The 72,089-nt window shown below is 41.1% G+C and overlaps 2 protein-coding genes across 3 annotated transcripts in view; one reads left to right on the top strand and one right to left on the bottom strand.

Moving 5' to 3' along the window:
• Positions 1 to 13,885: 13,885 nt before the first annotated feature.
• Positions 13,886 to 40,489, bottom strand: SULT4A1 (sulfotransferase family 4A member 1). 2 transcript variants are annotated; one of them, XR_005628874.1, is made up of 8 exons: positions 40,179 to 40,489; positions 24,117 to 24,247; positions 22,620 to 22,700; positions 22,390 to 22,516; positions 20,409 to 20,503; positions 18,867 to 19,005; positions 17,131 to 17,255; positions 13,886 to 15,527 (listed from the first exon to the last, which is right to left on the bottom strand). XR_005628874.1 is itself a non-coding variant. In XM_039721077.1 (7 exons), the coding sequence occupies exons 1-7, from the start codon at positions 40,345 to 40,347 to the stop codon at positions 15,415 to 15,417; spliced, it is 855 nt and encodes a 284-aa protein (XP_039577011.1). In that variant the 5' UTR covers positions 40,348 to 40,488; the 3' UTR covers positions 13,886 to 15,414. The 2 variants fall into 2 exon arrangements, 1 of the variants encoding a protein (XP_039577011.1); XM_039721077.1 differs by lacking the exon at positions 17,131 to 17,255 and having other exon boundaries at positions 40,179 to 40,488.
• Positions 40,490 to 61,786: 21,297 nt separating this feature from the next.
• LOC120507696 (patatin-like phospholipase domain-containing protein 2) overlaps positions 61,787 to 72,089 on the top strand; it is a 17,609-nt gene continuing 7,306 nt past the window's right edge. Inside the window, exons 1-5 of the mRNA XM_039720656.1 lie at positions 61,787 to 62,056; positions 67,373 to 67,605; positions 67,964 to 68,029; positions 70,721 to 70,930; positions 71,989 to 72,049. Of these exons, the coding sequence (XP_039576590.1) occupies positions 61,870 to 62,056; positions 67,373 to 67,605; positions 67,964 to 68,029; positions 70,721 to 70,930; positions 71,989 to 72,049 (757 nt within the window). The 5' untranslated portion in view covers positions 61,787 to 61,869. The remainder of the gene's footprint in view (positions 62,057 to 67,372; positions 67,606 to 67,963; positions 68,030 to 70,720; positions 70,931 to 71,988; positions 72,050 to 72,089) is intronic.

Genomic DNA, 72,089 nt, shown 5'->3' with positions numbered 1-72,089 from the left:
TCTCATTGGACTCCTCCTGTTCCAGAGCCTTCACCAGCTCTGTTTCCCTTCTCTGGATGCTCTCCAATACTGGAGCAGGGGAATGTCCAAAGGATGCTGCAGCCCCATGGGAAGCCCAGGCTGGGGCAGCCCTGGCAGGAAAGGGTTGTGTTTTGGGAGGTTGGTTTGTTTGCTTGTTTGTTTATCACGCAAGTGCAAATTAAAACCTCAGAGTTATGAATATAAATGTATCATTGATAGATTACATGCATCCAGACAGAAGCAGAATAAGGTTTGGCTTGAGACTAACCACTGTGATAGGTCACAAATAAATATTTCAGAGTAAATTAACTCTTTAGTGTATTTGAATGCCTGTCTATGTACATCATGCATCTATACATCTTGCATTTATATTTACTTCTTTAACTGAATTGTTCTTGGGACATATGGGTAGCAGTAACCTTGCCTTAAGATAATAATTATTTCTGTTAATATACTAAAATACGTGTAACAGCTCTACTTCACAATGCTGTTGAAAAAAATACCACAGGACCTTGTAAAATAAATATAGCTCTAATTAGAACTTTGGAGGATATTTTCAATTCATAAATTCTGTAACGAAAAAAAATTCAGCAGATTCTTTTGTGATATGAAATGCTTAACATGAAAATGTAAACTTTGCTCTTCAGTTAGGTGCATATAGCCAAATGAATAAAAGCCATGGCATTAATAACAACTATACCAAGTTATGATTGATATGCTTTTTTAGAGCGAGAAAAGATTGTCTTGGATACAATCTGTCCTAACAGCCTTGTGATACGTTAATATTTTATTCAGGCTAGAGTGAGGATATATTCAGATGTCCTACTCAGTGGAAGAGAAGCAAATGGGTTACAAATACAACTGCAGCCCTGAGGTGCAATAACAGCTGTGAAATCAGATTTTATTTCCTTCTCCCAAATTACAGGCCAAGTCCATGCCAAACACAGCAGGAGGTTGGATTTTCCTAGGAATTTACATCAGGTTATGTTTAATGTATTTCTTCTTCTATGAGCAGGTTTAGGGTGGAGCCAACAGACTGTCACACAGTGCTATGAAAGCCATGGAATATTCTTTTGTGTCCTGGTAAATAGTAACTATTATTTAGTTGCTAATGGTAGTGATATATGACATTAGGTAAACTTGCATATGCCCAAACATACTAAAATACCATGTTTATAAACAAATTTTCATGGCTCCATTTGTGCAAAGATAAAATTATAAAAATACAGATTTCCCACAGTCACACAACCACTTTCTCCTTGGTTTGTAAGAGAGGGTTTGTGCTGTTCAAATTTGTATTGAAATTTAAGTATCTGGATACTTCTGTGTAAAAGAGAGCAAAATTACTAAAATACCATTCTTGTGATGTGACAGTATGTTTTAAACAAGCCTTGCAAAGGGCTGGGCAATTACAGAAGTTGTGGTGCCATGGACAATCTAGTCTCTTTAAAAAGTCAAATGTCTTTGCTCAAGACACAAGCACATAATGAAATAAAATTGTGGGACTATGTCACTGCTACACCAGAGATTTGTAGCAAGACTACCTGAAAGAGGAGAGTTCTTAGGGTTTTGATGCTAAAAAGGGATTCACAGTGGGGATAAAAGAGGCTTTTAAAATATTCCTTGAGCTGAATAAAAAATGCCCAAACAACAAACCCCTTAATCATCAAGTATGAGTAGATCTTCATGATACAACAACAGGGCAACATCCTTTAAAACTTGCAACTAAATTGATATCAGTACATCAAGAACATCATCTTCTTATCTGAAATGAATTACTACCCCTGCATGTGGTTTCTGTTATTACCCTGGTCAACATACTTTCTCCTTGAGCTGAGATTCCAGCTGACTTAATGTCATTGTTTGGCAGGTGTGGCTGCTCAACATCAAAATAAATACAATAAAAAGGACGAAGTGAACATAAACCACAAGTCATCGACAGACAAAAACCGCAAGTGCTCCACAGCACCATTGACCACTGTAAGAACATCAGTGGCAGAATTTTGTTTTAGCATGTGAACAACTACAAATGGAAGAAAGTGGCTTGATCCTGCCTTTTTTTTGGTGGCTGCTCTTCACAGTTCTGCTCTGCTCTTGGAGAAGATCACCACAAATCTGAATCTCTGAGAAATGTGGCTCCTCAACCACAGGTGTGATCACTCTTAGTGTAAAATAACTTCTCTTGAAGGAGTTTGTTTTGGCTGCCATACAGAGCACAAAGAACTGTCTGAAGCTTGATCTGACCTTTGGAATGACAGCGTACTCATGAGTCCCAAGGTCAAGAAATTATAGCACAAGTTCTCCCCTCTGCTCTACTCAATTGTTTTTCACACTACAATCATGTTTTGTCCTCCTCTTCTCCCCAGCACACACCTCCAATCCATTTGCCACCAGTAAGTTTTAAAGCCTTTTAAAAGATGAAAATACATCACCTTGCTTTTGCTTTTGCTTTTTGCTTCCTCATCCTATTGATTTGCATCAAGCACCACCACAGGTCATTTTCAAAGTCAACTACCAGCCAGGTTACTTTTGCAAGTAGGTTCTACGGGTGCCAAATTGCACCCTCTGCACATCCTCCTTTGCTCTCAGTCTCAACTACCCACTTCTGAAAAGCCTTGTGCAGTTTGAGTCGGATTTCTTTTTTGTGGGGGTCAAGTCCTAGAAGCCAAGAACTGCTGTCAACTCAGCCTCTGAATTCTGAGCTTTAAACAGAGAGCATCCCTGAAAATTCCTCTCACCTCCACTCCTGGAAAACAGCACCTGCACTGCCCTCCCGTGGAAATCTCACCAATCTGTGCCTGGCAGCTTGAGCAAACCCCTGTGCTGGCATTTCAGCTTCTGTAAAGAGCAGACAGCCCCAGAGAAGTTCCCTAACAAACCAGGGGGCCAAAGGACAAGATTGCCTAAGCCTGATCTTTACCCTCCGTGGTTCAATGAGTTTAAGAGGAAGTCAAGAGTAACATATATTCTCCTTGAACACTGGAAGAAAATCCAACCCCAAGCATACAAAAAACTGTACATTTTATTATATTGCATGTAATAAAGAAAAGATTAAACTTTTATTCCAGGAAAGTTCTGTCACTTGTTATTTAATTAGTTTTCACTAATTGATTAGAATTTTTAAGCTCCCCTGACTCTCTGGGAGAAAGTGGCTTAGGTGCCTGTGCCTCCCTTTTTCTTCTTTTCTTTTGCTCCTCCTCTTCTTCCTCCTGCTTCCTTTAAAAGTCCTAATCCCATTTCTGTGTCCTCAGTATTACACTCCCTCACTCTCTCTTTGTCTGAGAGTTTTCTTAGCTTTGCACTTGCTGGGAACAATGTTGGACCAGAATTTACAGAGTATTTTTTGAGGTGACCCCATACTGAAGGCCAGATCATATAAACCCAGATGACAAAATTAAGGAAAAGGAATTTCTCTGCAGATCCTCTTGCAGAATTTCACCCTTTATATTTCACTGGAGGAGCAAAAACTATTTAGTGCTCCACTACGAAAGCTACTATGACAGCACAGATTTGCTCAGGGTTTTTATTTTCATGCGGAGTACAACTTTACTTTCTATTTTACTTCCTTGAAGGAAGAATCCAAATTTAATGCGAGTTCACACACAGCTGGTGTCTTCACAACTTTATTAAGGAAAAATTACTTTACACAAAATGAAGATTAATTAGAATTATGTATTACAAAGTATTGAATCCTGAAACATTATGACTTTTCCATCAGTGTGTCCCTTGGCTTAACCTCCCTGTTTCACTTAAAGACATGCCAAGCTGAGTGGCATGTTTTTAAATCACAATTAAAATCAATCAGTTACAGTTTCTTCCACACACAACAATTTTCCACTGTTACTTTTGAGAACAGACTGATTAGTCTCAAATGCTCATATTTTTCCAGGAGCAGATCAGTGGCTTAGCAGACCATTCCCTTCATCAACCTGGTAACATTCCTATGACAACTATGCTGCTTGCACCTACAGAAAAAGCAATTTTAGGAAAAAGTGTAGCATATCTCTGTATCACTAGAAGCTCACATTAGCAGCTACATTATGAACTGAGAGCTGCACAACCCACAAGTGATTCACAGTTACAGCTTAGGAGAAATTTGACTGCAAACTACGGAACTCTTGCCTACCTTTTGAACATGCTGGTACTTCTGGCAATTTTAGGGAAGTTTGACAGGAAATCAATATATGGCACAGTAACTTTGAAAATATTTGGGGTCTGTATTTTAATATAAATGGATAAGGCCTAAATTGATGTCAAATTTTTTTTAATACTTCATTTGGACTACTAGTTCCTCAAACTGAGAAAAATAAATTTCTCTTATAGTTTTGGTTTTATTTTGCACATTACACATTGCTACTTCTCAATGATTTGTCCAGAATTAGGCAGGGCATTAATTTAATATTGGTAAATCCCTCTCAAAAATCCTACAATCAAAACCTACAATCCTTTCCATCATGTAAGATATACTTTTTCAAAGCTTTAGCTCTATGAACTTTCCTATGTTTATATGAAAACATGTTCAATCTCATCAATCTCACTGACACATCCCTCTCTTCTACCAAAACACTCTTGAAGTGTTTCAGGAGGATAGGTGTCCTCCTAATGATAATTTAGTATTAGCAAAGAAATCAACACCATTAACCCATTACTGACTGATTAGTTTAAAATGCAACTATAACAGAGCAGTTCACCTAAATTAAACAAACAAAAAAAGGACAGTCGAGTACTTCAATAAAAAAATAAATATAAAACCTTTTCACCTCCACATTCAGGACAGAAATTGAAGCATACGATAATGCTGGTACAGACTGTGCATCAGAATCCTCCTCTGTTTTTGATAGGCCTCAGTTTTGACATCATATAAACATCCAGTGCTCCTTCAAGTGCAATCTGATGGTGTTTTATAAGGTGACAAATTTTGTCTGCTCACCGTGCAGACAAAAACCAGCTGATCTCTGACTCAGAGTTCGCAACCTAATCTATGCATATTCATAACACCACATGTATATGAATTTAAGCTGTGAGATCTTCTCTTAAATCAAAAAAATCTGCTGGCAAACTGCAGCTCTTTCACATAGAGAGACACATTACACAAACCAAATCTCATGCAAACATTCCAGTTGTCAAATTTAGGTCACATTACTTTTGCAAGTTTTCCAAAACTTTCACTTGAATAGGTTTTGACCATGTCTTGCACTTTTTGATGTTATTGGTCTGGAAATCTGCTCCCACTTGAAGTTTTGTTCTTGACATAAACAGGGACAGCCTCTAAACAACTACCAACAGCAATGACACGGTGTGGCCCTGCCAGCACAGCATCATATTTCACTTCTGCTACACAGAAAAGAAAGGTTTCAACACCTCCTGAACTCACCCTTTGAGACTGTCAAAGTCTGACCAACATCAAGCATCTGAAATGCCTTCTTTTTCCAGTTCATCTTCTTTGTCAACTATATGCCCCAGGAGAAAAATTTGGGATTTGGACAGAGGTCACAGATGTAGCTGTAAAATGTATTAGGCAGTCATCCAGATACTCCTAAGTTTGGCAAAAAAAAAAATTTTTTTGAGAACTCAGTATAAATCAGTTCATTTCTATAAATCTATAAATGTATTAATATGTAATGTAATTTCCTATAAATGTGTATGTAAATCAGTTATTGATAGGTCCACACCTTTGAAAGCAATAGATAGCCAAACACAACTATAAGTAATTAAAGATTCCAGGGTTTCTCTTTCTGATACTACAGACTAAACAGTAAGTTGGAATGCACACTTAAGTTTTAAAAGGTAAAATAATTTTGAGTGCCCAACTGGGTTCCATGACAGCAGCACCCACACTTCAAACAACAGAGAGAAGATCATTGCCCTGTACAATTTATAGAATTTATTTAGTTATTGAGTTTTGGGTAGGGATGCCATGTAGCAGTGGGGTCAAAATTCATTGTTTGCATCAGAGGTCTGTGCCTGATACGTATCTCAGCTCCTTTCCCACTAAAAGCACAACCAACAATGGAGAGTGATGTACCTGGCAGTGCAATAGAGAGTACAGGGATGATTTATTTTACTTAAGACACCTCTGGCTCTCACGGATTTGGTCTGATGTTTCTTTTGGACTAATGATGAGCCAAATTCAGCCATAGCAATGAGCATTTGTTTACCTTCCACTTGGATCAAAGGAGGTTTTGAACACAAATTTTAACTCTAGGGCTAGTTCATAGCTATGTATGTTTTTTCCAAACTTAGGATCTGCTCTTAAATAAAACATAACTACCTTCAGAAGAACCTTTGTTTACAAAAAGCATGATGGCAAAATGCAGCTTTTTGTTATTTACAGCTTTGCTACAGTTTTATGAGAGCCAATTTTTTTCTTATGCTCATTCCTTCCTTACAATGAAAGTACACCATCACAGACGCCTTGCACATTTCATTTCAGCTTCAAGGCGTTCTAACAAAAGAAAGCATTCAAATTCACAGCTGGATACAGATCCAGTCAAATCAATAGAGCTGTCATAGCTTACTCCTACAATGAATCTGACCCTAAATGTAAAACTGCATGGCAAGGAGAGGAGGAAAAGTGACACAAACAGTGATGGAGGAAGCCTCACATGATAATAATTAAAAATTACTTGGAAGAGAAATGTCCAGGTTGGGATTACCAGCAAATTCATACTTGATTGGAACAAACTATAAATCTTACTTGTCCAGAAGATGAGCTTTCTTTGGTAAGTATATTGTCATTCCAAAGGAGTTGTCAAAGGATATGTACCAAATCCATTACAATCAGAACCAGTGGTCCTCTAGTGACTTCAGAACAAAAATTAGTCCAAAATCCTCTCTCAAGTTTCAGTGGACTCCAGAGCAGGGAAGGAGATAAAAACCCTGTTTCCTTACATACAAGCAGGAGGAACAAGAGCTGTGTGAGCAGGGCCAAAGCTCCCTCTTTCATACTCTTCCCATCTGCAGAACTAGATGGGTTTTGTTCATTTCACAAGATCCAGCAAATCCAGTGTGCCTGACAAATGACTTCTCCCCAAGCAATGAAGTGTGTCCCACACCCTAAACAGGAAATTTGACTTAAAATTCCAACACTGTGCACACAACCTGCAGTTGATTTAATTGAATGTCACACACTGCCACACAACTATTTTGTGTTGTGAGTAAAATGAGGTCCAAGTGTGATGTTTTGGCAGGGGTGTGCCAGGCACTGAGTTCTTCTGCAGTCTGCACCCTGGCCATGGTCTCTCTTGGGTTAAGAGACTACAACAGAGTACAAGACACCAAAAGAAGCAGTGTTGCTGGCACAGCAACAAGGGAGACAAAAGTGAATTCTTGACACGGGATCTAATTTGCTAATAAAAGAATAGACTGAGATACATCTTGCTGACAGTAGTGACCAAATGAAAGGACCTCACAATATCTGTGGTTCTGCTGGATGCTATCTCCTATGTCAGCACTTTGAGATATGCAGTTTAGGGTAGGAGGCTGGAGTTTTAGACTAACTCCTTTGCCACAGAATTATACCTGGAAATGTTTTCTGACATTATCTTGAAATCTGTGCACATTAAAGTACTCTAAATATATTTAAACCCACCACCTTTTAGTTGAGAAAGCCTGCTATTTTATTAAGCAGCACAGCTGCTTTAAATGTTGATATTGAGTTCCAGGGTTTGGGGCAGAAAAACGCATGTACTAGACACAAGCTCATTACACTAATTACTCTGTTTCATGAAGAGATAGTATTAATTTTCCAGGAAATCTGCAGCAAAGTACACTGCAAGTACAAACAGAAGAGTGATGTGGGGAAACAGCAATCAGACCTGGCATTTCCAGAGTGGTGTCAGTGTGGTTACACCAGGGCAAAGCTGAGGGATCTGCATCTGGTCTGGGCAGCCACCCAGCTCCAACTGCTCCTGCAAGCAATGCTCCCAGCTCCAGGGAAAAATCCAAGAGCCCAGGACAATCTAGGGACCAAAACCTTGGCAGAGGCCTGGTGCCTAAAATTTTCCTTCTAATTTTAGGCAATAGGCTACTCCAAACGTAATTCAGGTACGATGAGGCACTCGTTTTTTCCCCCATGCAAAGGGTTTTAAGTGCTGACAAAAACAGGTGATGGTGCTATCATCCAATCTTTTCCATACTGTTTTATAGTCATTAGCCACAAAACACTTTTGAATATTGACATTCTTATGCACTGAATCACAGTGTAGTTTTAGTGATATTTACAAGGTTAACCCAATCAGACTTCAAAAGAAATATTTCAAGACCTTGTTTTCTCTATTACAAATGTAATTTAAAATCAGAAATTTGGTTTCTCTCCAAGCTGAGTGACAGTCAGAGAGTACAACATATTTCCTCCTCTCTCTGATATATGCCAATCAAGTGCACTGTGCTCCTGGCATTCAATTATCACAGTATAGAAAGCAAATGTTAGCACAGGGAATTGTGTGAGCTCTGCAGCCTTTGAGTTGTTTTCTATCCTCTGTCTTCCCTGTCCAGTTGAGAAGGGGGAGTGATAGAAAGGGTTGGTGGCATCCAGTCAAGGTCAACTCACCACTCCGTCAATTACAACTCAGTAAAGAGAGATATGAAAAAAACCCCAGATATTGCACAGCCAAGTGAAAAACAGCAGGACAAGAGCAAGACTTACCTGTCAGCCAGTGAAAGTGCAGCACTGTGCAGCATTGTGCATAGGTAGAAAAGCCCTTCTGCCTCCCACCCTGAAAAAAATCACCCAAAATGAATGAACGAATGAACCCACCACAGTGGCTGATACACTGGCACTGGGACCTGTGCAGGTTTGGCTCCTTAGAAACCATGAACAGGGAGGGTCCATTTCTTAGAGACCAACAACAGAAATGAACCAGTTCTGCCTGCAAGAGTTACCCCAACATAAATATGGGCAGTAACTCATGTTTCAGACAACAAAAATGTTTCAGACAAACACACATGATGATTCTGCTGTTGCCTCCTCAGATACTTGTACCAGCCCAGGGAAAGTCAGAGACCTTTCAATAATACCCAGTTCCTTTTACTGCATCATATTTTAATCAATTTGTAAGCCAAAGGACTGCCCAAAAAGCAGATGCAGCACCAGCTCTGTGGCTCACTAACTAGACTACAACAAGAATATGGTAGGTAGTAGCACATCCTAATGCTGCTGAAGTCATTAGAAAAGATTTCTTTGACTCCAGAAAATCAGGTTGAAGCTCTGAAACACTCTTGTAAAGTCAGCTGGCATTTTTCTGGACTCTAAAACATTTTCTGGTTGGAGTATATGCGCATCAGGTCTAAGCTTGTCATTCTCAAAGACCCTTCAGAAACGGTATGTGATCTATAAGAAGTCAAAGTTACTGATACAGAGCAAACAGATTTCAAGTTTCATCAAATACTGAGCCTGGTTCTCTCTCACTTACATTGCCTTTATACCTGCAAATATCAGTGCATGAATCAAGAATAACTTACCTGCACTGAATAGCTCCTGATTTATGTGTTACTTGGAATTCACAGCAGTGCATAAAAAGTCATAAATCAGACCCACTGCTTATATTTTTAAGTACATTCCTACTTGTGTGAGAGCAAGATCCTCAGTTATAATAAATCAGAACAACTCTGCTTGCTTATATCTTAAGAAGAATTACAGCATTTATAGCCACTAAGAGATTTGGCTCTCATTTCAATAATTTAATTGATAGGAGTTTACCAAGTGTCTGTATGCGTAGTCCCACAGCTGAGCCATGTTTCACCATAGTTACAAGATGGATGAATCTTGCAAATGTGGTATTTCTGGTCAGCAGTAAGAAAGTAATTTTGTGCCTCAAAGGCAGAAATACTCGAAAAGTGAAAGCCAACCTGCAACACATCATAGGGCGGTTCAGTGGCACACAGGCTGCCTCCTGGTCTGCCCTGCTGCCTCTGGCACCTCCTCCTTGTTGTGCAGCAGCTCATTCTGATAATCAGGACATGCTGGGCTACAGGGACAAACTACTGGCCTATAAAGGTCCTGAGCTATAAAACATCTCTGTTTCAGATACTTCAGTGGAAAGGTGAAAGAACTACTGTCAAGCAGAACTGTGGATTAAACTACACATAAAGCAGCTTCTTCTTCACTGAGGGCAGTTAGGGATGACCTCCTGGACATTCTAAAGGACTACATAAATCACTGCAGACCAAAAAGGCCTTATTCTATGTCTGTCCCTAAGCTTTGAGGTTGAGGGAGATTACTTGAAAACTATACTGTAGCCACATTTTGGAAAAAAAAAAATGCAGTGCCTTGCAGGATCCAGACACAGTGGCCATGCATCAGCAACCAAATGATAATGCTGTTTTCCAACATCTATTAACAAATTCAGTATTTCAGTAGTTCTTGATGGAGATTAATGCCCTACAGGGCACATTAAAACTTTGTTTCCCCCAAATATTTGTGCATGTAGCCTACCTTCAAGATAGTCCTTTTGAATTCAGTGACAGTTCTTATTTAGAGACAATAACTTGAGCAGAAGTGTGTAGGATCACAGAAATGTGATGGCTGTACATAGCAACATAGTTACTGCTAAAATAAAAGAATAGTTTTGAAATTACTTCTTTATTTCAAAGACTCCGTGTAAATTGCTGCAGACTACTCAGTAAAAGAGTGACCAAATGATCCATATTTGCATAGTTAAAACCTAAATGTTTACAACTTGAATTGACCCATGCCATATTTTTGTTTATATTCCTTCTTCATCCTGTTTACAGTACACATGCTTATGCAGATCTTTAATACTAAAAAAAAATCAGAACTATCTTAGTTTCTAATCTCTCTGGTATTTACTGAGGAGGGAACAAGGAATATGTCTGAAAGGGTCTGGCTGCTAAGGGAGACCAACCCCTCAGCATGTATGGTTGGAGCAGGGTGATTAAACCTGAAACTGGAGAACCACTGTGGGTCTTTCTTTGTGAGTTTAAATCCTACCAGCTATGGAGTGGTAGCAATCCCAGCTACTGAAAGTCTCCTGCGGCATTTTCAGGATTATCTGTTTCTGTAGGGTTAGAACTGCCTTTAGGGGGAGGGGGGTGCAGAATAAGGTACAGAGGAAAACAGAAATGGTACCTGGGAAAAAGAATGTTTTTTTTCTTTTGAAATACAAGAGCAGTTTTCCCAGTGGAGCTTGAAATCTAAACATTTTCCTCAGTTCTTGTTTTGTTCCAATTGGTTCACTTTTTCTGAGTCCTTAGAGCTCTCCCATATTTTATGGGTGACTCCCCTCCAAAGCCAAAAGGAAGCAAATGTAAGGCCTGCAAGGGCTGCAGTCTTAATACACTGTAACACCAGCTGCAAGGATTAAATTGTCATCTTATGTTCAGTGCTGGCAAAAGCTCAGTATGTGACAGAGATGGTGACAGTGGATTGAATGTCTGTGTGGCAGTTACTTTGAATATCACTCGTACCACACACATCAAGCCAGTCGGCACATTAGTGCCTGTGACTGGGATCAGTCTGAGCAGTCATTACATTGCCTTTCTTCCTTCATCTTGTGTGCTGTCACACATTGCAGCACTCCCTCCTACAAAACAGCATGCCTCCCAAAAGCAGGTTTTAGTTCCACACGCCATGTGGCAGAGGGAATCTGTCTCTCCTTCTTGCTCAAGGACACGGTGCTAGCTTCACAGACAACATTTCGCAGGTGAGACTCAGCCTGTGTGTGAAGCAGACTGCTCCCAGGAAGAGACCTAAGGCCAATGGCAGGGCTGGTGCAGAGGAGCTCAGACAAGGACCTGGGAGGACACCTCCAAGCCAGGGCAGCACCTGAGGACATGCTTTGGCTCTTGGCACTGCCCATTATCTGCCACCACCATTCACATTGGTTCTAGTTACCATCAGCCTGTAAATCCCAGCAGCTGAGGAACAAGCACACATTTCCTTCCACTGTCTCTCCTCCATGGTGGCCATTCCTGGCAGAGAGGCAGCGTGGACAGCTGGAGGTGGCAGCTTCTCAAACTACTCTAGCTTGCACTGCCAGGGCTTATCATCTGTGCACCGAGAAAACTCCAGCAAAATTGTTGCGTGGCTTTACAATTTTGCCCGTGGATGAAGAGGCAAAATCCAGAAAAATTGTGCTGGCATGGTACAGCTCACCAAAAGAACCTAATGTTCCTGCATTAGCTCTTCATCCTTTTTAAAACCAACTTATGCTGAGTCCTGAGCTGCTAATAGTTATTCTGACATGTCAGGGCTCTAAAGCACAATGACTTTCCCTTCATTTTTGTAAACTTTTCTCACATTCATTTTTAAAGACCACACAACTCGGATGCTGTCAGAAGGGTATTGGATGTTACATCCACCCAAGTGTGATTCAAGCCTGAGAGCTGTAAGGGGGAGGTGTTCCAGTCTGCTTGTAGAATTTGCCATCACTCTCCCATCTTTAAGAGGGGTGGTTTTTAAGCTGATAGACCAGAGATCAGTGGCATCAGTTTTCTTGATTTCCTTGCCACTTTCTGAAGATAAACCATCAGTTTGTACTGGAGTATGACTTGGCTCTCGAGGTCTAAACCTCATTAAGCTGAAATCCAGGTATGTTCTATTTTTTAAAAATGCTCATTTTTGCTGATTCTCTCTCCATTGCCAGAATGAAGCTGATTATTAGTTGTATTTCTGTTCTGCACGACACACACTATGAGAGGTAGCACAAAATACTCATTTGCACATGTTTTACGATTCAAAAACTAGAGGACACCAGTCTGCAGATCCTGCAGTAAAGAAATCAAATTGATTTTGTAGTGAGATTACACATCATTTCTGTTCTGTGCCCTTCCCACAAGTGTGCTCACTGGGTTTGGAATTTTTTAATATTATTTGATTCAGTTGATTTTCTGTTTAACATTTTTTTTTTTTTTAAGCTGAAGTAGCAGAAGTGATCCCTCTCTTTAAACCTTTGCTGGTTTAAAGCAAAGACTATTAAGTGGTCTTATTTATAGCCCAGGCAAGACTGGATTATTATAATGGTGACTCAAGTCTATGTATCTTTATAATTATTTGCCAGGACTATTTGTGCCATGTTGTGTTGTGAAGCTTATACAAAAGTGCTGAGAACCTTTACTGGTTATTCCTCAACTTTATTGTCTTTCCTCTGTCCTGCCCAACTTCAATGCAATAAACACTTGAACCTTCAGGACTTCGACAAATCTGGACAGGGCACAAACTTTGCAGCAGTTCCCTTAGCAGAAGCAGCTCCCCAAACTGGAATGTTGAGGGGAGAAAAAAAAGAAACTCTCTTGGTTTTCTGGCATTTTTGTTCTTCATTTGCAGTGCTTTGGTAGCACTGCATTCTCTCCATAGACAATGGGGGCCGAGGGATGTCTGTGTTTGTACAGAGTCTTGGTAACATTGGGCAGAGTCCTGAAAGTTTAAGGAATGAGCTTACTACCCCTGGATTTTTATAGAAAAAACTCAAATGCTTTCAAGTGCCAGAGATCCAAAGGTAGAATTTCAGCACAGGTTACGTGCCCTGGCAGCTGGTGGCCCTCTGCACAGGCAATGGCATATGGATGGACCTGGCTGTTAGAAATGTGGTTGTGTGACATTCCTGGCTTTTGGGCATTACCTGCAGCAAAGGAAAGCAGCTCTGGGATTCAGAGCAGGATTCCCTGGTGCCTTCAGAAATATTGTTGTATTGCTTGTACATCCTTGGGATTAAGTGATTTAAGAAGATTTTTTTGTGCTAATGAAATTTTCTTCTGACTCTAATCTGCAGAAACTGTGGGGGAATTTTGTCTTCCTCTGTAGCAAGAGGAAATTCTCCTTCTTCCATGTTCCTGCAGTTTGTTGTAGTTTGTCTGCAAAGACCACCTGGCCTGAGTGGGAGGTCTAGAAAATGAGCAGCCACAATGCACAGAACACATCTTTTATTCAGTAAGCAAGCAAGCACAGAAGTATAATGTGTAGTGCTTAATATTCATACAGTACTAAAAATATAAAAATAGAAATAAAATTTCACTGAAAGCATTTTCACTCACAAATATACAAGGAAAAGTGCTGTCAAGCCACATCATGCTACACCACTTGCCAGTGCTGAACTGACAGTTTTCCAACAGAACGGAAACACTAAAAACTAGTCCTTTCTCACAGTTTTTGGTGAGCCTGAACATGTGACTAGCAAAAAATGGGTCTCCTGCAGCTGCGAACCTAAAAAGCATAGATGTCATTACCTAATGGAACAATAAAATAATTAGGGAGAGTTCTGTAGTGATAGTAGCCTGCTTCAGGCTGTTTGTGTAGAGACCAAAAAAAGATAAGAGAAATAAACTTGAATCCTGATTATAATCCAGATCAGTCATGGCTAACAATTCCTGGAACTTATTGTGCATGGATATTTGTGCAATACTCCCACCTGCTGGCATATCCATCAACTCTCTTCCTTGGATGCTGCAGTTCCCTTTGCTTGCTTTACACTGGCACAGATCTTCCCCTTAGATCTGGTGGAGTCCAGGAGAACAACAACCCATAAGCAGTGCTAAGTGCCCTCAACTTTTAAAGAACTGGAGCTTTTTCAGCACCTTAACTGCTGGGGCTGCCCTTAAAAGGAGGAATAGCAAAGTGACATGGGTTGGAAACTGATTCTTAAGGAAAGTCCCTGCACCAGATTCCTGGCTTTTAAGTCCCATATTAAGGGAGTGACCTAGAGCTGAGGGCTTAAGAATCTTCTATCTGCTGTCCCTGGGCAGGGAGCTGAACTGCCTCCATCAGGAAGCCAGCTCTGACCTGTGTCCCTAAAGGCATGAGTGGGATTTGGGATCAGGCTGACAATCACAGCTGTAAATCAGAACAAGCCCCGTCTCCCAGAATGTGCCAGTGCACAGAACCTGCTCAAATCACACAGATAACGGTGTGCAGAACCTAATGTGAGCCCCACTTGGATCAGTTCCTATTTTGGAATGGGATTTATTTATACTTGGTTATACCTGCTATAAAAATAACCCCTGAGATCATTCTAGCATACTGTTTTGGCCTGTTACTTGTTTCCCTCAGAAATAAATTTTTATTTGGTTTACGGATGTCTATTTAGGTTCTAGTGACAAGCTTTTATAAAACACATTAAATAATCAATGTGGGGCTGAAAAGGTGTACATTCTAGTTGCATATATGATACATACCTTATACGTATATAATACATTCCATAACAGCTGAATGTTCTAGTATTGTCTGAGAAGTTCTTGCATGTGGACAAAGCACTTAAATACTAGAAGATAAACAGCTGTTCAGGATCAAAGATAATTGCATCTGATATGGTTTACTTAGATTGCTTTTCTTTCTTTAAATCTTATTACACATAATAGCTACAGTAGTTTGTCCAGCAGGTAATAAATGAATGCATAAAGCACTTCTAGCTATATCTGGATATCATATGCATGCATTTTTTATAAATAAAAATCAAATGTGAGATCACATTTTCCCATCTTCTGTTTATAAACTAAATCAAATTTCTCATTCATTGAAACAGTGAAGATGTCTTTCCATAGCCCAACTCGTCCTGAAACACAGAGAAAGAACACAAGTCAAAGAGTGGATGTAACAGGACACATACCTACAGTCTAATTGTGCTGGGCACCAAGTATCAGCTGTGAGATTCTGATCAGTCTGGGCTTTCTCTGAAAGTTTAATGAGACCTAAAGCTGTTCATTGTCTCACCCAGTTACTCTGGCAGTACCCTTGCAAAGCCTTCAAATAAAACACATCTTCAGCTGCACCAGCCCAGTGTTACACAGGAACAATTCAGATTTGTCTGAGACTTTACTCTGGCCTTAATCAGAACTGAACACAGATTATGGGTTGGGTGCTCGCTTAAATATAGATTTCTTCTTTCAGTGCAAGCTATGGCTGTTTAATAATTCTATCAGCTAAGACACATTTCAAAATCACCATGTCTCCAGCACCCACTGCTTAGAGAACTATCCAAAAGGTACAGTGGGGTATAAAACTGAATATTGGAGTATAATATTTTCATTGCTAATTTCTATTTTATGTCTAGAGATAAGTCCAACAGATGAATTTCCATTTTTCAAAATGGAGAGATTTGTTTGTTAAATACAAGTTTCCATCTATGAAAGAGAACAAGTGCCATGTACTCAAATTGTGCCACTGACATTTTAATTTTGAACATGAGGAATAGGAAACTTTTGGGGGGATGCAATATGGGCACTGAGCACCCTCCTCATATGAATTAACCTATGGAACCTGACCAATGACATAACATAACCTGGTGACCCTGCTGAACCTACCAGCCAAAGGCAGGAGCCCCCTTAACAACTGGTTCAATGCAGCCCAAAATACATCTAACTCAAAGTCAGCCAGGGTTACTTGTGGCTGAATAAGCCCTATGGAATAACCAGACTGAGAGGCCCAATTCACTTCTCATTTGTGCTGGAGATAAAGACAAAATCCAGACTTGTTCAACTGGAATAAATGAAAGGAGAATTGGGACTGTGCTACCAGAGTTTAATCATAACAGCAAGAACAAAGCTACATGCAGGAAGCTTAATTATGCATTTGATGCGTATGAAGAATACCCATTTAATTCAATTACAATTGCTTTAATGCAGAAACTTTATAATTGAGACCCAAGACAAAACTGTTTGAAACATATACGTATTACTTATTAATCTGATGGTATAGCATGTGTGGCAAGGGCCATTTTATGATATCAGGGCTTTCGTACAACTCCTGAAGGTATGAAAGGGTCCTGATTTCTTTTCAGGATCCAAAGACCAGAATAACCTGACACTGAAAATACCATTTATTGTTTTCACCAAATTTCTCACCTATTTAAAAAAAAAATTAAGAAAACGCTTACAATCATAAACATCTGATACTAACTTAAATCTTGCTCTGGCAACTATAATGGCAAAAAGTACAGCATGAAACACAAAACCCTGTATTTCCCATTCAACAATGATAATACAGTATTTTCTTCCTCTGCTTGGTAAAAAAAATCCTTTTATTTCCGAGTCTCCCTAAAAACACGTATGGACAAATTACAAGTTTTACAAATGACATACATACACAGTGAATTGTTTGTAATTATTCTTTTCTTTTTTTTACCATATCAATTGATAGCTTGTCAAAAAGTCACCCACCTGGTTTATGATTTGAATCATGCAACTGCGTAAATTATGATAAGAGTCAAATACAAGTAACATATCTAATCATTGTTCTGCTTTCAGAGCAGTTCAGGGTTATCTTCAGAGTAAAGATCAATGTGCTAAAAGGAAAAAAAAATACGAAGAACTAAAATAAAGCAAAATAATAAAGTAAATGTAACTAATGACAAATTAAAATACTTGAAAAAAATTACAATCAGCTGTCATGTCATTGCCACCATTCTTTGTCACAAAAATGAACAGAGAAAAAACAAAGCACTGCTAATGAAGCTATATTCTGGAATAACAAAATATTGTAAAAGCCAAAGACAGCAAAGAAAAGAAATTCAAAAAAAGGATATTTATACTAAAAAGCACACAGCGAACAAATGACGAAGTATCACATTAAGTGCTGTAGCTCCCTTCCTTCTGTATTACAACATGAAGGCCTCTCTCTGAAACATTTGTAGACAGTAGAAATAAGAGGCTACATGTGGGCCAACAAGGAGAACACAACCCTGCTGTTTGCAAAGCCTTGCATCCACATGAGCACCTTATCCAAGGACTTGGGGATGTCCCAGCCAAATGTGTGATAATTGAATAAATAATCAGCTAACACAGAATTAGTAGTCTAATTAGACTAATAATTAGTAGTCTAAGAGGGGCTGTTAATATTTGGCATTTCCACCAGAGATTTGAAAATAATTATAAAAATTGCAGCTGGTATAATTTGCAGATCACATGAAGGCAGGCTGAAAGTGATAGTATGGAAAGGTCTCCTACACACAGAAGAAGACCAAAGTATTCCTGTCATAACCCCTGAGTAAGGGACAATAACCTGCAAATCGATTCCTCTAAGAAACGTTGTGGTCACAATAAACATGTGTATCATAAAGTGTATGATGCTGTATCATAAAGTGCTACCACTGCTATGGGTGGAAAACAAGGGAAAGGTCCAATTAGAATTGGATTAAATTAGTGTATGAAGTGATTTTATATTTGGGTAAGGCATATGTAGGGATAACATGGGAAATTACCATCTTGACCTAGTTCCCTCATTTTTAAAAGAGATGTAGAGGAGCCCACACAAAATAATTTGAGGGAGCCTAAGTTCACTCTTATGCTTCTCAAAAGCTACTGAAAGGACTTGATTTCTTATCAAAGGACAGATGTATCAACAGATCACATGGCACCTTCAGGTTCTTAGAGAAAGAATATCACCAGAATAAACAACTGGAAGATAAACACATCTTAAACAACTGAGGTAGGCAATGAAAATAAAAAGCTTTTATAAGCTTTTTATTTTACAAGGAAGCTGTGGTTCCTTGTAATTTTATGCCTTCCAAATGAGAAATATCTGCTATTTTAGAAAACATGATCTGGGTTTTCTAAAATAGCAGGCCAGGATAAACTGTGTAAGATGGTGTGGGCTTTGGCATGCCAGAGGTCAGAAGGAGCACAGCAGAGCTCTCAGCATGAGAAGCTGAATCCATCAAAGCAAGACAAAGACTCTCTGATGGAGTGGTTTGACATTACACTGTACAACTTGGATTCTTCCATCCTTTTCAGTCACTTCTACCTAACCTGATTTCAAAACAACCCAGACCTCAAATTGCACCAACAGTCAGCTCCCTCCCATCCTTTACATGGCAATAGTTTGCCAACATTTAACACTCCCTGGAGGTTACTTGCAACTTCTCCAAGAACAGTTTTGTTGTGGGTTTTAAACATACCCCTGCCAACAGGAAGAGCCTCTGCATTACAGCACTGATCAATGAGTTGATGGCAGTGTTCCACCATGGATTCCAACTGTGCTTTGTCATAAGAAACTCCTAAGAACCTCACCAGCTGCTCAACCATTGTCGCTAGGTCCTGCAAGAGACCATTTAAAACCTGGGTTATTTCACAATAATTAAAATCACATTTTTATGAGTTTAAATATTGCAAAGGAAGTTATATCCAGGTGAGTGTGAAAAATACAAGTGCAGAAGTTGTAGAAACACCACTGCATTGAAGTTTTGCCACCTTCCAATTTGCTTCCAATTTCTTTTCTGAGCAATTAGAGTAAGACAGGCTGGCAGAAAGCATGGCCATGTAACCTTCAGATGTTGGAACAGGGAACAACTGAAAAGTAATTGTGATGTTTCCCACTTCAGGGAATACCCCACCCTTAACTGATCCCTTTGGAAAACCAGTGCATTTCAGAGGATTTAAAAGTTACTTTGATTTTGACCTTAGTCAAATAAATTACTAAAAATGTTAGGATACCCCTCTTCTTTTGTCAGCTTCTGGGACTGCATTTATGTAGATAGGAAGGATCTCAGGAGGTGCCCTCTGAGAATAACCATTAAGTTACATCTCCAGAATTCTGGGGTTCCTCAGTATGAGTTGCAAGGACAAAATAGTAGTATTTATCCGTAAGCAGAAGGATACTGTGATGCCACCAGCTGGTGAGCACAGCTAGGAATTCATTAATTATTCAAAACTGTGGAATTGAAATGATTTTGACTTAAGTTTATTTATTCTGATTGTATTACATCTTCTTTTAGAAACTCATTCCATCAGAAGACTCAGTAAAGCTAGAATTATAATTTACCCAGTTTTACTGAGTCTTGTCCTGATTTCTTCTTACAGGTTTAGACACAGGAGCTGGGTTTTTCCTATGCTTGCATTAGTTTTCCAGTCAAATAAACATTCTTAAGTATTTTCATTAGCTGTCAAAAAGATATTACTGCAATAAGAAATACATAGTATTTCCACTAGATTTCTGATTTAAGTGGATTTATTAGCCAGCATACTGTAAGGACTCAATAATTACATCTACCTTATGCTACATGATCATACCCTCATTGTTTTCAGATTTGTTTCACAGAAAGCAGTAAGAACAACCAAATAATTCCAATAAATGCCAAATACAGAGGACAAAATAATGATTATATATTTTTCCCTCATTGATACACATAGATCAAGACATTTATTTTAAATGAATGCCCAGGGCTGAGCACAGCAAGTACTCAACAGTTTCACATCACTGCCTTCTCTGCAAGTAGTTCAGTGCCTATACCTTCAGGGAGACTCTTCAATAAATTAATATGGATAAGAAAATGCCTAAAGTTCATAGAAGCTCCTGAATTTTTAAAGCCAGTGCTTTAAAAATAGTATCAGGCATTAGGAAGCCCAAATATGGACATAAGAATTTAATTTTGTGCTTTATTTATTTTAGAAACTAGGGTGCTAAATGTGATAAAAACACCAGTTTGCTACATCTAACCTACCTTATGCATATCTTCATACTTGAGAAAAAGTACATTGGCATCCATGTGGTGTTCCCAAAATTCTTGCACATGTTCAAACCAGGAACCATATCCTACTGCAAAAACATTATGATTGGCATGAGGAAAATGAACACTTTGGTTATTAAGCTGTTTTCAAAAAGGAAAAAAAAAAGAAATAACAGGAGTGATTCACAGCCCCAGGAGAGCAGTGTCTCATTTTAACCCATGTAATGGGAAACCTAACCCTCCCCACAAAACTTTACTCATTTGTTTTTCAGTTCTCTGATTAAGTCCACATTTGCACTGATTTCAGTCAATTTATGTGTCTTTACCAGAGGTTCAGCCACTGGTACTTGGTATTTACAACCTTAAGAATCTCATTTGTTGCCAGTATTAAGACAACCCCATGAGAAATGCATTCTACATTTTTTCTCTGCTACCAGTGACTAATTCTCACAAAGTACTTAACATAAGTGAAATTGTTTGGGGTTTTTTTGTCAATTTTATCTTTTCAGCAGAGCAGCTATAGAAAAATTATAAAAGCAACTTCTTAGGTTTGTATTTTGAAGCCACCTTTTCTCTTTGAAAAAGAATTGTTTAATTCTGGTAACTGCAACACTGATGTATTACCTTCATGCATCCATTTCTTATGGAATAGGAATAACAAAATATGGACTCTCAGTGCCTTTATGAAAATTGAAAACTGGTCAGTTGAATAAAATTGTTTTCCTGTGAAACTGATCTCTTTGTCCATTGGATGCCTTCAAGTTGACGGGATTCTGCTGAGATGTAAACATGGAGCTGAATGCTAAATTTCCTGTGCATTACAAACCTCCCATTTGTACAGTTATGGCCACGGAACATGCTGTGATGTTTTATTGGCTCTGGGAGGTTGAGATAAAGTCAGGTGGCTGCTACAAGATAAGGAGACAAATAACTCTTGGGATACTTACATGGGAAAGAGCACCCAACCTTTCTATGTTAGAAGACCTTCTAACGTGTCTTTCTTATGTCTCTGGTCTTCAAGTTCCTGATCAGGGGCAACAGCAAACATTACATTTCCAGGGAATGCAAATGGAAAACTGAAGGTGGGCTGGAGTGGGAGCAGAGCATTAATCCTGCTCAAGCTTGCAGGATAAGGAGCAGCAAAGGGTTTTTTTAAGCCTGTTAAATAACCTCCATTGCTACGCTTTACTTTTTTCTTCCCTTTGGTATTACAGAGCTCCTTCAGCATCAGCTCCCCTAAATTCCAGGTTTGCTGCTCTGGATCTAGAGGAGATCCTGCTCTCAGAGGTCAAGGTATCTGATGAATTCTTAGTGTCACATTAAGGTATCAGAGCAGATATTGCAGAGAAATAGAAGGCAGCAGGATTTTTTTCTCTTCCTTAGCTAGAGTGTGGCAATCCCATGTTATTGCATTCTCCTCACAGAGCTGCATTTTTCAGGCAGCAGCAGCCTGCAGCTGCCTTCTCCTGGGGTCTCACTCGAGCTCACTGGTGCAGGCCCAGATAAGGCCCATGCAAACTAGAGAATGTGTGTTAACTTCCAAGATATGAACCTTGAGTTTTTGGCTGAAATTTAAATATTAAAGGAATTACCAGGAAAATAACCCCAAACCTGAGGACCAGAGACAGTAGCTGATAGTGAGGCATAACTGAAATCAAATGATGCTGGGAGTATTCACTGCTTTTTAGGAGGTACTTGGAAGCCTACAAACTGAATTTCAGAAGAGCAGACCAGAGTTTTGCTCCTGTTCAGGTGGCAAAATGCTGAACCCAGGGTGTCAAGTACTGTAAGGTAAATATTTACAAAAAACACAGCTCATAGTTTGCATGGACAAATCTCAATCCCTGCAGCACTATCCATAGCAACCTCCTTGCTGTATATGCAACACAAATGCATCTTTATCCAGTTCACTTCTGTACTTGCAGAAGGAACGCAGAGATGAAAATAAATGTGTGCAGAGAGAACAGCTCCTTACACTTGTCATTCATAAACCTTCTGCAGAACTCCTGAAACGTTCCTCTGTAGCTCATGGTCCTTAGGGAGCGGTGGAACTGGTAATAAGACACCACCAGGTCTTTGGGGTTTCGAGCCATGTATATTACCTGTGATGGGGGAAAATCATCTTGTTGAAAGCTTTTTCCTCATCCCAACGCACTCACACAACTGCTGCCAGCAGAGTTAAAACAAACACGAGTTCATTTTCACCTTTGAGTTGCCATTGTGGAGGTCCGAAGGCAAAAACCGATAGGGCAGGTGGCTTTTGATGAGGCGAGGGGACGTCAGCTCCTAAAATAAAGCAGAGAGAATTGTTTCCCATTGAGTACTGCTTCAGGGAACATCCTGCGCTGGCCTGAACGGTCACACTTGAGACCCTGACCCTGACCCACTTGAGACTACACTGACTGCCATTCACAAATTCACTTAAATTAACAGGAGTTTGGGACTCCAAATCAGGTCAGGGAGTTACATCTGGTTTTTAAACATCAAAAGGTTGGATAATGTGTTGGATAATGTTTTGTCATATTGGGGTTTTATCCCTTTTGTTTTCAAAGTATGTCCATTTGCAGGACCTTCTGAGAAAGAGAATATAACCATTAATATCAAACTTAATATCAAACTCACTTTATTTCCAGTGATGCCTCCACTAAAAATCCTTAAAAAATACTAGAAGCTCTGAAAACATGATCCCTAACTTTTTCCAAATTTTACCCTTGCATTTTATTTTATCCTCAGAATTAGGCCCATGGGTTTATCTGAGTATGTGAACATCTTTCAAACAATATTTTTTCTGTAATTTGATACAAAATTGTCTCATGACAGAAATCATGCTCTGCTATTAAAAATGGAATAAATCCATATTGAATCAAGTTGCTACCATATGGCATAGATAAGAATGTGTAATCTCAAACTAAACCTCTTACTATTGCCACCACTTTTTTGCAGCAGGGTGGCACTAAGGTCTTACTGGATTAGGCATCACAGATGAAAAAGAAGAGCAATCTCTGACCTCTAAATATTCGCAGCCTAAAGTAGGCTGAAGTTGCAGTTGTCATTGACCGCAAGCAGCTTAATTCTATCCCTGCCAGCCTGCTTGCTCAGTCCAAGCAGTGCTGCAGCTGTTACAGGATGGCCCTGTATAGTTTTCCTAATAATTCCAAGACATGCCTCTGTCAGAAGTGGCTGCAGCAAGGATAAGATCACATTTATGTGCCACGCATCTGGACTTCAAGGAATTCTTAATATTGTGGAATTTCATGCAGGATATTCCAGACCTCTCAAACTGCACCCTACGGTGTCTATAGAGAGCCAGGATCTGTGGATTGACACGTGTAAATTCAGAGCAGTGGGAATACAGATGCATGGATAGCTGCATTTTTAGTTACTCTTTCACAAATTCAAGGAAGGAATCAAAGCAAATTTGCCTCATTTGGCCAGCTCCTGTTTACATAAGCAAGAGAGGCCTGGAACTTTGATTCCCACTGCCAAGATATTTAGGACATGGAGACACATTTAAAATATTAAACAGAACACAATAAAGCTTAATAAAAACAATTTAAAATAACCTATTAACACTTTGAATCATTGCAACGTTCTAAACAAGTCCAGCGATGAGAAGGACACAGGATAAAATGAAGTGATAAACATGAAACTGAGGAAAAAGACACCCAAATGCTGGAAGATTTTCTTTGCAATAAATTGTACCTTGATGATGTCCAGACCGGGCTGAGGATACTCTAGGACTGGAAGTTGCTCATCTATATTCATTAGTCCAATCTCATCTGGATCAGCTCCCTGACTCACTAGATACACCACTTCCTGCAGCAAGCCTGTGCCTGCACAAACCAAACAATGAGAGAGAACAGATTGTATTGCAGTTCTTGTCTAAACACAGCCATATGAAGGGAGCCCTAAACAGAGAAATAATGGCAACTTTTGTCCTCAACAGACTGTTGTGAGCTGAGTCTATTACTACTGTTTTAATGTAGTACGTCAGCTCTGTTGGTTTTATTTTAAATACATGTAGATCTTCCATGCAAAAGACCTGAGGTTTTTTTTCTTCGGTAACAATTTAAATACACTTCTGTTTCCAAATCACTTAGTCTGTGAATTGCAAAGCATTTAACAAAAGGGTTTATCTCTGTAAATGTTACCTTAGCAAAACACTACTATTTCTATTTTAGGAATTAAAAAATAAGACAAACAGAGGTCATCCAAGTTCACAAAATGCATTAGTGGCTGTGCTGAGAGACCTTTATTCTAAATTGCAGGCAAGGCCCCTGTTATGCAATGATTTGAGAGTCTATTTATGCCTCCAGATTATGAAGTGGATAAAGCCCCAAACATATCCATGCATCAGTCACAAGCTTTAGAAGCCTCAATTATGCATCTCTCCCCACTCTGAGGACATTTACCAAGCAACCATTAGATATCATGGCAAGTGACTGCACTTTGGAAAATTAATTTAGGTACTTTGGACAAGGAAACTATTTCAAAGTGATTTTACCTTCAGGCAGGTAGGGGACTCTCAAAACAGAGATATTTGACAGAGGGTTATGAAGACAAAGGCTCTTGGTGAGATGGAGGAACAGAATGGGGAGAGATCATGATGGACCAGGGGAGGGACCCCACAGTTCAGACGAAAAGATCCCAAGGGTGTGGGACACCCTGGAAACTGCAAAAGACAGACCCATTATTTAACCCATTATTAATTTTTTACTGTGTGCAGTAAGGGAAATGAGACCAGGATTTAGCCACTCTCTCGTGTTGCCTAAAGGAACAAGTAATGGTTCCAGAACTGGTTACAAAGCCCAAGCCTGCTCCTGTATCCCAGCCCTTGGAATGATGAGCTGTAAATTCTGAGCTCAATGACCATTTGAAAATAATTCATGAGTTGCAAGTGACTTATAACAGTCACCAGTTAATTCATGTTAACTAACAAGACAGTACATACAAACAGGCACCTTTGTACCAATCCTGTATGTTGTTTCAACACCAAAAAACCAAACCCCCCCCCCAAAAAAAACAAAAAACCCCCAACCAAACAAAAAACCAAACACCAAAACCTACTGCATCATTATTCTAGTTATTTTTTAATCTGAGGCAGAAACAGTTAAGTGAGGCTGATGGTTGGAGTGAACAAAGCCTGGATACAATGTGAAAGAACACACACCTCCAAGAATTGTCTTGGATAGCAAGCACTTCGAGATTCCACTGTTCCCTTACTGATTGATGGGTAAATTACAAATGTTTGGGACAGAAGAAAAAAAAAAAAAAAAAAAAAAAAAAAAAAAGACACTTTTACATTATCATCACCCACAGAGACAGCTGTCACACACTTAATACACACTTGCCCCCAAGGCTGTTCACTCTGCATTTTTAAGTTCAAGCATATGTTTTATGCATTAAAATTAACATTCGTACAGTACTTTAGTATCAGCCCTTGTGGCTCTGAATGAGCACAACCCTTGTTCTCATTAAATATTTATTGTGACCGGAAACACCCTAGTTCTCCATAATTTATTTCAGTATTTCCAATTCCACCTGCAAAGAGAAATGCTATCACAGCAGCCCTGTTTCCATGAAATGAAAAGAAATAACTCCGTAGGGATACACAATAAACTATATTTTTCATTGCTCAGCTGCTTTCTAGGCAGAAAGCTGCCATCTCTATTGTGCCTCAATACAGAAGGGCTGCAGGGTTGAGGCAGAACCACACTGAACCTTCGGGAGAGCAGCACCAGCTCTCCACAAAGTCCACCAGAAAAGTTAAAAGTGAGGACAGGGAGCACAGCCCCCATGGCGAGCACCCCCTTACCTGGTTATACCCAGACCTGTGGCTGTGCACCAGACATGGCTTGATTGCTGTCAAATCCACCGAGAACAGCAGAGGTGGGAAATTACATATTTCCCATCCAAAGTGGGAGTTTTGGAAGCTCAAAAGTCTCCATCTAAAAGTGTTTCCACCAAAACTGGTGACACGCTGTAAGAGAAATGCTGGGACTATCCAGTAGGCTGGAATTTCTCCTCCCTACACCTGCAGCAGGATCACTCATCTGAATTTCCCTCAGCCATGACCTCTGTGCTAGTTTTCTCTTTTGTCAGTCACTGTATCTTTGCCCTTATATTTTTTTTTAGCCTGATTTTTCCCACATTAGCACTCAAGTTAGTGTGCTTCAGAATTTCAGGGTCTTAATGCAAATGAAAACTAGGGAATTAACTTTTGAGGGAACAGTGATTTTTTTTTTAACTTGTCACCCTTAATCAATTATTATTTACCCCCCCAACACACACACATTCCAAAAGCTCCAGGTAAAAAATTTATCATTGACCTGGTTTCCTGTTTAAAAGAACAAATTAAAGCATCACATGCTTTATTTTCTAAAAAGAAAAAAAATCTAAAAGCTTTTATATGTATAATTAGATAGATATGACCTCTTCACATCTCTACTAGGACTAAAACCCACTCAAATTAAATGTATCAGAGCCAAATGTTCTTTTGGTTTAGGAAGGATGACTTAACCTAGCAACAGGCAGCCTGAATTCCAGACCCGGCTGCTAGGGCAACATCTTCAACCCTGGGAACACAGCTGGCTGAAAAGCCAAAGAAGGCAGGATTCTGTACCTATCCACAAGATTAAGAGCTGATGCCTAGACCGGGGATAGCAAAATTTATTAACATAATATGATAGGATGTGAGTCTTCTGCTGCATCCCCATCTGTGTGTAACACATACAGAAATTTGCCATTTGACCCAGCTGACTTAGTGATCTCTGTGGAGATTTTCAAGAACCATCATTTTATGGATGGAAAGTAGAGTAAATTTCTGAAACTGAGATTATCAAAGGAGATTATGTAAATAATGCCAGCAATCCCAGTCTATCACGAAACCTGGCCAGATGTAAATGCCACAGAGACTTTCTAAGAGAAAGGAAAATTATGATACCTGTTGGACAGAAAAAAAAGGTGAGGCAAGCTAAATAAATTTGAAAAAAAGACAGAAAAAGCTAGATTGCTGGCCCTGCCAAGGCAATGGATGTTGTGCATCTCCAGTATCTTCACTGCTTCCTCCCTGTGCTGCTGAACACCTGTACATGTACATGCACACCTCACTGGGGATGGTACAGAAGTATAAACACAATAGGATAATCACTGAAAAACAGGATTAACTGCCAGCCTTTGGACATGAGGCACTGAATGCCACATTAATAAATTCCCAGCAATTCTATCCTTTCTTCTTCCATCTGCAGCATTTCATTCGGGCGGAAGACTGCTCACCCTGCTATCTCTAAGGTCATATTACCAAAACAGACATGGAATTCATGAACACTTATCCAATTCCAGCTAAAATGGAGGCAGTTAGCATTTAAGGAACTTCAGTGCAAAGTACCTGAGAAATGCTCTTCCTGACAAGCTCCTCTGCTATGTCAATAAAACGCCTCAGGAGAACAGAGTGTTCCAGTCTATCACACAATATCTGGAAAGAGAGGGGGTGGGAAACAGCTGCAAGAAGCTACTGCCTGTCAGAATCTGCAGGTGTCTTTAGGAGACCTTTTTTAATTATCTGTGAGCCTGTATTTCTACCCTGCATAACAGGAGTATGCTACTGGGGATGCACCGTGCTTTCCTGGACTACCTAATGATGCACAGGAACCAGGACTCATTACAAATCCCACCACGCCCCAGCAGTCCCTGTGACTGGGAACTCTTCCTTTGCGCCCTTTCCATGGCCAGTGCCTCAGCAGCAAGAGCAAAGTCAGACCAGGGCCACTCTTCCTCTGCTCCTCAGGAGCTGCTGCAGCAGCAACCAGGCAGCACAGCAAGACAGACATGACTTGGAAATGCCACAGCTACTCCTTCTGCCTTCTGTGTGTTAGACATCTTCCAAAGTCAAATTTAGTCACTGTGGAAGGGAGAAATGTTCTCTAGTGCAGATGTTCTCTGGCTTCTCTCAACTCTTTCTGGCCACTGGCACTCCTATGAAGTCACCAGATATCATCAAAGTGAAGTGGCAGATATAAAACCATAGGATTTCTGGTGAAATTTCACTTGTCTAGGTGGTTTCTAAGGTCATTTCTTTCAGTTTCTCCTCTCTTATCAGCTAGGACAGGACAAACCTGTGGCCCAAGGATTAAAAGGCCTTGGTATATTCCCTTTATTCATTCCTTGTATGGAACCACATGGAAAATTAAAATAAAGAAATACTAATACTAGTAATCTAACAATCCCAATTATCTGTACTTTGTTTGATCTGCCAGTGCTTGACCAAATTTTGGATAATCCAGTGCAGCAATCCATTATTACTCATAACTTTTTTATAGCATTGGTAGATGCAAGAGCTCATTAAAAGTGAGGGCTGCCAAAGCTGCCAGACTGGTCCGCAAGTGCTGTACAGCAGAGCCTCACACTACTGTTCTAATTGCCTGCAACCTCATTCCCGCCTTGGCCAACGGCAGTGTAAATCTTCAGGTCAGTATGACAGATTCATCCTCACTCTATGATACTGGAGGGAAAATTAGATTTTCCATTAGAAGAAAAAAAACATTTCCAGAACATTAAAGTATCTCCTCTGGAGGTCTGTGTGCTGAAGTTCTCCTATACATTCAAATTCCACTTGGCTTATGAATAGAGGTTTTCATTAACAACTAGTGCTTTAAAAATAAAAGTAATGTATATACCTTGATACCATATTTTCAAATTCTTCTATTTTCCTAAATGAGACTGGGGATTCAGAATAAAGATTGAAATGGTGATGTTATATTGCCACACTATTTCTTTCAACTCACCAATTAAATATTTATCAGAGGGCCCAATTTTCAGAAAGGACTGAATACTCATCCTTTAAGACTAATGCCCCTCTTATATGGCCTAAATGCCACATAGTCAGTAGTTACCTGTCAAGGGAGTCTGTGGGACCTAAGGAGCCTGAATTCAGACCTTTTGAAAGTCAAGGGGACAATTTAGGTAAGAGTGGATTTAAAATATATGTCTGGATTTAAATTTCCAGCAACATTCAATAAGTACAGTATTAGATTTTTAGACTTTGTAATCCATTTATTTTTCTGCTTGCAGCTACCAGCTTTTAAACCAAAACCAACGGGCTAAATTCTGCAGACATGGGTCCATTAATTCTGAGTTGTGTTTTGAGTATGTTTTGCCAGAGGCTACAAACAGCACACTATGAAAACCTCATTCTATTTAGGAGGAAAACCTACTTTCTGTTTGCTAAAAATGCTGTCACTGAACTGTTTACACACACATATTATCCACAGAATTATTGCTATTATGTCCAATACAGCATCCTAAAGCACTGCTTTAATGAACTGGCTACAAAGCAAAGCTATTTTTGTCTAATGCATTAGTACTATTTTTTTTAAAGTGGCCTGAGTCATGATTCTCCCTTACATTAGCACACTACCTGCTCAACAGAGGACAGGATGAGAAGTGCACATCTACCACAGAACATCTGGGACCTGGCACTGACAGCTGGGGCAGCCTCACTCTCACACAGCCAGGCAGGCAGCCACTATTGCCCACACCAAACAGCAACCTGGAGCAAAACACCTCCTTTGGAGCATGCTGGGTTCTAAAACTGGAGCAACACCAGTAAATAAAACACACCAGGACCTGTTCTCTGGGAGATCCGTGACACAGCCAAACCCACACCCACAGAAATCAATTCCCTGAAGAGGAGAGATTCATCCGGCTCTCACTGGCAGAGGTCTTTTGCTGAGGGAAGCTGGGGCAAAAAGCCTTTCTTTCTATCCTTGTTAATAATCCACCACATCCTCACATGCTCTGCAGCAAGGGCTGAGTAAGTAGCATCCTAACAGCTCTACGAATCAGGTCTACATATCTACTGTTAAAAACATCAACAGACCAAAAGTTTGCCTTCATTTGCCTTCTCATTGAAGAATCCCGATTTGTGTCTTCAAGCTTGTCCCTACATCCTTGACTTCATCGTATCCAGGTGCCCTGGATTTTGTCACAGGTCCTTCACAGCTGCTACTGGCTGGTTACAGACATCTCTTGATATCAGATATTCAAAGGGAAGATGGGTTTACTCTTCTCTTGAAGTTTTAGCTGCACTGTCCATATCTGTGGATGCTCACCCCATCTTGCACCAGGTGTCAACACTAATGGAGTAACTCACACAAACTGCTCCAATCCACATAAAATAAGATCTGCCAAATTAGCTGAAGAAGTTTCTACTTTTGGCGTCAACTCGCGTAGCAAAATTTGTGTGGGACAAATCAGAATGCATCCACCAAAAATACTCCACACATTGTTTTTCTACCAGGAATGATGGACAGCAGGCTAAGGGCACTAATAACCCTGCACTAGCACAGACACCTTTAAAAGCAGACATCTGCCCATATCCTTGGGTTAATTTTTCTCTAGTTTCTACTCACCAACCAAACATGCTCCCACAGTAAAAGAGAGCACAACATCCATCAGGCTAAACCAAAAATGCATAACATACAACATGCAGGAACACAGAAACAACAGATAAGCCTGCTTGCTCTGACAGAATGACATTTCTTTTCCCCCTTTCCACATCTATTCAAGGCTGACCAGGTCTAAAGCCAACAGCACAGTAAGTTGTTAGTTCAGTTGTAGCCTGCCCTCGTGCATCCTCTGGCAGTTCCATTCTCCCATCTTTTTAGGGCCCATATCAAAAAACATGCTTAAATTGCATTAATACATTGCCCCAGCAGGAGCTCACAATCTCCAGCTGAAAGTCTTCCCACTGTGCCTAATTTCTCTTTGTTTTCATACACTGTACCAAGGACAATAATGCAGGAAAGAACTTTGCTGTGATGACAAGTCATTGGGTTTTAAAATGACACTCAAGGACTTCATTGCATCAAAAAGAACTGCATAGTTACCCTGAGCTCCATTGATGTCTAGGACAACTCTATCACTCTGTGTTCTCTGCTACAGTCATAATATGATCTGTGGATAAATGCAGAGCTTCACAGTGAGCTCTGCTGACTGAGATAGGATCAGAAATCAGAGAGAAACAGGGCACCTCTATTAGGCACTTGTGTTGAGGTAGATCTCATACCCTCAGCTGTGAACATACTCCTCTACCCACATAATAATGTCAGAAGATGTCTGTCACTACTCAAAAGGCAATTCTCTGCCTCAGCTTCAACTCCCTTCAGGAAAATTGTTAGGCAAAACCTGCCTACACATAATGTGCATTTGGACGTATGAGGTGGTCAAGTTTCAAGAGTGTAGCACAGCAATAATATAATGTGACAACTGCAGGTGCAGGTTATACATTAAAAAAACCACAACCTGTCCAGTCAGCTATTGCTTGTCTAAGGTCAGGAAGTAAAGCATTTTGTCCCACACAAAATCCCACTCAAATTATAGCTGCACTAAGCAAAACCATTCTTCTCAAGGTACCTATGTCCCCCCACAATGAGCTGGACTGCAGTTTTAAGCCAGTTACAGCCTTTTCCATTGCTACTCTTCAGAATCAGAAGTGGAAAGAGATCTGTTTGGGAGTATAAAAGTGGATCAGCCAACCAATACCACCATAGATTTGATGCCTAAAGATTTTAGCTTTTTATACATTTTTCATGTATTCATTGCTTTGTGGACTGATAAAACGTGGTTATATAGCTCCTGCTGTTTTTCCTATCCCTTCTCTTAGACTTTAGAGTAATAAGGTAATCTTCTAACACATTCCTGAAAGACTGATTTTCAATAAGGGAACCTCCAAGGACATTTTGTTTTCCAACCAGCATCTGAGAAGACACAACAAAAAATGGGGCAAAGAAGCCCCTGAACCAACTCTAACGGGGCAGAACCTGGGGGAAAACTACCTAACCAGTTGCTCTTCTAATTGGACAGTATTTGTTAGATATCATCATTTGTGAAACTTGTAAAAATTGTGGAAATCTGATGCTGGGTGTGCCCATAACCATGAGGAAACCTGTAAGCTTCCAACAAAGACCTGCTTCTTTATTTTACCATTTTAATACTGTTACAAGGTTTTTCCCTTTCAGCTAACAGATTTACAGTGCTGCAGCAAAATAGCTGAAGACACCTTTTCTGACAGAAAGCACTGATGACCCCATATAAGCACTGACATTGATCATTACTAATGTACATTTCAGCTCTGTATGCAGAGAGCAATCCAGCTTCAGCAATGCCTGCAGCTGTTCTGTGCTACTTTGACAATCCTGACCAGAAGTAAAAAGGCTGCATGGTTAAGCTGTGCTTCTCATGGCCTTGCATCAACAGATGGCCAAGGGGCCAATGGCACCTGGGCTGTGCCAGCCCTGGTGTGGCAGCAGGGCCAGGACAGTGACTGTGCCCTGGGCTGGCACTGCTGGGGCCACACCTCAGATCCTGGGGCAGTTCTGGGAACTTCAGGACAAGAAACACATTGAGGGGCTGGAGCATGTCCAGAGAAGGGAATGGAGCTAGGGAGGGGGCTGGAGCACCAGGAGGGGCTGAAGGAGCTGGGGGGTCTCAGCCTGGAGAAAAGGAGGCTCAAGGGGGACCTTGTGGCTCTGCACCACTCCCTGACAGGAAAAAATATATATGGTAGGTGGCATCTGTTTGCCCACAAAAACTGCTTAACATTATATATAAAATTTGAGAAGAAACACACTCCGTGGAAAACACAGACAGAAAGATCATGTGATTTATCCCAGGTCACAGAATCTGCAACCACAAAGTTACTTTGCATGCCCAGTGTCCCAGTGCTTGTATCACTTCTAAAGCAGCATTTTTGAGACAAAACGGGGTAGTTTCTTCCCCTCAGCATGGGGTGTATGAGTCCCTACTGTACCCTATGAGAGAAAAGCCTTCATTTAATAAGGCTGCATAATAAGAATTTAAAAATTAAGCATTTTGCTTCCTTTCATTAATATATTTACTGTGACAAATGAACATTAACATGAAATGAGAATGACTGTCTGGTGGGTCTGGCTGATCTACATAATTATCTAATTCTTTAGTCTTTGAGGTCACTATCATTTAATACAATCAGTAGTGATTTCACATGTTCAGAATAAATGTGAATACATTTTTAGCCAGGGTAAAACTTTTTTCTTTTTTTTTCCCCTATGCCTGTTTACAAAACAAAAAACAAAACAAAAAACAAAATAAAAAAATAACAACCAAAAAAAGAAAAAAAAACCAACCAAACAAACAAACAAAAAAACCAACCAAACCCAAAGCAAGTTCAGTTTTGCACTACTTAACAGCAGGGAAGCAATTATGCAGCATTTGCATAGGACCCAGCAAAACCTATTAGATAACTGGAGAATTCCTCATCTTCTGAACCATTTGTCTGCCTCTAGCAACATCTCTTCACTGGTTTGATAGAAGGGTTATGAGAGAAACACTGCTATCTGGATAATAAAAGGAGTTTCCCTTAACCACAGATATTTTTTTCTCTGCTTTTCTTTCAAGTTTGAGACATACAAGGACCTATTCAATTCTACTCACATTGAAATCAAGTCAAATGCATCAGTGGCAAACTAAACATTGTCTTCAATTACTTCTTTTTTATAGTTTTATTTATAATTTCTTTGCCTAGCAGCATTTAAGAGTGAGTCAGTACCTGAAGGTATTTTGAGCTATATATAAATAAAAAGACAGACCCATTTCAGAAGGACTTTCAAAGCACAGGAACCCAGTGACTCTAACCCCCAGAAATATTCACCTACCGGAGTAATTTTCTGCATCTGAATCGAGTGAGTTTAGGCTGTGGAGTATTTACTCTTCTCAGTGATGGAAAGCACATGATTTCAGTCATCAAGAGCATGAAATCAGATTCAAATATAGACCCTGGCCATCAGTCCCTAAAGAGACAGCTCACAAAGCATATCTCTATCACACAATGCAGCTTGCTCTTTCCTTCCTGTTTGAAAAAGAATTCCATTCATTCTGGCCAGCTGGTATGGGAATTGATGCACATTCATCTGTCATTAAAACAGAACAATATCTGAGCTTTATACACTGCTTAAACAAACTAAATAACTCTGATGTTACTGTCAGAGAGAAAAAGTTACATGCTCTATTCTGATTTTAAAGGTATCAACTCGTTTATCCAGATTCACGAAACTGACAGAGGCTTTTCATCATTCCATGTCACAGAGCATAATATTGCTTCAAAAACCAGAGGTGAAAGAAAAAGAATCCCAGATTTATTTCGTGTAAAAAACTGATTTTTTAGCAAGCCTCATGATTTCTCAAGGCGTGCCTCTGGGCCAGTAACATTTGCATTAATTCTCTAAATGAAAATAGTTTAAGCCCAAGGGAACAAAATTCTGCAGAGACTATAGCACTATAAATCCAGCACTGCAGAATCTTTGCAACTGCAAAGCTGTTGTTTAAAATAATGCCAACAAAACTGCTGGGAGAAGTTCCATATGAGAACACTGGAAACTAAGGCAAGTCAATTAATTTAACACATGTGCATGCTTGTGCCCCCTGAGGAGCCTTTGCTACAAAGGCCACTCAGACCTGACATTAGGAAGGAAACCTCTGCAATCCACCACAGCTGTCACACGTCCCTCTGACAGCTCCCAGCCAAGCCTCAGGAACATCCTTGGGCAACCCTTCATCCTGATTCTCCTCTCAGCTATGACTGTGTAAATCAGGACTGACTGTCAGCAGTGTTTGACCTGTGCCCATCTGGGTACCTAAAGCCATGGGATCTTAGTCAAGCAATAATACTCTGTATATTGAATAATAATACTGTTACTGTGAAGTACAGTAATACCAATCTCACCTGGAAATATAACCTCCTTGTCAGGAGTTTGTGGAAAACATGAAAAGTAGGATTGAAGAAGATACACAAAGCAAGATTTTGGCATACTTACTTGGAACATTGTCTTTGTAACGTATTTCTTTATTCAAGATTTTGTCAATCTGTTTTATAACATGGTCCCACAGACAGCTAAGGTTCATTGGAAGGGGAAGAAACAAGAAGCCAAAGATAAGAAATTCTTAAAACAACTCCATATTCAAAGAAAAAGCACATATGTCTACATCTCCAATGATTCAAGCCTCTCTTTGCCTTAAGTGCAGCAACTTTTGAGTGCTGCGTCTAATAAAAAAGTATTTTAGATGTTGATGAGATAAAGTCTATTACTTTTACTGGGGAATCAGACAAAGAGGAAAACTGCTGGTTTATTGCACCCTCTGTATCCCACAGTTTAACAGATGTCCCTGTCATAGCTGTAATGGTCAATGCATCAAACAAGTCTTTCCCCATAACAGAAAAAAATCCCAGGGCACACAGAGTCCCCGCATGGGAAGAACATAACAGGAATTACGGGATGAGGGAAATGGGCCACGGAAGAATGCAGAGAGACTGTAAAGGAGAGGAAGGACAGAGCTCCTCCATCAGCCAAGGAAGGGACTGGCACATCCTGGTGACCGAGCAAGAGGGAGTGTTGGATTCAGGAGTGCTAGAAATAGGAGGATGAAAGAGGTGTGCACACAGTGGGAGAGGCACACAGAACAGGAGAACAGAGAACCTCCCCATGCAAACAATGCACTGCCAGAGGCATGACCTGTACACACAGAACCTCTCAAACAAATTACAAAATGGACAACTCAAACTGACTTTCCCTGGTTCATTTCACATAACAGAGGTGAGTGTGAAAGAATTCCAAAGAGGAGAACTCTTGGAATGTATAAAATACACACACATGAAAGCTGTCCTTGGAATGACCCATAAAAACACTGCTGGCACTTCATTATGGCAAAGGTCTAGAGCCATCATATTCCCTAGCAGCCAAAGGGTAGATACAAAAATCCAGCGCTACAAAGGAAATTGAGAATCTATAGAAAGACACCCTCAGACAGGTAGGTAAGGCCATAGACAACACTTGCTCTTTTCACCTGCTGTCTGGCACCAAAAGCAAGTTCTCATGAACTGGCTGGACTTGAAACTGATATTTGCTCAACAATTGACATTTTTCCACACAGAACTCCAAAAACTTATTTGGTGGCAAAATAATCACCAGGGGAGAGTTGCATTATTAATGTAAACAGCTCACTTTCTCAAATCACCAGTTTTGCAGAAGGCATGAACTTGCGAGTTTTGACCCAAGAATATCAAGTACACATCCATTTAGAACACACACAAGATGGTATGAAGGGAGCTGCTGTGCACCATGTCTGAGCAAGAACATGGATAGATCATGTCCAGCCACGGGGCCACTGTAAGACACAACAAAACACTGAGTGAACCTGAACTAAACACTACACTTTAGGGACTGATTTAATTCCACTGAAATCACTGATGTTAGCAAACAGCTAACCTGGCTCTCAACACAGTGACTGAGGGAATACCATGAAAAAGTTTGCTTCTCCATAAATTCTGCAGCTTAAGTTCACAGATGAAAATTTTAATTTTCAAGTAGGGCACAGGAAAGCCACAGGACAAGAGGGTTCAGCTCAAGTTATGACAGAGGCACAGTGCTCCCTATAAACAGTACCTATGTATCTTATCTGTGGTGTGAGCTCCAGTTATTTCACACTATAGAGAACAGCATTCTGGTTTACATTTTCTCCTGCAAATCTGTGTCCCACTCAGCCCACTCTACACTACAAAGTTATGTGGAAGATGAAACTTTTGACTTAATTTCTTCAGTAGCACACCTGATTTAAAATTATGCATGACAACAGAAAAGGTTTTCTATAATTACAGTACTCCCATATGCACACACACAGACACACATTCATATATCTGAGTGTATGGGTTTTAGGCATAAAGTTTCTCAAAGTGCAGAAGCTCTCAAAAGCTGTTACCATTGATTGGGCACAGGTGTTAAGAATAATTAAAGATATAAGAGATATCATTATTCAGTCATCCTTCAGTGGAAATCACATTAAAGCAGAGTCACTTTCCATTAGGCTTATTACTTTACTGCCAGTAAGGGCACTAGTACATTTGATTTTCTACCATTATTGGAACAGCTTATTCCTGGGTCACTCCCAATTTACAAACAACTGTAACTATTTCCAAGCACCGCCTCCATTTCACATGTTTGGAGTATTCCTGCAGTGTACAGTGTACATTTGCTTCTCCATAAATTCCAAATGGCTTCCAGACCACTTCACCAGTCCCTGGGATAGCTGAAGCAGTCCTGGCCACTTGTGGATTTTCTTTGCCAAATAAGCCACCATATGGTCAACAGCTACTGCTGGAGCCTTCTGCTTGCAGCCACAGGCTCTGGCCTCTCACACATCCAGTAAACAGACTTTTTTTTGGTATTTTACAGAGTTTGAGCAGATGGAGAGCTGCTGCTACACTGAACAAAGCTGATTTCCTTAGGAACAAGAAAAAAGTTTTCTGTTGGACCTATTTGACATCGGTGCATTTTTCTTTCTTGAACTATTGTTCAAACACAATTTATTCACACAAACTAGATAAATGGTCCCAGCCATGTTCTACCTCTAAATGTTACCAAAACGAGCCAAACCATTTCATCCCAAATAATTACTTTTTGTGCACAAAATCTGTTTTGTGAACCTACATTTTTCATTAGAGCAACATCATGAAAATTCTGATTAGGTCCAGTAAACAGAAAAATCTTTGTCAACACTATTGAGAGGCAGCAAGATGAAATTGTAGTTTGGGTAACGGGCTTCTGGATTTAATTCCTGGCTTTGCTGTAGACTTTCTGCCTGACCTTGGCTAAATCAGTGGGAACCATCCTAGGGAAGCTCAGTTTCTGCTGTCATGCCTGTCCCTAGCCAGCAGCCCTTCTGAAGCCCTAAATAAGCTGTAAGCCACAGAGAAGCAGTTGACAAAACAAGTCTTAGTAGACTTTGGGCTACAAGAAGGTGGAGCTTGAAGATGCTATTATTGTCCAGAGCCTATTCCCTCAACAAGGATATCAGATTACTCACCACACAAACATTCTCTTTCCTGGCAAATAAAATTCCATTTTGATCTCAAGGCTGCTCCTCCAGCTCATCCACAACATACTGCACTTTCAATTTCGATGCCCTATTTCTCACCCATCTTCTCCTTCTCCCAGTGACCGGCAGTAAATCCTCTTGCAGCATGTTCATTTTCTAAGTGAGCAGCTCCCTGTTACTGGGGCCCCAAAAGATCAAATATTATATTGCTATATGCACAAACCAGCAAATTAAATATGATTATTCCACAGCCAACTATCTAGCCATCAAAACTAAGCTACTGCCAGCTATTAATGATATTGTGGCTGGCTGAGACTGGCTGAAGAGAATCAACAAGATGCCACTACGAAATTGGAGTGCAGTTCTAACACAGGAACATTGTAGCCTCAGATTCTCAAAACTGAAATCTTAAACCACAAAGAATTTAACAGTGTTGGTGCTGCATGCACCATACAAATCTTGAAGACAATTTAAAAATTTAAAAGAAGACAATTTAAAAGAAGAATTTAAATGTAGCTGTCTACTCCTAATCCCAGTATTTTGAGAGTCATCCATCTACATATTTTCCCTTATCTAATGGATTATCTGTAAAGCTCTTGCCAGTCTTTAAGAGCATAGTTAGTAAAAAAATATTTTAAAAAATGTAAAGTCAAATGTTTGAAATTGCTTGAGAAATGATAAAAACATAATAGATGCTACATTGTAGAAATGTGCTTGAAGCAGCACACCAGGAAATTGAAAAGTATTAGCCATTCACACAACAAACAATGAAGTAAGTCAGAAACCTATAATACTGAAACATCGTTTTACAAGGGCATTTACAGAGCTGACATCTGTTATCTCCAGTGGACTTTGGATTTCCTAGGAAGAGATCATCTCATTGTCAGGAAAAAAGTCACTCAAGAATGCACTCACAAAAGAGTTTATCTGATTTTGTCAAGTGGGGTACAAAGCTCCAATATTGTCTGTCTCTTTGCAGGCAGCACTACATCCACGGTAATTCTCTTTAAATATTTTTGCTTGGAAACAGAGAAGATTAAAAAAAATCAAGAAATACAGCCTTACAAGCAGACACCCAAATGGTGTGCAACAGCCAAAGGATGCATTTACTGGACAAAACATTCACTTGTACTGTGAACAGCAGGCCTCTCTGGTGATTCAGACAGTGCAGCAAGAACGTACTTGGAGCACATGTTCTCCCAGAAGGATCAGGGCAGCCGCCTCGGGAGTGCAGCACGGAGGGAAGGCTGTGGAGCAGACACCGAACCTGTGCACCACAGCAGATATTTGCAGCGATGCCATAGCCCTTCCCCGTTCGACATCTTTGCTGAGCGAGATTTCCCTTGCCCGGAGCAGCACCGTCATACCCCAGCGGTTCGGGACCACCCCGGCGGGGTCACCGGGGCAGAGCTGGGCACCCTCCGTGGGTCCCGCACAGGGCCCCCGGCCCCGCTCCGTGTCCGGGACAGGCTCTCAACTCTGCAGAGCTGCCGGGGCTGCCGGGCGCAGAGCACCACACCTGGCCATAAGGCTCCATCCCCGGACACCATCCCCGGATACAGGACACAGTGTCTGGATCCAGGACATCATCCCCGGACACAGGGTACCATCCTTGGACACAGGACACTGCACCATCCTCAGCCCCAGCGCTCCATCCCCGGATACAGGGTACCATCCTTGGACACAGGGCACCATCCCCGGGGCACACCCGCGGTGGAGAACGGGCTCAGGCCTCACCCCCACATCCCGCAGGGACCGCCGGGGCACCTCCAGCCCCCGCTCCCGGCCGCGGCTGCCCGGCGAGCGGGGAGAGGGGAGGAGGAGCCGCCCCACCAGCCGCGGCAGCCCCGGCCCGCCTACCTGATTTGGGATAGGTGACAATCCAGACGTCGCTGTCCCTCACCGGGAAATTGGCGATCTCCTCCATCTTCCCGCGGCAGAAGGGCGGCAGCCGCACCCCATTGTACTCGAAGTACTTGCTCTCGAACTCGCAGGGCGTGCTGGGGGTCTCGGCCTCGCTTTCCGCCATCCTCTTCCCTGCGGGCGGAGGAGGAGGCCGACGTGCGCGGGCCGCGGGCGCTCCGGCGGCAGGGAGGGAAGGAGGGAGGGATGGAGGGATGGAGGTGGGGAGGGAGGAAGGAAAGAGGAGGGGAGGGAAGGGGCGGGCGAGCGGCAGGCGCGGCAGCCCCGGCCCCCGGCACAGCACCGCGCACGGCGGGAGGAGACTCCGCGCACGGTGATGTCATTGCGGGCCAGCCGCAACCGCGGCCGGGCCGGCAGGGGAGGGGACGGACGGACGGACGCACGGACGGATGGATGGATGCCCTGCCGGCCCCAACTTCCCACTCTTCTCCCCGCTCCTCCGGACACGGTGGCGGCAGAGGCAGCAGGGGTGGAGGAAGGACCTGCCGCCATCCCCGTTTCCACGCGGCTGTGGCAGTGCCAAGGCCTCGGAGAGGGCAGGTGGGAGGCTGGGAAGTGCAGGGGAGAGGGATGAGCCGCAGCCGCCCAGTGAACCGGGGGCTCATCCCCGCCCTTGCACCGAGATCAGGCATGATCCATGACGGGGGCAGGTAACAGAGTGACAAAGGGGAGCTTTTTCAACAACACAGATTATGTGCTCCTTGCACTACTCCCGTGTAAACCAGCACCTGCTTTCCACACAGGATACTCTTAATCCTGGCTCCTTCATCCCGATCTCTTGGATGCCACCTCTGTGAATCCAGGGGGAGTAACAGTTTTCATTACAGCCTGGGGCATTTTTCAGGTGGGGCTCAGGCGTCAGCAATCAGCGGTACCCAACACACCTAACTTCCCTTAAAATATATTTGTGCTACCAAAAAAAGGCCACTGTGGCTGCCTGGTCTGGCATGAATGAAAAGCCAGCAGTATTTCAACAGAATTAAGACTTCCTTTAGTTCTGGAAGTATCAGTGAAGAACTTTGGTTTAGTTTACTCTTGCTTGTCTTATAACAGCTGCTTTATTTTTAAATTACGTATCTTTTTGTGATGGTGCTAAAACACAACAGAAATTCTTTAAAAGCTTCCAACCATCTTTAGCAGATTCATACATTTGAAAGAAATAAAATGAGCATATAAAGAAGAAGCAAAGTAAGGGAAGAAGGTACAGTTCCTTAGAAAATACATGTCTAAATACTAGCATGTAAATTATAATGGCTAATTTCAATTGAGTTTTCTAAACTGTGGAGTTTGTGTGTCCTGTCAAACTCTCTTCTACAGAAGCAATCTCAGGAAAAGTAGCAGCTCAAATGCCTGAGCAGTAACTGCTTTCAGGCTTCGTAGATCTACCCACCAGCATGCATAAATCAATGCTTTTACTGTAGTTTACTTATGTCTGTTCATACTAAAAATAAACTGCAGATATCAAAGCTATGGTTAGGGTAGGTAGGAAAAGTATGTCAAAATCTAACCTCAAAAGTATTATTTCATTGACTGGAAATGCTTTACAGGGATGTGCTAGAAAAAAAAATAACAACAGCAGCAGCAACAACAACACAAAAAACCCCACCCTCAAAACCCAGCAATATAATGTTTTTCATGAAAGAGCAATTGGAATGTGGCTGAGAAACCAAGTCCCCTGGACTAACTGCACTTGGGATGACTGTCTCTGTGTTGCAGGCACAGTAAGTGAGGATGTGGGACCTGTAGTGCACAAATTGCAGAGCTGATGCATGCATGTGGATATTAAATATCAGGGTTTAATGCCTGTGTGCAGATCACTGGCCTGGTGCTTACTCAGATCTGACATACCTGATTCACCACCAGATCTGCTGGGTGTTTCAAGACAACTGAACCACAAAATGCATGGAAATTGTTTAGGAATTCCCTGTTAAAACAGGCTGCAGTCAGTAGATTCATCATTCACAAATGGGGTAAGACTGGCAGACTCTCATTCAGGTACCCAAGAGTTTATGCAAATGACCTGAGGATGATCTAGTGTTAAACCTAAATAAAAATCAAATATGCTGTAGCAGATTAACCATCCTGGAATGTTTCACTTACCCTCAAGCTAGACAGGACTTGTGGAGTGAATCAGAATATGTAGCTTGCAAAATGATGGAGGTGAAAAAACTTCCAATTCTCTCACAGTGATGTAAACTGGGACCAACTTCCGTAGACCCATCTCTGTATAAAACTTGGCTAAGAGGAAACTAAGGACTAGATCTGAGAAGAAGAATGAGACACCAGCCTTGGGAAAATGTTGTCAGACTTGTAAAAGCAGAATTTAACCCTGGCAAAAAAGTCTGTCTGTTCCTCTGCAGCTTTGCTATGTCTGTATTTCTGTCACTACACAGAGCGCTCCTACACCTTCGTACTCCTGAAGTCAGGAGGTGTCTCCTTGCTGCTGCTGCCAGATGTACCTAAAGTGGAAGATCCTGTAAAGAATGTCCCTTTCTTGAGGTGTGTGCACACTGATGCTCATACAAAAATGGAGTCTCAGCTTTTGAAATGCATCTGATGAACAAAGCTAAATGTGGCAATATTTTACCTTATCTTTGTATTAAAACACAGTAATAGAAACTAGCATCAGGGCTGGAGGGGCATGTTCACAGAAATATAAACTGCACAGGAAGATAAAAGCTAACTGCAATTAGTCTTTAGACATGACATTTCATGAAGGCTCCTGTAGGTATTACACTACACTGATGTAGTGTTATCCTAATAACAGCATGTGATGTTGTATTAATGCACCAGCTTGGTGTTTGCAAAACACTGCTGCCTGCTGGCCACTGCCATTTGTTCATTGAGGACACATGAACTTTCAGGAATGTTTCTCACTGACTCACAGCAAATGTGAGCTACAACCATGGGAGGTTTGAGCACATGATCTTAACACAGCATTTAATTCTCCTGCTGCCTATGAGGCTGAAGATCAAGCTGTTAGTCAGTACTCACCATCTTTTTTCTGTTTCTTGTACCTGTAACCAGGAATGAATGCTCTAGCCTTATAGCCAGGATGTTAAGGAATATGATTTCTTTTCTGCTCTCTTTCTGATTTTTGTGTAACCTTAAATAATTCAGTCTCCCTTTGCTTTAATTTCCAATTGTTAAAATGGTGCAAGGATTTTAATCCACCTCAGGAGGCTGTTTGAAGATAATCTCTTGCCTCCCGTTACCTAATCAAAAGATATGTGGTCTTTCTAGGAGACAAGATTGATGCCAATCCTAATTTCTTTGATGTGATCCTGATCAATGTGATTGGGATGAAAGGGTTTGGATTTGTCTCTGTAATTTTCTTAGCTGGTACTTGACAGAACCAGCTACTGAGCACCCCAGCCTGTAGGAGACACTCAGTGGTTACATTCAGGAACAATGCAAATCACTCGCTGTGCCAGCTCTGAGACAGGTCCTTACCAGAGAATATCTTTCACAAATTTACAGCGTTCCTAAAATTATATCCTGGATCATTTCCCATTCAGCAGACTTGGATCATGACTACATGTAGACATCACATATCATTTTTACCCTTAACACTACTCTTCCCAACAGGCCAGGTAGAGACATCCAGACAAGATGAGCTTGCTGTATCACCAACTTCAACAGAATTAAAAAGTCATGTGTTCCCTTTGCATTATGCACATTGTGCAAGAAATGAGGGCAGGAACACAAAGAGATGAGTAATGAAGATACACAGCAAGTTGATTTCTTCAAGGGAAAAACACTGGGAATGCATCAATATTTTCAGTGCCTCAAAGAAAAAATCACATGAGGGGTAGAGGAGCAGTGAATACATCAGCTCTGCTCTGCTTTCCTGAAAGTTCAAAACTGCTGGTTTTGTAGACCTGCAGCACAAAATGTGCAATGGTAATTCCACTAGACAAGATGGTGTGGGATACCTTGCATAGCTTAATATTGCATAGCTGCAAATGTTTTCCTCAGAGGGGTTTAGCTACCTGCACTTTTCTGTCTCCATTTCATACTCCTGAGGGGTGGCTATTTTTAAGAGCAATTTTTATTCAGAAAACAGGCAAACTTTTAATTTTAATTTTTAGTTTCCTTCCCAGGGGCTGGAATGGGGCTGTGGTTTGGATCTCTGCTGCACACAGGGATGATTACACAGAGGTGTTGTTGTTATTGCTGAGCAGGAATTGCACAGGGCCAAGGCCTTTCCTGCCATGCAAAGGTCACGCTGGGGAGGGGCTGGGTGTGCCTGGGAGTTTGGGAGGAGATGCAGCCAGGACAGGTGACCCTGACAGACCCAAGGGATGCTCCAGACCCTGTGACATCACGCTCAGTATGTTAAGGGGGAGGAAGAGGGAGGAAGGGCGGGGACATTTGGGGTGATGGTATTTGTCTTCCCAAGTCACTATTCCATGGTCTCTGCTCTCCTGGGTGTGCTGAACATCTGCCTGCCCATGGGAAGCAGGGAATTAACTCCTTGTTTTGCTTTGCTTGTGTGTGCAGCCTTTGCTTCTCCTATTAAGATGTCTTTATGTCAACCCATGGATTTTCCAGCTTTTACCCTTCTGATTCTCTCCACAATCCCACTGGTAGGGGAGCGAGTGAGCAGCTGCCAGGGGCTTGGGTCTGGCTGGGGTCAAACCATGACATCATCACAATAAGTCTGTTCAGTAGGGAGCAGGAAGAGATGCGAGCAATGCCTACAGCATCACCTGCTTAAGGATTGCATAAGGCATGGAGGGAACAACAGTCACCCAGGAGTGGCCGCTAAAAGAACCTCACTGAACCTTCCCTGTGTGTAAGGCACCACAACTGGTTCTGTGAGAGCAGTGTTACTTCACTGTGTCCTCACTGTGCCCAGACATCTCTAAGAGGTTAACAAACCACATTTTACTTCACTTATTTCTGCATGCCAGGCTTCAAGACCACTCTGCCCTGCAAATTCTGAAGTGATGCACAAGTGGAAGAAAAGGCTTTTTAACTTGCAGTTGCTGTGTTTGGAATTTAGGCAGTTCGTCTTTCAGCTGCCAAATCCAGAAGCTGACAGTTGCAAAGTTAAGAGATTCTTGGTTCCAGACCACCTCCAGCTCCACCCTGATCCTAATACTTATAGCTAAGAATATATTTCTTCAGACAATCAGTCACAAGGACTGTCTTACAGTATCTGCTGACATGTGGTAGTATCATGATTATTCTGGATACATCATCAGCTGAAAGCCCCTAAAAATAGTTCAGTTATAACATGTCTTCTGCTAAAGGCTGCAGTCATCTCCTGTGGTTGGGCCCATAATAAGGAGAGAGGTTACAGGCTTTCAAGAGTATGTCATATGTTCAGGTGTAATATGACTTATCTTACCCAGACTCATTAATTAGGCTGACAAATTATGCGTGTTTTTCTTACAACTTGAGTTTGCCAAATGTAATTTGGAGCCATTGGAATATAGGTACCTGTGATTATTTCTAATTACTTTTATAATCACAATTTAAGTACTGGGTGATAAGAGAGCACAGGTGCTGGATTAACAAAAAAAAGGGCTACAAAACATTAAGACTGCAATTTAAATGCTCAGTCCTGAGCCTTTTCTCATTCATTTCCATGGGACTGATCATGGGAATTAGGGATGGAAGGTTAATCTCTAAAAAGAAGGCCAACACAAAACAGAGGTACTCCAGGAGAGCGAGTATTGTTCTGAAGTTTAAGCATGGCAATGGAAAACAGAAGTCTTAGTTTCTAATCCCAGTTTTGCTCTAATTTATTCAATGTTTCCACTCAAGTTCTTAAACCTTCTCTTTCTGTACTTATGAAATATAGTGAATAGTAATCTTAGTGTCTTGGAGTCTTTTTAAAAACCATGTAGATGTGCTTATGGACATGGTTTAGTGGCAGGCTTGGGTGAGAATGAAGCCCCACCCCCCCCATGCTTCCTGTGGAACATGTGTGCTGGAAAATTTGGGGACCTGGAGTAAGGAAAATTCAGAAGTGCAGCTCAGGAGTCTTTGGCTTCTTCCCCCTGGTGCTGCAGAGTGCTGGGGTCATTGGCTGGCTTAATGATATGGTTGTGATCAGCCCAGGATTTCCTATCCAGCTCTAGGGCCCTGCAGGAAATGTTTTTTTTAAATTAAATTTGTGGTTTTCACTCTCCTATTTGTTCTTTAAAAAAGCACAGTAGAGAGTTACTCAAACTGACTTGAATTGCACTGAGTACTCATAACAAATACAGCTCAGGCTGTAAATGAAGGTCTGCTACACATAATTGAAGATGTTCTATTAAGCAAAATATCAAATAGATAGAAATCATGAAAAATTCAGCTCTCACTGAATCTTTGCCAATACTTTGAGATGGGTAGAAACAGAGATTTCTTTGAATACCTTTAAGAAATCAACACGAAGTAAGCCAGAAGACAGTCGTCTAGGTGCTGCATTATCCCACTTTTGTAACTCTTGCTTAAACCATCTATTAATTAGACTATTGCATTTACAAAAACCAGGCACATGTCAAATGGGACTGTGGGAATTTAGCAAGAAATTCAGCCTGCCAGATTTTGAAAATTTGACCTGAAAGGGAGTGTTCCTTCTTGCCCAACAAACTAAGTCCATTCCTAGTTCTCTTACATCTGGCATTGATTTCACTTAATTTATACCAGCATTACATTCCATGCTGTTACATGTAAATGAAGCTGGAAAAAGACTAATAAGCTAGGGCAATTTGGTTTTATAGGTCTGGCTTTTGAATTGAGAAACCAGCACCCACATTACCTGTGTATGTGCCTTCCAGCTACTGAGAATATAAATTCTCTGTTGGGAATAAGACTGCATTAACCTGTGCTAAACCTGCTTTCCAGATTGCTGCTGCTGTTGGCATCACAAAGGAAAAAACTGTGGGGAAAAGCAAACCAATATTTACTGGACTACTTGTCACATTTTAATTGTAAATACTGTAACACCATACACTTTTTGCTCTGTGACAATTCATGTCAGCTAAATGCTTGAGCAGCAGGCTTTTCCTCCTGTAAATGCCTAGTGACATATTGCCCATTAGATCATGACAAAACCTAGTTTTAAGTGCAAAGCCTCAAGCAAAAAAGATCTATTTGTGTAATTTCTTGTGGTTTGCATGAACTGGAAGAGCAGTCAGGTCTTAGTCTGCTTTTTGCTCCTTCTTGGTAAAGGAAGGCAAAAAATAATAAGAATAATAGAAGCTATATTTTGATGTTGCACTAATAATAATGAATACAGAGACAACATTCTGTGGTCCTTTGAATCTGCTGTTACATAGAAAAATCAAAATATTGAAATGCAGAAAACGGACTATGAGTCAAACAGTGTTCTGAGATTTTAACTGATCTTATGAGCTGCAGCAAGGATTATTTAATTAGTATGTAGATTGTACTTGCAGATTCAAATATGCTTGAGATACATACCTCAAAGAACTTCTGAAAATTGCATTATTTAATGCAATGTTTTGCTCTATAGCTTGTTTTCGGGTATTTTTAAGAGCTGTTTCAAAATTTAAAGGTAATTTTATACAGTCTTTCCCTATATTATGCCCTTTTCTAATTGTGAAATGCACATTTGACAGGCTTGGTTGCACTGGTTGCTTCTTTGCAGCATTCCTTTGAAGATGTAGCTTACTTTGTCATTCCAGGAAACTACAAATTAATCAAACTTACTTGACATCAGGAATGCTTTTTGAAAAAAAAAATTGAACAGAATTAGGACTCTCAATAAAAGCAGACATTTTGCGTACAATAAGTTTTAACCATTTCCTTTCTGAAGCAGTGACAGAACATATCCCAGATCCCACAAAAAGCTGCAGAACAATTGCAGATGGCTGTTCCACCATACTTTCTCTTGGTCACTTATCTCCCCATCTCCTTCTTTGCCCCACCCTCAATTGTTCATTCTTGTTAAATTGTTTCTGTGCCTTCTCAGCTGTGTTGTTTTGGCTGCTCCTGTGGCTCCACATCCATGTCACAAAGGAGACCATGATGATAGAGGATAAGCTGCAGTCTCCTGTCAGCTCAGAGCTTTTATTGGGAGGAGGAAACAAAGGATGTTGAAAGCAAGGGCTCACATGAGAATGATTTTCTGTTAGGGAGTCAGGCTTCTGATAGGCAGAATATCAGTGGCTGTAATAGAGAATTTATACAGACCAAGGTTTAAGAAAAACAGAAAAATATCTGTATTAGGAACATTTTCTCATAGAACTGGTCCCTGTTGGAACTGCAGGGCAGTTTCTTTAACCTAGACTGTGCACTACTGGTGGCCACAGCACAGGGAGACCCACAGAAATCTGGTTTTCTGGGGGACAATTTCATGTCCATTCTATTCAGGGAAAGTAAAAGGATTTTATAATCTAATACTTAATTAGTAGTACATGGTGACCAGGATGAGAATACTGCACAAAATCCCAAGGTTCATTAGGGAGCAGCCTGTTGTGGATTCAGTCAAGAGATCAGGTAAATTTTGAAGACAGCTTTGGTTTGGTTTGATTTCTCAGGAAGGGAAAAGGAATTATATTGTGGATTTAAGCAGAGTCTGAGACTGAAGCTCTGAATTCACTAAAGCCATCAATACAATAGATAGCAAGCAAGGGAATGGATTCATCCCCTCAGCAGGAGACATCACAGCCAATTCATAGGACTGGGAGTTGAAATAATGTTTTATAAGTTTTAGTTGCATTTTGAAAGGCTTTTTTGAGGTCTTGGGCTGTGAGAGGGAATTGAGGTCTCTAAAATTCAGGATTAATAAAATGTTTGTGAGCTGTCTGGGATGTGTGGTGGGAAGGGTTTATACAATAGGCCAACATCTGACATCAGATCTCTTATACTTCTAAGGTTCATCAATGAGTGATTAACAGTTGGGCCTTTCCATAAAACTATGAGGAAAAATTCCCACATGCTCTTTCTGTGGGACATTGGATTTGAATGTAGATTATATGAAATCATATTTTATAAAGTGACTGGTAAATTCAGACTAAAGATTTGTTTAAAGACTCTTTCTAACTAATTATACCCCTACCTCACCAACTGATCCAGGAGGAGTGATTTGCCTTTACATAATCCTTAAAAGAATTATAGAATTGTAACTAATATTTTTGACCCATCAGTGGTTACCTACATGAAAATACTCTTAGCTGTAAACCAAATAAACCTCTTAAAGCCTCTTTGAGAAGGCATCTAGGCAAAGCATTTTTCTGGATTTTTAATTTTCCATGGATCAGACAGACCTTGGCGTATTTTGACTTTCACAACTTACCCATTGCTAACAGATATTTTCTGTGAAGAAAATAGATTGCTTGCCCCTGACAACAGGAGAAAGTCCCATGATTATCAATGTTGCCACTTTGAAAGCCTTTTGGCCAGATTAATGGGGTCAGGGCTGTAACATGTGCTGGCGGAGGGCTGGAGGGCTTCCTGGTGTTGAAGCAACAGGGCAAGGAGTCTGCTGCCTACAGAGGCTAAGTGCAAAGGAAAAGGGCAAGGCCTGCATGGAAAGGCAAGGAGAAGGGGGACATTCAAGGACTTCACAGCACACAGCTGTCAAGGACCTCCTCAAGAAATAGCCTCTCCTCATGTCTGGTTAGCAAATAGAAAGGGGAAGCTTTAGTTCGTTCCCTATTGTAATCTCCATTATGTTACTAAACATGCCTCAACCTCAGTAACCATAAGTTGTGAAATGCAACCATGAGCATATATATATATACAGAAAAACTAACAATATAAGCACCAAAATACAGTTTTAGGTCTGTCATTGCATCATAGGTGTTTATAAACTGAGGTTTTATTTTGTTGCAAATTTAGCATCAATGATTTAACTGCATAGACACATTCATGCTTTACATTATGCATTACACTTTTCTAACCTTGATGTCTGCTTATATTTTTCTGAGTATTAATGTGTGTGTGTATATATATATATATATGTATGTATGTAGATATCTGTGTATTATATTTTCTGGTATAATGGAGGTAGACAAAGCCACATGGACATCTGTGAGTAGAGAAATATCAAAATATGTTCCTTCAATTATGCTAGAGAAACAGTTTATCTGATGGTACACTGAAAGTTCCTGTCTATAAGGCATGATTATTTAGCCAAATTTTGAAATACCCTCAGGAAACCATACCAAGCTTCTAGTTCTGCTTGGCAAATTTAATGCAAAATAATGCAAAATTAACACTACTATGTATGTTGCCTTTTTGTTTTCTGAGTATACAGAATTTGGGCTTATGCTGATCTTGGCAACAAATAAGATTAAAATAGGCCATCTAAAGACAAGATTGCTTATCTCAACTACCTGAATTCTTTCTTTCTCCTAGTCTCCCCTTTAATCTTCACTTATAATCTGCATGCCTAGCATTGAGGGGGCAGGGCAGAAAGCAGTTGTGTTTCTTCTGCGCCAGTGTAAATTATCTCCTTCTTTCCACCAAGTATCCAGAGATGATGAAACACTTCAGCTGTGCTAGGAAAACACCTGTTTCTTTGGTTTGGAGAATAAAAGCTAAGAACTTGCTACAGCAGAGTGAATTTTCTGCCTGCACGTATTGCAATCTTCATGAGCTTCCTGTAATGTTGCTGTGAATCCTAGGAAAAATCAGCATTAGCCTGGTCTCTGGTGCAGCAGGATACAAATTATCCTTTCTGAGGTGGCAAAGAAGGGGTTGATCTGCTGGCAGTCAGAACATTATCTTTTGCTGAAAGCAGAACCAGTTTAATTCAGTTAAATTAACAGGGACTGGCCTTTGTCTGGGTGTGTGCACATTTAGGAGGGCTCAGTGGAAATCAGTGGGCAGCAGTGACAGTGTTCTCTGGAAAAGAGGTGAATCAAATTAGTGAGTTTTCTTTTTCAGAACTTGTTCAGGGAGATCAAACTTACTTCATGCTTTGCTTTTGAAATGGACTGAAAGAAATCAACCTTGTTTCTTTGGTTGACCAAAGTCAGTATTTAGTTAGGGAAAAGACATTGTATTTACTCCTATTTTTGGAGTATTATTCATTCCATAGGACAAGTCAGGACAGATCTATCACTGAGGGTAAAGTTGAAGTTATGAGTTTCACTGCCTTTACCAGCTAGGAATTAAGATCAGAGTCTGGCTGTTTCACAACATAACTGACATCATGCCACAGCCAAATTCCCTACAGCAAGCCAACATTCAGCAGCTGGGAAAGGAGTGGGGGGAATGCGGAGTAAAAGGAAATGGTGTGACATGGTAGCCTAGATTCCTAAATTAGAATGGGCTAGGGAAGGAGACAAAATTATTCTGTGCCTTTCCAGTGTGTGGACAAGAACTTGAAGCCTGAGAAGATGAGAATTTAAATTATGTTTTGTACACAATTTAAAACAGTTAAAAATGTAACCAGAATGGTCCTCAGCAGCATTTATTAGAAGGCACATGTACAGACATCAGGAGCACATCAGGGACATCTGCCTGGGATATACAGAGGGCTCACTGGGTGGATGAGAATGGACAGACCAAAAAGCCCCCACCCCTTGGTCACTCTTGTCACAGCACAGACAGAAACTGCAAAAGGCTCTGGCAGAAGGAAGAGGTCAGTCCCTCCCCATGCCAGAGCCAGCTCCCTGACCCACTAACCAGCTTTAGCTGGCACACTGCTGTGGCCTTTCCCTTGCACACCCAGGACAGGGAAGCAGGGGCTGCCCACAAGTCACAAAATGTTTGGAAATGTGTCTCAGCCTGCACTGACCCTGCTAGAAGGCCACAGACAGAGCCAAGCCACCAGCAGGCTCATGCCAAGGAGGCAGAGCCTTCCCTCTGGTACCTGCTTACCCTCTCCAATTCAGCTTTCTAACCCAGCTAGCTGTTAATTTCTGTCTGGAGTCAGCTAATAGTGTTGGCTAAGCCTAAAAGCAGAGAAGTGGCAGGAGAAAGAACGGAAGACAGGGAGCATACAAACATGTTGGAAGCAGAGGAGGAAGGAACAGAGCAATCGAGAGCAGGACAAGGGACAAAAGGGATGAAATACAAAGTAACAGGAAGTGAAAAGTCCTTAGTCTTCCAGCAGAGCAGAGCTGGGAAAGATGTCAGGACTCCTGCACAATTTCTGGTACGAATTTTATACTGTTTTTTCTCACTGGAAAACATCACTGAAGTAAAAGGGAACCACTCCAAATAAAAGTATTATTCAAGCACAACAGTTCACTGGTTTCGAAAACCAATTCACCAGCACATTTGAAAAGCTAATACAATTATTTGCAGCAGTTGAAGATCTGGACCTGGCAGTTATTTTTAAATGCTAATACCAGTAGATAGGGACTGTGACCAATTCCCACCTTGTCACCCAGCCCAGAGCACTGAGAGGCACATCCAGTCTTTCCTTGGATGGGGATGGGGACTCAACCACCTCCCTGGGCAGCCCCTTCCAGTGCCTGAGCACCCTTTCCATTACTAAATTCCTCCTGATGTCCAACCTGAACCTCCTCCAGCACAGCTTGAGACAATTTCCTCTCATCCCGGTTTTTGTTCCCTGGGAGCAGAGCCCAATCCCCCTCAGCTGTCCCCTCCTGTCAGGAGTTGTGCAGAGCCAGAAGGTCCCCCCTGAGCCTCCTTTTCTCCAGGCTGAGCCCCCCAGCTCCCTCAGCCCCTCCTGGTGCTCCAGTCTCTTCCCCAGCTCCATTCCCTTCTCTGGACATGCTCCAGCCCCTCAATGTGTTTCTATTCCTGAGGTACCCAGAACTGCCCCAAGATCTGAGGTGTGGCCCCAGCAGTGCCAGCCCAGGGGACAGTCACTGCCCTGGCCCTGCTGCCACACCAGGGCTGGCACAGCTCAGGTGCCATTGGCCTCCTGCCCCCTGGGCACCCCTGGGCTCCTGTCCAGTGCTGTCCCCAGCACCCCCAGGGCCTTTCCCAGCTTTCCAGCCCCTCTGCCCCAGCCTGGAGCTGCAGGGGGTTGGTGTGACCCAAGGCAGGAGCGGGCCCTTGGCCCTGTGGAATCTCAGACCACTGGCCTGGGCCCATGGATCCAGCCTGTCCAGATCCCTCTGCAGAGCCCTCAAATCCTCCTTAAACTTGTCAGGATTCCTGGTTAAGTGGGAAGTTGAGCAGGTTCTTAGTTTCTGCCGTACTGATCATTTGCTTACTAAATAATGGGATCATTTCTATGAAAATGAAACCAGTCAATCTTGGTGTAAGTTAGACCAACCAAAGGAATTGGATATTGTTGCCTTTACTATTTCATCAGCTCTCTTGAAACACTTGATCCCTTGGCATAAAGTTTAACTAGTGTTAATGCTGTGTCTAAATTTCCTGTGCAACATTTGGGAAGAATGGTGAATTCTTCAAAATGGGATTCACAGCAGCCAGAGCCTTACACAGATGGCTGCCTAACATAATTCACAGGTCTCAGGATCTCCTCTAGTCTGGTCTGGTTGGGAAGATCTCGAGGTATGTCTCTGTCAAAAGTCTCTTTTCCCCAACCCAGCAGCTGAAGAAGGAGTCGAGAAGTCTTCGGTTCATGTTCTCAAGCTTGTTTATTTTTTCTTATCTAAAACATTTTCTCTCTGGCCTGCCAAGGTCTATTCTGCCGGTTGATCCGAGGCACACTCCCTGCCTCTTGGGCTGGTGCTTTTATACTGAAAACTACATATACTATGTTTACAATTACGTTCCAATACCTATCACCTGTGTTAGACAGTGACTTTCTACTCCAAGCCAATCTGTGAATGCCAACATCATCCTGAACATGGATGCCAGGGAGAAGAAGGAAGAAGGACAGGGCATGACCAAATCCCTCCATCTTGGAACCCCTAACCCCCATGTACCGAATTCCAAACCCCCCTGTACCATGTTCCAAAATTTTTCCCTTCACCCTGTGATTGCTACTACTATGCTACTTAAACTTTTGTGACCTGTAATTCTTCATATAAAGTTGGTAATTTGCTCCATGAGTTGAGATTTAATTCCCAGGTGTCTTTGGCTTCCTGCCAGGGTCTCTGAGCCCCTGCCAGGGCTTTGAGCCATCCAGGGCATCCAGAGAGATGTCCTGGGTTCTGACACAGAGGAGCCTGAGGAGAACAGATGTTTTCTTTACCCAATGAGAGATGCACAGCTTACATGTCTTCCTCACTGGACTTAAATAACATCCTTCCTCTTCAAAGAAAGAGAAAAAGCTCTCTATTCCTCTTAAAGCAGAGCTACAGGACAAAAAGCCTTCCTCAAATCCTCCTTCTTGTGCTATAATTTAATTATTAAAACAGGTCCAGGCTGAGAAAGATCACTTAGGACTGCTGCTGGCACACAGTGGTGAAACTGTAGTCAGCTCTAATGACTTTAGCCACTCTCCTCAAGCTGTATTCTGGAATAGCTGCTCCAAACTTCCAGCTCCACAAACAGGAACTTTGTAGACTTTTAGGGAAAAGGCAGGCTTCCTAAATTGTCTCTTCTTTCTTTCCTCATAATTTTTTGGAAGTCTGGAGGCTACAGAATGAATTTGGTATAACGGGCCACAATGGGCAGTGGTGGGTTGTCCAACACCTTCAAACACAAGGGTAGTTCCTCAAACCTGCAGTACATCTGAGTGAGCAGAAAGGTCCCCAGATTCTGTGCAACACGCAGGGACATCACCCCTGCTGAGGCTGCCTCCCCCCCTACCTCAGGTCCCCTCTGCCACGTGCCAGGGAATGACTTTTCCCAGGTCACATCAGCCCTAAGGAAGCTGTTCCATGCTGAGGCCACGGGTGGTTTGCTGTTCAGTAGCTTTAAGAAGGCAAACACAGAGGGAAACAGAGGGGAAAAAAGTTGTTTTCTGGCACTGCAGCTCCTCCACCCAGGCCACTGTGCACTGATGCTCATATGAGCACAGCCAAGGGTGGCAGAGGGCTGGCACTGACTGCCTAGGTTGGTGTTGTTGCCCAAAAGCTCACTAGAATTTTTTGCTTTTCAAGGCAAACTGCATGAGGTCCTTTGGGCAGCTTTCTGTGGCACTTGGGAAGTCGCTGTCCCCTTTGTGCTGGCATTGTGTGGCTCTGTGCTTTGGTTTGCCCATCTGCAAGGTGCAACATGCTTTTTACAACTTCCTTCCCTTCTCCAGCTGAAAGGAGAAAAACCTAGGAATTTCAAATCCTTGATATTTAAAGAATCAAGAGAACTAGGACTGTTCTACCAAAGGCCTATATTCATGCACAGTCCATATGTTTACATCCCACCCACACACTCTGTTGACAATATCTTCACTTATGTTCAGCTCCATAATCTCCTCTCTAGAATTTCTTAATGCATTTTCAAATGTTAAGAAGGTGCTAATGCATGCCAAGTGGCTTACTGGTCTCTGTGTACACAAACAATCATTTCCTTTTATTACAAATGCTAGTTTCATACTTTTCTCATGAGCTTCCACCTCTCTGGGGTGGTGAATGAAGGACCAGCTGTTTCTCTGCAGAATGAGAACCCCCGTAAAGAGGTGAATAGAAAATAATCATGTGCATTTCCTGGCTAATGGATTGCTGTGTGCAAAACAAGATTCAAATGCATCACAACTCTTGGGAAATATTCTGCCAGAGAAAGTGTACATATGTACATATCTATATCTAGAATAATTCCCTAAATATTATTGGTCTTAGAGTTGGGAAGACAAACACTTAGTCTATTGGGCAATTAGAGGTTTGAAGTCTTTTCTTAGGTCAAGGCCAAAAGTAATTAATAAAAAACAAGTTTGCAAGTCAGCACTTGTCATGGTCATTGCTGTGTCTCATTAGCAGGATGTATAGAACTGCATGGGATCTTTTTGCAAGAAACTGTTGCAACACGCATACCAGGCCACCAAGTTATGAAACAAAAATAAAGTGAAAATATTTTTTAAAAAATGGGCCATGTTCCTGTGAAACAGTATTTGGATCATGTTCATGTGAAATAGTTCTAGGCTATTTGTTCCATGCAAGAATTTTGAAATTATGAAGAGTAAAGGCAATGGCTTTTGGTATCAGACCTGAGAAGCAAATTTTAACTCAGGATTTTTCTGTTTGGCTTTGAGTGGGAAGAACACAGCTCACACCAAGGAATTCAAGATATAAACATTCTTTCCTTCTCCTACCTGAACCAGTTACACTGGTTTCCAGCCACCTTTGGATACGAAAATGTGCTGAGTGCACATTTATTTTTCCAATAAATTGACAAAGCAAGCCTCTGGTACCAGCACTCAGCCACTGTTGTCAGTCCTTTAGCATGAGGTGGAAGCTCTTGATGATCAGTGAGGGTGTTACATGCACTATAATTAAGCAGACCCTGGCCAGTGGTGCCCCTTGTATGATGTTCTCTGCCTGCTGTCACAGCCTGTTCTTGAGAGACACCTGTTTGCAAACAAGCTGGCCAAAGGCAAATGTGCTCTGTGTGTTTTTTTGAGTTAACACATCCTTTGGATTATCTTTTCTAAATTTGCTTTATCGTGTTTCTCCCTCCCACATCACCCAGAGGAAGAAAGGGCTGGCAGCAGAATTAGCATTTCAACAGCCAGAATTTTTAGGGCACGGAATGCACCTAGGTCTGAGAACCTCGTTTATATTTTAAGGTTCAGCCACAGTCACAAAATTGTTTGCACAAATAAACTACAAGCCATGTAGTAGCACACTAAGTACTAAAGACAAAACAACCAGAGAAAGTAGTTCCAATAAAGCTTCCAAACTGAAGATCCCTGTTTTGTAAAAGCACACAGCTTGAAACAGGACCTGTAAAGAGATTTCTTCAAAAGCTAGACCTACAACCCCCATGCTTCAGCCACAGAGATCACAGGGCTCTGTCTCTACATAATGATTTAGTGTTGGGTCCTAGCAAAAGGTATGTGAAATGGATGCTTGATTTTTTATTTTATTTTCCTTTGGAAAAGATCATGGCAAAAACCTCTGGAAAACACCAGAGGTTATTTTGTATATCTAGTTTTAGGTTTTGTATTGCCCTTTTCATACAGATCTTCACAGCTGATGAAGATCTTTGCCCAGACTGGAGTCTGTTAGTCCACAGTCACAACTGCAAGTTAGAGAAAAGACCTCTTAGCTTAGTTCAAAGGGTTATGCTGCAAAGTTTGGAATCTACACAAAACTGCTCAAACTGTCATCATCTAATGTATCAGACATGTACAAAACAATTTTTGAGCTCATACTCTCAAGTTTCTTCAGCTTTACTGTACACAAAAATAATGACTTAGAAACAGTCACCAGAACCTTAACCTGAACTCCCAAATCCATACTCAAATGTTAGAAGATCAGGCCCAAGAGAAAAACAGGTCAGCAGCTTTTACTAAAACAACCTCTAGCCAAAGTAACATGAGAGTAGTGAACCTGAGACTTCTGCAAGCTTTGCAAGCTTTGGGCCATAAGACATGCAAATAGAAAAAAATCCCCACCAAGTGCCTGAGTCTTTGCTGGTCCATATAATTTGAACAGAGCTGGAAGCCAATAATGGAACAGGAAGGATGCTTGTGCCAAGTGTAGTTTCTCTGTGAGGTTTACAGTAGAGAGGGGATTTTGGTTGATGTTGCAAATGAAAAACCATTGGCAGGATGATTTCAATGTCCTTTCTTTGTCCCTGCTCCCCAGTGTACAGCCCTGCCGGTGGTGAGAGTGCACGTGGGGTCTCGGCACCAGGGATGTAATGAATTCCTTGTCCAGGTTATGGTCTGTATTTGTCCTCAGCTTAACTCCCTCTGTAACTCAACACTTCTCCGTTCCTGCCCTGTGGGTCTTCATGCATTTTAAAGAGGAAAAGCTGTTTAACAGTCTCCTGGCTACTTATCCAGTAGAATTTCTCTTATTTTATCCAGCCCTGATAGGATGATCCCATAAAAGGAGTAGAATTAATATTTGTTATTGATTAAAATTTCTGTGACATATTAGCATTTTCAGAGGAACATAAGCAGCAGTTACTTGAATAACAAAGACAGCAAAGATCATATTCTTTCTCCCCTGCATGCACTGAAACAAGAGAAGTAAACTTGCAGCATCCCACATAAGAGATCTCAAAGGGAGTGTCAAAGGGGTTTTGCTTTTTGGATTCTCTTAGTCAGAGGAGAGCAAGGCTTTCTATCATGAGCCAAGGCTGCCTTACTCACTAAAGGCACCTAAACTTTGCCAACAAATGTTTTGTGGTTTTGCAGAAAATTTTCACAGCAGAGCATTCCCAGAAGGGTGTTAGGCAGAAATGAGGCTTTGATATTTTTAGATTAGACAGATGATCACTTGACAAGGACACACACACATGACAGACTGCACTGGCAAGTGTCCTGGGCTCCAGAAATTCTAGCAGATGCTTTGTTATCCTTCTGGAGAAGTTCTAGGCTGTAGATCTGGCTTAGCTCTCAGTAAATCAGACTTCCCCTTCAACTTTGAAACTAGACTTCCTGAGTGATGGTGGGCCAGCTTCATTACTGTATCCCTTTCCACCTCCCCCATGAAAAAGGTCATTGTGATACATCAATCTCTTTTGAAGTGCTTTAATAATGAATCCCTGAAAGTAAAAAAAAAAAAAAAAAAAAAAAAAAAAAAAAAAAAAAAAAAAATAGTTTGGTTTTTTAAGGGAACCCTAGAATTGATAGTTACAAAAGAGTTATATATTACTCAAGTTAACACTCAATGCCCTGGCAAGAATTAAAACAATGCAGAATTATGTTTGTATGGAATACATTTATTAAGAAGACAAAAGATGACACTTACGCTGAAAGACTCATTCCCAAAGGGCAAAGATTCTCCATAATATCTATGTTCAGCAAATACCAACATGGCATTAAGCTCTTCAGCCACATCCCACATAAAACCCTGGTTGTTTAAGTTATTTTAAAAAAAAACCCCAAAAAAAAAAAAAAAAAAAAAAAAAAAAAAAAAAAAAAAAAAAAAAAGTAGTTGCCGTTTCCAAGTAGGGCTTAGCAGTAACTTCTTGAACCTCTTTCTCTGTTTGATGACAGAAATTGTTGTCAGATTTACACAGCTGGCCCAGATCTCAGACCTGATACTTTGTTACCTGTCCAGTAGTGCTTGACACTTCCTGCTAGTGCTCCATCCCAAATGGTTCATTTTCCCATAAATTATGTGCCTTCAGCTAGCTACAGGTATTTAAATGGTACTTTTCTTCTAAGGAGTTAAAGGCACCTTACAAGTGCACTATCAGTTTCTCTCTTTTTGCATGAAAGGTTTTATTTAGTCCACATCTTAGGAAAATGGCATGCCTGTATCATAATTAACATAGCTGCTAAATGAAAAGGATGAAGGGTGGTTACATGACAAACAGAAGGTGTGTCTGTTGAGTTTATGTGCCAGACATTGGGTTGGGTTAGTGTCTGCATACAGAAGTTTGCAAGCTGCATGCAAGTTTCCTGGTAGATTTTAACCCCACTGAAATGCATTTGATTTTCCTCGTGAGGCCTTTCAGACCTTATTTCATATTCCTGGAATTATGGAAAAATTACTATGGCCTTGATTCAGTAAAGGATTTAAGATGTGTATGCAACACAGATTGCAGCATATAGTACAGGGAGTTATACTTGATAAAAACATGACTTGATACTTGTCAACAATATTTGATATAAACTATGAACCTGATCAAAAACTTGATATAAACTTGATATAAATCTCAAAACTTCATCTTGTACAATTGCAATAGTGTTGGTAGTACTTGTGACAAGGTTGTATCACCTTTCTTGGGTAGGATCCATCCTGTCATTATGCACCTCAGCTTAGATTTTTTTGTTTGTTGCCTTTTTTTTTTTTCTTGCAAGAGATATTATTTGCTAAGCTAGAGATGATGTAGTAGAGAAATCGCACTATCTGTTAGAAGCAGCCCAAGAAGACACAGATACTGAAAAAGGCTGGGAATATGTGGGACACTAATGTTGGAAACAAATTTGGTATTGTGTACTGAGGCAATTGCAATACATTTAAAAACATTGATGTAAATTGAGATAGGGAAGGACCTGGATTTACCAGTTTATCACAGTACAAGTAATCAGAATCTGTGATTCAGCTTCCCTAGCAAGGACTGTGTAGAGGTCTAGAGAAGCTCCATCTGAAGGATCAGTTGCTTTACTGGTTGGGGAACATTTGTAGCACCTGTGTCATGAGAGGAAGCCAGAGGAGCTCAGCTTCCTGAGTGTCACAGAATGGGGGATAAAGGAAATAAAACTTAGTATTCTTTCCATTGTCATTGTTATACAGGAGGTACTAATGTCAAAGGACCCAAATTAGAGGAGCAAATGGTTATGAACTGGCCATTTTATAGGAGAAATAGGACTCCTCCTGACTATTCAGGAAATGTGGTTTAGGAACAGCCTTCTAATGACAGTTTAGGGATTTAAAAAACATTTTCAAACAGAGTTGATGTCTACCAGCAAAATTGAGTTTAGCCCTGAAAAACTGATTGATGTGATAATGTTCTGAAAATCCCCTGCTTGCCTGTCATTTAATTGGCTCTGCCAGACTTCTGTAAATGTCCAGAAATGTCCCTCTCTGAACACCTTGGTGTCCATTTTCCAAAACATGGATTAAGAAATGGTACTCTCCCACACTTATGGTCTGAGTAAATAGCATGAGAGCACACATGAAATGAATACAAAATACAGCACAGCTGGGCTTTTCTTTTAGAAGAGAATAGAAACGTTACAGGAGTCACAATCACATTTTTAATGAAAGAAAGCTCTTCTAGGAAGTGTGAGATCTGGTTTCATCTCTCTTTTCAGCTTCTTCCTTCCCTGTGAACTGAAAGGGGTCCAATTCTTTTGCCCAAATAATGGGAAGCACCTTAAAGACAGGAAGGATTGGGATTAGGACACTCCCTGCTCTGCTCACTGAAACGGTGAATGGATGAAGCTGAATGGCCCAAGAGGACAGAAGTGTCTAGAGAGTTACTTAGAAGAGAGAAAACTGGAAATATGGCCTAGTGCTTGTAGTGCTCATTTAGAGGCAGAATTATGCCTTCAAATCCACTAAAAAAGAGCTTGAATTCTCCTCTCTTCATGGCAGTGCTTTCTATAAATGGTCTCACAACATAATCTCTCCTAGGTGCACATGGAAAGCATGGACTCAGACTCTTCTGAGATGTTGTAACATCCCATTGTTATGATGCAATGCTGCATACAGGTAACTAAAGAGGATTTCTGCAATCCTGAGTGAGGTAATTAAATCTTGAAGGATTTCAGAGGTGCTGTTCTCTGTTTTATTTTCATATTCGAGCCCTGCTGGGCCATGCGGCTTTGGAAGCACGGCGGGCGGGCCGCGCCCCTCTGGACGGCTTCGCTCGGGTCGGGGACTGGGAGACAGGCGGGGCTGGGGTACCGACGGAGGCTGCCCGAAGTAAGGGGTCCGAAGGGTCTGAGGGACCGACAGCTCAGCAGGGACGGGAGCACGCATCGCACCGCGGGAGCGCGCATCGCACCGCGGGAGCGCGCCCTACCCAGGGCGGGGGCGTGAGGAGGCGGGGCGTTATTTGCATCTGCCCTCCAGTTGGCTGGGGGCGCCTTGTGCCATCGAGCGGCGGCTCGGGATTGGCTGCGGCGCGGCCGGCGGCGGGGGCGCGGCCGCCGTGTAATGCGAGGGGCGGCCGCGCCGAGCGCGCTCAGTTGCTGGGCAGCGGTCGTCGCCGCCGGAGCGCTCCGTCCCCGCCGGCCTCAGTGCGTGTCCCGCCGGCGACCATGCTGGACCGGGAGGGCGGCTGGAGCGTGTCCTTCGCTGGCTGCGGCTTCCTGGGCGTCTACCACATCGGCGCCGCCACCTGCCTGCAGGAGCGCGCCCCGCACGTCATTCGCGACGCGCGGCACATCTACGGCGCCTCCGCCGGGGCGCTCGCCGGCGCCGTGCTCGTCGGGGGCGGCTCTCTGGGTCAGCGGCGGGGCCGGGGGGAGCGGGGCGAGGCGGGCGGCAGGGAAGGGGCAGGTGTGGCGGGCAGGCCCCCGGGCGGCGCGGGAGGGCGGGCGCGGCCGGTGTGGCTGGCAGGCCCCGGGGCGGCGCGGGAGGGCGGGCGCGGCCCTGGGGAGCGCTCCGGCCGCGGGGTTCGCCGGGCTGGCTTGGGCCGGGCCGGCTCCGATTCTCTGCTTCTCTTCACCCCTAAAATGTGTGCTCGTGGGTGGGATTAAATCCGAGCGAGGTCCGTGGCGCAGGGAATGGTGCTGGCGCAGGCGAAAGGTCGGAGTTCCTCCTGTGCGTGTCCCCCTGAGGGGTGCTCTCACCGCCGCTGTCCAAAGTCCAGGAATTACCTGGGAGAGCGGGAGGCAGCCGAGCACTAACACCCTTCAGAGCAAGTCGGCCAGCCTCGTCATCAGGTGTAAACACAGTGTTTGCGCTTCGTTGGGAACTAGAGCATCTCCCTGCACGTGAAGGGCCGGATAGCTTTATCGTTCTCCCTCCAAAGCTGCTCCTTTCTGGGGCAAGGCTAAGAGAGTTAAGGTCAGGGCTTAGGTTAGCTTTAACGTGCTTTTCCTCTCTAATCTGGGCACGGTGTGTGTTGCAAAGGTCGCTTAGGTGTATGGTTAGAAACAGTAGGTTGATTGAAATCACTGATTTTAATTGTCATTTAAACAATAGAGGTAATCTGGTGTTGTATTTATGCCTGATTAAATACGTTAGTTTGAAACAGAATATAGTGTGCTTTGTGAAATACACATCTATTTTCTAGCAGTATGAAAAATACCCCTTTTACCTACTTAGGGCTTATGAATATACATTTTTCTAATAAATTAAACTTGATAAAAGCTATCAAAATATCCAGGTGCTTAGGAAAAGCAACAGGATTGCAGTTTAAAAAACTATATGAAGTACCTGAAAATCAGAAAATTGTTTTCTTTCTAAACTAAAAGAATCCACTGAGTAACGCTTGTCTTAGTTCATGACTCCATACTGATTGTTTTTGCTAGCAGCAGCCTTGACTGGTTTAGAACTAGAGAATTTTCTAAGTTCAGATTTTGTCTTGGAAGAGGAGGAGAACAGTGAGTACCTCTTTTTAATTTGGAGAGGTTTGTGGGTTTTGCTTTTAAATTTCTGAGGAAAAAATCCACTGACAAAAACAAGCCGAAGTTCTCTGTAAGTACAGGAGAGCAATGCTTGTCCCTGCTGCTTTAGCCCCTGAGCTCTAGCACATAAGCTTAATTTCTTCAAAGCTCTAGCAGTAAACTTGTGCTGCTTAATTTAATTTTGCTGTAAAGTCCAAACGTGATATACTTGAGTTATTGTGAGCCTGCTATCAGCTTTTAAAACAAAACATATTTTTCCCCAATAGCTGGTATTTTTAGAACATATTAAGTTTTAAGTCTTAAGTCATTGTAAATTATTTTGGAAGGAAGCCGTCTTAAATATTTGAAGCACTCTTAAGCCCAGAAAATGTATATTGTTTATTTGGCAGTATAAGTTAATAACAGCTTTTAAATGGTTTAGCACTTTAATAATTAAGAGTTGCAGATTTTAAACTATTATGTTTTCCAATTATTATCAATCTCATATGCCAACTGAGATTTTTGATTTTCTCTAACTAATAGAATATGTGTGTGGTCACTGTCCAAGGCAGCAGAAGTGTATTTCTGCTGGGGGGGGAAAAAAAACCAAACAAAGGCGTCACTTGCAAGATAATGCAAAAAAAACTGCATTCCAAAAATCTGTGAATTGCTGTAAATTGACAAAACTAATAAGGTTCTCCCATGCTAATTCTCTGAGTTTCTAGCTGCCATGTTTTGTGAGCTTGTATGAAAGCAGAGGATGGTAAATAAGCTGTAAAGAAACTCCGTTTTACAGTGATAATAGGATATACTTTGTGAGTTTGTATTGTATGCCCCTCTTACTCTGATATACTTTAATGTGCAGTATTTGTGGTTCCTACAGCTGGAGGTGTTAGCAAGTCCTATGTTTTTTTTATCACAGTTGCATTTTCCTGTGGGTGGACAGAGCCCAGCTCTTCCAGAGGTGAGAGGAAAGATGAGTGGCAGCAGGCACAAGCTGGAACTTGGTAAATTCAGATGAGGTGTAAGGAAAAGACAGTTGCTATGAGAGTGGTAAAATAATAGAACAGCTTCCCAGAGAGGTTGTGGGATCTCCACACTTGGGGATGTTTGGGGTTTGCCAGGACCCAGCCCTGAGCTGGTCTGTGAGCTAGTACACACAAAACAGGGTTTGCAAATCTGTGAGCAAGGGTTGTGGCTGAAATCAAAGAGCTTATTTGTTACCATGATATTTTATGAAAAATCCTCTGCTAGGATTTTTCCCTCCTAAGAGCTGAGGGCCTCAGGAAAGAAATGTAAACAATAACTGTCTGCTGCTGTGGAATGCAACAGGTGCATCTTCCATTGGTCCATGTGGATTGTTTTCAATTGATGACCAATCACAGCCACCTGTGCTGAGGCTGTGAGCAAGATTTTGTTATGCAATCTATTCTATTCTTGTTTTTTGTAGCCTTCTGATGACTCTTTTCTCTCTGTTCCTTTAGTATAGTTTTTATGTAGTATTTTAATATAATACATATCATAAGATAATGAATCAGCCTTCTGAGAAAATGGAGTCAAGCCTTGTGTCTCCACACATGGAGTGTTCACCTCAACACTTATTTCATTTCTTACAGCCTTGCACTTGTTTTCAGTGAAGGGTTTTCTCTTTAACTCAGATTACCTGCTGGATAGGTGGTGGATCTGTAGAACTTCAAATGTGGATAAATACAATCATTAGCCATTGAATGGAGAAGAAAAGTGTACTTTTATAGACTGACAAAGAGGTTTCTCTCACTAAATTTGTGGGAGGTTGGGAAGCTTAGCCATGAGTGTTGTTTTGAGGATGAAGTGCATTCCAGGCTATTCCAAACTGGAATGTTAAAGTTGCACTCCTTGGAGGTCTTGGAGATCTGGTGTTTTGATGGTGCTGTGATCATCCATTCCAGTGAGGCATTTAGAGCAGATTTAGTGCAGGCTGCAAATACAATGTCAGCTTTTACTCAGTGAAACAAATTAATAGTTAACAATAGGAATGCAGAGCTATAACAGAAAACAGTTCACATTTATTAGGAATATTTATTTCTTTAGCTCTCCTGTGTTTCAAAAATAAAACAGATGGACCAAGACCTGCCTAAAATCCCAGTTTGACTCGAGCTCTAGCCCTTAGTCCCTTTTGGAGAAGTTCCTGTTTTGGAATACACCACCCTAACAGGTAACTGTATTTTAGTCCTGTTGGAAAGGAAAGGAGAAGGAAAAGAAGTTGGACTACTTTGAAGTCTGTTGAATTATTAACAAAAAGCTTTGTAAATTTTCAGTGTTTTAATATCACGTACTCTTAGATAGACCTTCTCCTTTTTTTTTTTTTTTCCTTGGTTTGGAGCACTTCCAGGGTTTAAAATGGGTTACAATAAACAAAATATGTCAGCTTTTTTTTGTCTTTTTTTTTCCTATGAACTACTTTGAGCATAGAAATCTTCCAGGGTTTAAAATGGGTTACAATAAACAAAATATATCAGGGTTTTTTTTGTCTTTTTTTTTTCCTATGAACTACTTTGAGCATAGAAATTATTGTATGTGGAGACAATGGGTAACTGCTAAATCAAATTGCATGTATTTGTTTGCTTTTGGTTTGTATTTTAGAAAAAGCAAGTGGCTTGCTTGGTGCATAAGCTTTCAAAACTACTTTTTTTGGAAATGGTAATTATTGCATATGCTCCAAGACTACTCTTCCTGGCCAGAGTTCTGGTAGTTTAGTATCTCAGGCTCCTGCAACACAGCTATTTTTAGAAAGTTTAGAAGATTGAGTGTTGCTAAATAAAAAAAGGGAGTTGGTAATGAGTATCTGGATGCAGGGAAAATTAGAACTGATAGAACTGCCCGATTCTGCTTTTAGAAGTAACTTTGTCACTGGTCAGAATGTGACTTGTGCATTTTTCTATTTACGTGTAAAATGTGTTTTAGCAAGATAAACATATATTTGACCATGAACAGTGAGCTGTGTCTAAATTGCTTTCTGTCTTCTGGGGTGGGGTTGTTGTCGTGCATTTTTTCTATTTACATGTAAAATGTGTTTTACTAAGATAAACATATATTTGACCATGAACAGTGAGCTGTGTCTAAATTGCTTTCTGTCTTCTGGGGTGGGGTTGTTGTCAAACTACCTGTGTCAGTGGATTTATGGCCCAAGATTTCCCTCTGTGAGGATGGAATGAAACAATTGAAGTGGTAAAAACAAAGTGTGTCTGATACCTCAGATTATATAGAGATGGTAGAGATTCTCTTTTGGATATAGACTCTTGGCTGGGAATGATAAATGTTTAGTTATTGCTATTTGAGGGGGGAATAACATTGTAGAAATGTAATATTTTTGGAAATTAATCTGAGCTCAAAAGCTTAAGCAGAATTGTTGCCAGTGCAGTGCTCACATTTAACCTGATAAATTGAATTTTATCTATTCTAGCAAGTTCAAGTATGTAAGTTCTGAAAATATTTTTAGACACGTATCACTCAGGTTGATAAGGTGTTACTTTGACCTTCCCCCCTGCTCCTCTACCAAACTGACAAGCAATTTCCTCAAAGTGTGTCCTGGAGAAATGTGACATTCTAAGTTCAAACAAACCATTGCAGATGGATGAGCTGCTCTTCCTCCTGTGACTAAACGTTGAGAGGATTTTAGTGTTCTTCAGGGATGGTCCTGTAGTCTGTAGTGGTTAGAAGTTCCTAAACATAAATTTAATTAGAGAAAAGATTATTATGTGTCTGCTATTGTAAAAATGCACCTACCTGGCTTTCCTACCAGATCACACTTCTTGCGCCCTTTAGTGTGTTTATGTATCAATGAGGAAAAATGGTGCCCTGAAACCTTAAATTTGGTTCATCTTTTTCCTCTTTTTTTTTTTTCCTCCCTCTCAAAAAATGTGTTTCTGGAATGATTAATTCCTAATACAAGTGTCTCATTCAGATATTTTACATTTAGAATCTACATCTTAATGACATATAAGTAGTTTAATCTTCACCAAGAGATCTTTTTGAAAGTTTAAATTGATTTTTTTGTCTCTCAGGAAACTCCTAAACTCCTTAACCATGTTGGACCGTTACTTAATGTGTTAAAAAGCTCTTGCATTTTCATTCTAGCACTAAGAGAGATAAGTTGGGGCTCTAGATATGCTTTATTAGTCCAAATGTGGGTTGTGTTTCTGCTGTTAAATGCAGTGCATTTTCTTTCCAGCTCAGGCTTGTGCAGATGTTCTGGCATTAGCCAAAGAAGCTAGAAAGCGAAATCTGGGTCCTCTTCATCCTTCCTTTAATGTGATGAAGATAATAAGAGATGGGCTGATGAGAAATCTTCCAGAAAACACGCACCAGTTGTCATCGGGCAGACTGTGTATTTCACTAACCAGAGTATCAGATGGCAAGAATGCCTTGATATCTAATTTTGATTCTAAAGAAGAAGTTATACAGGTATGTTTCTTTTTGGCAACTTTTAGAAACTTCTGTAATCCTAGGTCCCTTTAACATTACCTGATGGGTTTCTGCTTTAAGCATTTCAGTTGTTGTTACGCTGTCAGTATTTTTAAGAGGAATTCAAGCTTTTTTTACACCAGATTCATGTACTGCTTTTCCCAGTCAATGTGTTTGTGAAGTGTTTTGGGGAGGAGGTGCAAGGGATCAGTCATAAAAAAAGATAAATGCCTTAAAAGTGCAGTGGATCTAAGGAAACTGTAGCCTTAGTGAATAAGAATTTATTTTATAAAGATAAATGTTTATGTCAGTAATGGAACAGTTAGCATTTAATTTTTATGGTCTCATTTTCTTACAGGCTTTAATCTGTAGTTCATTTGTCCCTATTTATTGTGGTCTCATTCCACCATCATTTAGAGGTGTGGTAAGTCTCTATTGTTAAGATCTAAAAGTAGTTCTAGCTATTCTGAAAATATTAAGAATGCATGTGGGGCTTTTTGTTATCCTACTGTAAAGTAAATAACTTCATCATAGCTTCTAGTTAGCTTCTAGTACTGTAGCTGTAACAACTTTCCAAAAAAAGACAGGAACACTGAATGTGTGGAAGATATAATTGTCTCTTTGTCCCTCCTCTGCCCCCTAAAATTCATTAATAAAATAAAAGATATAAGATAACTAGTGTGTAACCTATGGATATATATTTATTGAAGGAAGTGATGCTTTTTCACCTGCACAAATTTACAAGAAGAGTCACCTATAATTTTTCAAAAAAAATCTTGTAATATAGTTTGTTGTATGTCTTCATGTTCTGCCTGTAGGGAGATCTGCCCTAAAATTGGAATAAAAGTTCTGTGTTCAGTTAGGTGCAAACAAAGCTTTTTAATGACTTCTGGCATTTGTATTCAGTGTAAGAAAACTACTTTTTAGAGGTAAAATATCAGTATATTAGTATGTTCTATTGCTTCCCAGGAACTGGTGGTTACAAAGCCTCTTAATGCTTCATGGCTATACTGGGCTCTCTAAAATCCCCTGTTTAAGAGACAAAAACTGCAGGAAAGTTGGCATGGTTTGTTGCAGGTGTTATAATTACAGGCTTGGACGCAGATCTGCATTTCAAATCAAGGCAGTGACATCAGCAGCTTTTTGTTATCCTGTTCTATTCACTTGCATTTGCTTTCCTTCCAATTGTGGTGCTCCTTGCACAAGGAGAAGGGAAGGAAGAAAGAAAACTTTAAATGTCTTTGATTACACGCTGTTCTCAAGGCAATTTGCAAGTATTAAAAGGTCAAAAATAGACGTGAAATGTTTTGGTTGTTTTTTGTGGGTTTTTTTGTCTTCATGCTGAAATTTAAGCAAAAGTGATTAGAACTGTATAGGGATTTTCTTTATCTGTACTTGTAAACCTTGTATGTCTCCTTAAACTCTTCTAGATTAAAGGTGTTATGAAAACAGGACATTGGACTAAATCCAAGGTTTAGGTGGATCCAGGGCTAATCTTGCTGTTAAATTCTTGTCACCTGACAACAATGTTATTTTAAAAGGCTTATTAGTTCAGAGCACAAAAACATACAAGGGATGTCTGTTTGGCCATATGTTTGGCCCATATTTTGAGGAAAGGAAGGTACAATTGTATTATTTTAATATTTGGAGTTATTTTGAGACAGTTTTAATGCTTAGGATGCATTTTTTAATGTAACTTGGTAAGAATACCACAGTTGCATATGCTTAGCATGACTCCTATAGGCTTAAGCACAACAGAATGTCAAAAATGTAAACTTTGGGGCATCTTGCTGTTTACTGCTTGGCACTCCTGCCTATATACCGTAAACCAAAGGCTTAAGGGAACATTTAAGAGGTGTATCTAACTGCCAATTTGAAAGCTTTTGGTTGTGATGGCTTTTGTTTATTTTATTTTTTTTTAAATCCTTTCAAACACAACAGTGGTTTTAGATTTAAAAAATGACTTGGAGAAACAGTTGAGCAGATACTCCGAATCATGAAAATCTTTTAGATCAGTAGAACAGTGACTCATATGTACTTCCACCTTTGAATAATTTCATGAGAAGGGTCCTCTTTTGCCAGACCTGGCTGTTGTATTTTATTTATGTCACAAAGGACATGGGGATTTCATTTGTACTTTAGTGATTGAATTGCACACCTAAAGTTTGGCAGGAGCTGCATGCTGTTGGGTCCAGATGGTATCCTGGGAAGCTGACAGGCCATAAGCTGCCCTCTTCCTAATTCCTAATGTATTTATTAGAAATTCCTAATGTGTTTCTCAGAATGGTCAGGGCCTGAGTATCAGGGCAGCTGAAACTGTTAATCCAGGTTGATCCGGCTCAAATCACTGCTCTGTTACATTTATGTTTGACAAGAACCTACAGTTTGGGTTTTCTGCCCTTTTAGGAAGGAGGAAAATGCAGCTTCTAAACCAGCAAAGCTGGTGGTATGAGAGCAAACCAGTTCCCTGTGGCTCACTGGAGAACTGGCTGCTGCTAGTGAGTGGAGGGGCTGTCTGTAGCCAGTGCAGCTGCTGCACTAGACAGTAGTTACCCCAAAACAGAGCACTTTGGGGCTTAGATCTTAAAATGTCTGAGGTGGTGATTCATTAAAACTACAGAAATGGGTGATTCAGTGTGAAGGACATAAAAGTATAATCTGGAATTTGCACACAAAGCACAACAGATGTCTGTGACTTGGCAAAGTTTCTGAAGCACTATCCATTTTTATTCACACTTTCCTTATGTCCAAATCTTTTTTGATGCTTTTCTATCAAATTCTAATTGTGAAGAGTACTTTTAAGTTAGGGTGGTTTAGTATATTGGAACTTGAACTTTGAAGCATGGAGCTGCTTTTCTCTGTGCGTTGTGTAGGATTATCATCTTTAAAAAACATACTGAAAAATCCCAAAGGGAATGTGCTTGCACTGCCTATGGAACTGTAGGTAGGAATGTTTATTGGCTTTAGAGAGCAGATCATGCCACTCAAAATGTTTAGCTTGGGAGCACCAGGCTTAAGCTACAGCCTTAAGTGCTGTTTCATTCTTGGGTGGGGCACTCTGCTGGTCAGACGTTGTCAGCCCTTGAGATGTGTTGTTTCCGCTCTCTTTTTGTAGCGCTACGTGGACGGAGGAATCAGTGACAACTTGCCTCACTATGAATGTAAGAACACCATCACAGTGTCCCCTTTTGCTGGGGAGTGTGACATCTGTCCCAAGGGCAAGTCAGCCAACTTCCATGAGATGAACGTGACCAACACCAGCATTCAGTTCAGCCTGGGCAACCTTTATCGCTTAACACAGGCGCTCTTTCCACCTGAACCCCAGGTCAGCCCCCGCCTTCCTTTCCTTCATCTCTCCGTGTGAAAGCTTTTCCTGAAAGTTGCAGTGTCTTAGCTTTTCATCCAGTCACACAAACTTCTCTGTGGATGTATCTTGTTTCTATTTTTTCATCTTTTGTCTATGTCCTCCTTGGTTTTAGTCTCTTTTGGGCTAAAAATGCATATCCTGCTACTGGCTTTCAGTATTTATTTGGGAATTGTCACAGGATTCTATCACATAATCAACACTGGGAAATTAACAACTGTTGATTTGTAGTCCTTTCATGTTTACCTGCTAAGAAATTAGAAGTTCTAAAGTTTTGTGGTTTTGTAAAGGTCTTAATTAATACTTGTCACAGGCAAGTTGCCTTTAAACTTTGCTCATTGCTGTTGGTTGCAGAACTGAAGAGGGAAATGCTCTTGAATTGCTGTTGTGAAAATTGGAAAAATAAAAAAAAACAGACCTTTTCAACTGGCTTGGGATATAGCACAGCAAAGAAACAATTTTTCTGACTGCTGCAGATATATTTGACCTGAGGGCTTTTTGACCATTTCAAGACAAATTCTAAATTCTATTTATGCAGGCTTTATTTTTTTTTTTCTTTTACTAGTACCCTTGTGTAGGTGAGCTGGTATTGCATCTGGTAAAAGATATTTTCATAGCAAAGATAAGTCTGAGCCTGAGCATCAGAATTGCACAGCTGATTTTTCAAAGCTTTGGGAATTGAGAAGCACTGGGAGGGAAGGAGGGGAATTGACACACTCCAAACACCCTGTTTCATTGCTGCTAGCAGCTTCTGAAGAGCTAGTCAAGGAAATAGGAGAGGGAGGTCTTCCAAACTGTTCGAATGCCATCATTCCGAGCATCATTAACAGCTGAAATTTAAGTTATTGTACATGATCACGTATGCATCATCACAGTAGCCATATTCCAGCAATTGTTAAGGTGGCGCTTTTTTTCACAATAGTGGAAGGTGGCGGAAAGTGGCTCTTTATTCTGCAAAGTGTTGATCTGAAGTTGAAATTTCTTTTTATTTGTCTGACTCATTTACTCTCTATCTGCAGGTACTCGGAGAGATCTGTGAGCAGGGCTATTTGGATGCTCTTAAATTCTTGAGGGAGAATGGTATGTTAAACTTTCAGATAATTATTGCTTATTTGGTTGT

Source organism: Passer montanus, unplaced genomic scaffold (assembly GCF_014805655.1).
Source record: "Passer montanus isolate IOZ18808 unplaced genomic scaffold, ASM1480565v1 scaffold106, whole genome shotgun sequence".
Lineage (NCBI taxonomy): Eukaryota > Metazoa > Chordata > Aves > Passeriformes > Passeridae > Passer > Passer montanus.
This window is presented reverse-complemented; position numbering and strand designations above follow the sequence as displayed.

Excerpts from the sequence above, each read along its gene's own strand:
- SULT4A1 (XM_039721077.1), bottom strand. The coding sequence starts at position 40,347 with ATGGCGGAAAGCGAGGCCGAGACCCCCAGCACGCCCTGCGAGTTCGAG. Across the intron at positions 24,248-40,178 it reads TGTCACCTATCCCAAATCAG|GCACAGGCTTGCTGCAGGAA; the intron begins GTAGGCGGGCCG and ends TGGTTTGTGCAG. Across the intron at positions 19,006-20,408 it reads AGTATGAAGATATGCATAAG|GACCTAGCGACAATGGTTGA; the intron begins GTAGGTTAGATG and ends GGTCTCTTGCAG.